The sequence below is a fragment of the Taudactylus pleione genome, unplaced genomic scaffold, assembly GCF_031769625.1.
Source record: "Taudactylus pleione unplaced genomic scaffold, aTauple2 ptg000332l, whole genome shotgun sequence".
Taxonomy (NCBI): Eukaryota; Metazoa; Chordata; class Amphibia; order Anura; family Myobatrachidae; genus Taudactylus; species Taudactylus pleione.
The window spans coordinates 4,739,849-4,811,937 of NW_028284733.1; the positions used below are offsets into that span (position 1 = coordinate 4,739,849).

The following is a 72,089-nucleotide window of genomic DNA, read 5'->3' on the forward strand; positions in this document are numbered from 1 at the left end:
TGCATTGCCCTCAGTAGTAGTCCCCCCTATGCTGCATTGCCCCCAGTAGTAGTCACCCTAATGCTGCTTTGTGACCTGTAGCAGGCCCCATTATGCTGCATTGCCCCCTTAGTAGTCTCCCTTATGCTGCATTGCCCCCTTAGTTGTCTCCCTTATGCTGCATTGCCCCCTTAGTAGTCCCTGTTATGCTGGCCCTTAGTAGTCTCCCTTATGCTGCATTGCCCCTTAGTAGTCTCCCTTATGCTGCATTGCCCCCTTAGAAGCCCCCTTATGGTGCATTGCCCCTTAGAAGTCTCCCTTTTGCTGCATTGCCCCTTAGTAGTCTCCTTATGCTACATTGTCCCCTTAGTAGTCCCTGTTATGCTGCCCCTTAGTAGTCCGCCTTATGTTGCATTGCCCCCAGTAGTATTCCCCCCTATGCTGCATTGCCCTCAGTAGTAGTCCCCCCTATGCTGCATTGCCCCCAGTAGTAGTCACCCCTATGCTGCATTGCCCCCTTAGTAGTCCTCCTTATGCTGCATTGCACCCATTAGTAGTCCCCCTTATGCTGCATTGCACCCAGTAGTAGTCCCCCTATGCTGCATTGCCCCCAGTAGTAGTCCCCCCTATGCTGCATTGCCCCCATAGTAGTCCCACTTATGCTGCATTGCACCCAGTAGTAGTACCCTCTATGCTGCATTGCCCCCAGTAGTAGTCCCCCTTATGCTGCATTGCCCCCTTAGTAGTCACCCCTTATGCTGCACTGCCCCCAGTAGTAGTCACCCCTATGCTGCATTGCCTCCAGTAGTAGTCACCATTATGCTGCATTGCCCCCACTAGTAGTCCCCATTATGCTGCATTGCCCTCAGTAGTAGTCCCCCTTATGCTGCATTACCCCCACTAGTAATCCCCCTTAAGATGCATTGCCCCCAGTAGTAATCCCTCTTATGCTGCATTGCCCCCAGTAGCAGTCCCCCTTATGCTGCATTACCCCCAGTAGTAGACCCCATTATGCTGCTTTGCAACCAGTAGAAGTTTTCCTTATGCTGCATTGTCCCCTTAATAGTCTCATTTATGCTGCATTACCCCCTTAGTAGCCCCCTTATTCTGCATTGTCCCCTTAATAGTCCCACTTATGCTGCATTGCCCCCTTAGTAGTCTCCCTTATGGTGCATTGCCCCCTTAGTACTCCCTGTTATGCTGCCCTTATGCTGCATTGCCCCTTAGTAGTCCCTGTTAGTCTCCTTTATGCTGCATTGCCCCTTAGTAGTCCCCCTTATGCTGTATTGCCCCATTAGTGGTCCCTGTTATGCTGCCCCTTAGTAGTCCCCCTTATGTTGCATTGCCCCCAGTAGAAGTCCCCACTATGCTGCATTGCCCCCATAGTAGTACCCCTTATGCTGCAGCGCCCCCAGTAGAAGTCCCCCCTATGCTGCATTGTCCCCAGTAGTAGTCCCCCTTATGCTGCAGTGCCCCCAGTAGTAGTCCCCCTTATGCTGCTTTGCGACCTGTAGCAGTCCCCATTATGCTGCATTGCCCCCTTAGTAGTCTCCCTTATGCTGCATTGCCCCCTTAGTAGTCTCCCTTATGCTGCATTGCCCCTTAGTAGTCTCCCTTATGCTGCATTGCCCCCTTAGTAGCCCCCTTATGGTGCATTGCCCCTTAGTATTCTCCCTTATGCTGCATTGCCCCTTAGTTGTCCCCCTTATGATGCATTGCCCCCTTAGTAGTCCTTGTTATGCTGCCCCTTAGTATTCCACCTTATGTTGCATTGCTCCCAGTAGTAGTACCCCCTATGGTGCATTGTTCCCTGTAGTAGTCCCCCTTATGCTGCAGTGCCCCCAGTAGTAGTCCCCCTTATGCTGCAGTGCCCACAGTAGTAGTCCCCCTTATGCTGCTTTGTGACCTGTAGCAGTCCCCATTATGCTGCATTGCCCCCTTAGTAGTCTCCCTTATTCTGCATTGCCCCCTTAGTAGTCTCCCTTATGCTGCATTGCCCCCTTAGTAGTCCCTGTTATGCTGGCCCTTAGTAGTCTCCCTTATGCTGCATTGCCCCTTAGTAGTCTCCCTTATGCTGCATTGCCCCCTTAGTAGCCCCCTTATGGAGCATTGCCCCTTAGTAGTCTCCCTTATGCTGCATTGCCCCTTAGTAGTCTCCTTATGCTGCATTGCCCCCTTAGTAGTCCCTGTTATGCTGCCCCTTAGTAGTCTCCCTTATGCTGCATTGCCCCTTAGTAGTCTCCCTTATGCTGCATTGCCCCCTTAGTAGCCCCCTTATGGTGCATTGCCCCATAGTATTCTCCCTTATGCTGCATTGCCCCTTAGTAGTCCCCCTTATGCTGCATTGCCCCCAGTAGTAGTCCCCCCTATGCTGCATTGCCCTCAGTAGTAGTCCCCCCTATGCTGCATTGCCCCCTTAGTAGTCCCTGTTATGCTGCCCCTTAGTAGTCTCCCTTATGCTGCATTGCCCTTTAGTAGTCTCCCTTATGCTGCATTGCCCCCTTAGTAGCCCCCTTATGGTGCATTGCCCCATAGTATTCTCCCTTATGCTGCATTGCCCCTTAGTAGTCCCCCTTATGCTGCATTGCCCCCAGTAGTAGTCCCCCCTATGCTGCATTGCCCTCAGTAGTAGTCCCCCCTATGCTGCATTGCCCCCAGTAGTAGTCACCCTAATGCTGCTTTGTGACCTGTAGCAGGCCCCATTATGCTGCATTGCCCCCTTAGTAGTCTCCCTTATGCTGCATTGCCCCCTTAGTTGTCTCCCTTATGCTGCATTGCCCCCTTAGTAGTCCCTGTTATGCTGGCCCTTAGTAGTCTCCCTTATGCTGCATTGCTCCTTAGTAGTCTCCCTTATGCTGCATTGCCCCCTTAGAAGCCCCCTTATGGTGCATTGCCCCTTAGAAGTCTCCCTTTTGCTGCATTGCCCCTTAGTAGTCTCCTTATGCTACATTGTCCCCTTAGTAGTCCCTGTTATGCTGCCCCTTAGTAGTCCGCCTTATGTTGCATTGCCCCCAGTAGTAGTCCCCCCTATGCTGCATTGCCCTCAGTAGTAGTCCCCCCTATGCTGCATTGCCCCCAGTAGTAGTCACCCCTATGCTGCATTGCCCCCTTAGTAGTCCTCCTTATGCTGCATTGCACCCATTAGTAGTCCCCCTTATGCTGCATTGCACCCAGTAGTAGTCCCCCTATGCTGCATTGCCCCCAGTAGTAGTCCCCCCTATGCTGCATTGCCCCCATAGTAGTCCCACTTATGCTGCATTGCACCCAGTAGTAGTACCCTCTATGCTGCATTGCCCCCAGTAGTAGTCCCCCTTATGCTGCATTGCCCCCTTAGTAGTCACCCCTTATGCTGCACTGCCCCCAGTAGTAGTCACCCCTATGCTGCATTGCCTCCAGTAGTAGTCACCATTATGCTGCATTGCCCCCACTAGTAGTCCCCATTATGCTGCATTGCCCTCAGTAGTAGTCCCCCTTATGCTGCATTACCCCCACTAGTAATCCCCCTTAAGCTGCATTGCCCCCAGTAGTAATCCCTCTTATGCTGCATTGCCCCCAGTAGCAGTCCCCCTTATGCTGCATTACCCCCAGTAGTAGTCCCCATTATGCTGCTTTGCAACCAGTAGAAGTTTTCCTTATGCTGCATTGTCCCCTTAATAGTCTCATTTATGCTGCATTACCCCCTTAGTAGCCCCCTTATTCTGCATTGTCCCCTTAGTAGTCCCACTTATGCTGCATTGCCCCCTTAGTAGTCTCCCTTATGGTGCATTGCCCCCTTAGTACTCCCTGTTATGCTGCCCTTATGCTGCATTGCCCCTTAGTAGTCCCTGTTAGTCTCCTTTATGCTGCATTGCCCCTTAGTAGTCCCCCTTATGCTGTATTGCCCCATTAGTGGTCCCTGTTATGCTGCCCCTTAGTAGTCCCCCTTATGTTGCATTGCCCCCAGTAGAAGTCCCCACTATGCTGTATTGCCCCCATAGTAGTACCCCTTATGCTGCAGCGCCCCCAGTAGAAGTCCCCCCTATGCTGCATTGTCCCCAGTAGTAGTCCCCCTTATGCTGCAGTGCCCCCAGTAGTAGTCCCCCTTATGCTGCTTTGCGACCTGTAGCAGTCCCCATTATGCTGCATTGCCCCCTTAGTAGTCTCCCTTATGCTGCATTGCCCCCTTAGTAGTCTCCCTTATGCTGCATTGCCCCTTAGTAGTCTCCCTTATGCTGCATTGCCCCCTTAGTAGCCCCCTTATGGTGCATTGCCCCTTAGTATTCTCCCTTATGCTGCATTGCCCCTTAGTTGTCCCCCTTATGATGCATTGCCCCCTTAGTAGTCCTTGTTATGCTGCCCCTTAGTATTCCACCTTATGTTGCATTGCTCCCAATAGTAGTACCCCCTATGGTGCATTGTTCCCAGTAGTAGTCCCCCTTATGCTGCAGTGCCCCCAGTAGTAGTCCCCCTTATGCTGCAGTGCCCCCAGTAGTAGTCCCCCTTATGCTGCTTTGTGACCTGTAGCAGTCCCCATTATGCTGCATTGCCCCCTTAGTAGTCTCCCTTATTCTGCATTGCCCCCTTAGTAGTCTCCCTTATGCTGCATTGCCGCCTTAGTAGTCCCTGTTATGCTGGCCCTTAGTAGTCTCCCTTATGCTGCATTGCCCCTTAGTAGTCTCCCTTATGCTGCATTGCCCCCTTAGTAGCCCCCTTATGGAGCATTGCCCCTTAGTAGTCTCCCTTATGCTGCATTGCCCCTTAGTAGTCTCCTTATGCTGCATTGCCCCCTTAGTAGTCCCTGTTATGCTGCCCCTTAGTAGTCTCCCTTATGCTGCATTGCCCCTTAGTAGTCTCCCTTATGCTGCATTGCCCCCTTAGTAGTCTACCTTATGGTGCATTGCCCCATAGTATTCTCCCTTATGCTGCATTGCCCCTTAGTAGTCCCCCTTATGCTGCATTGCCCCCAGTAGTAGTCCCCCCTATGCTGCATTGCCCTCAGTAGTAGTCCCCCCTATGCTGCATTGCCCCCAGTAGTAGTCACCCTAATGCTGCTTTGTGACCTGTAGCAGGCCCCATTATGCTGCATTGCCCCCTTAGTAGTCTCCCTTATGCTGCATTGCCCCCTTAGTTGTCTCCCTTATGCTGCATTGCCCCCTTAGTAGTCCCTGTTATGCTGGCCCTTAGTAGTCTCCCTTATGCTGCATTGCCCCTTAGTAGTCTCCCTTATGCTGCATTGCCCCCTTAGAAGCCCCCTTATGGTGCATTGCCCCTTAGAAGTCTCCCTTTTGCTGCATTGCCCCTTAGTAGTCTACTTATGCTACATTGTCCCCTTAGTAGTCCCTGTTATGCTGCCCCTTAGTAGTCCGCCTTATGTTGCATTGCCCCCAGTAGTAGTCCCCCCTATGCTGCATTGCCCTCAGTAGTCCCCCCTATGCTGCATTGCCCCCAGTAGTAGTCACCCCTATGCTGCATTGCCCCCTTAGTAGTCCTCCTTATGCTGCATTGCACCCATTAGTAGTCCCCCTTATGCTGCATTGCACCCAGTAGTAGTCCCCCTATGCTGCATTGCCCCCAGTAGTAGTCCCCCCTATGCTGCATTGCCCCCATAGTAGTCCCACTTATGCTGCATTGCACCCAGTAGTAGTACCCTCTATGCTGCATTGCCCCCAGTAGTAGTCCCCCTTATGCTGCATTGCCACCTTAGTAGTCACCCCTTATGCTGCACTGCCCCCAGTAGTAGTCACCCCTATGCTGCATTGCCTCCAGTAGTAGTCACCATTATGCTGCATTGCCCCCACTAGTAGTCCCCATTATGCTGCATTGCCCTCAGTAGTAGTCCCCCTTATGCTGCATTACCCCCACTAGTAATCCCCCTTAAGCTGCATTGCCCCCAGTAGTAATCCCTCTTATGCTGCATTGCCCCCAGTAGCAGTCCCCCTTATGCTGCATTACCCTCAGTAGTAGTCCCCATTATGCTGCTTTGCAACCAGTAGAAGTTTTCCTTATGCTGCATTGTCCCCTTAATAGTCTCATTTATGCTGCATTACCCCCTTAGTAGCCCCCTTATTCTGCATTGTCCCCTTAGTAGTCCCACTTATGCTGCATTGCCCCCTTAGTAGTCTCCCTTATGGTGCATTGCCCCCTTAGTACTCCCTGTTATGCTGCCCTTATGCTGCATTGCCCCTTAGTAGTCCCTGTTAGTCTCCTTTATGCTGCATTGCCCCTTAGTAGTCCCCCTTATGCTGTATTGCCCCATTAGTGGTCCCTGTTATGCTGCCCCTTAGTAGTCCCCCTTATGTTGCATTGCCCCCAGTAGAAGTCCCCACTATGCTGCATTGCCCCCATAGTAGTACCCCTTATGCTGCAGCGCCCCCAGTAGAAGTCCCCCCTATGCTGCATTGTCCCCAGTAGTAGTCCCCCTTATGCTGCAGTGCCCCCAGTAGTAGTCCCCCTTATGCTGCTTTGCGACCTGTAGCAGTCCCCATTATGCTGCATTGCCCCCTTAGTAGTCTCCCTTATGCTGCATTGCCCCCTTAGTAGTCTCCCTTATGCTGCATTGCCCCTTAGTAGTCTCCCTTATGCTGCATTGCCCCCTTAGTAGCCCCCTTATGGTGCATTGCCCCTTAGTATTCTCCCTTATGCTGCATTGCCCCTTAGTTGTCCCCCTTATGATGCATTGCCCCCTTAGTAGTCCTTGTTATGCTGCCCCTTAGTATTCCACCTTATGTTGCATTGCCCCCAGTAGTAGTCCCCCCTATGCTGCATTGCCCTCAGTAGTAGTCCCCCCTATGCTGCATTGCCCCCTTAGTAGTCCTCCTTACGCTGCATTGCACCCATTAGTAATCCCCCTTATGCTGCATTGCACCCAGTAGTAGTCCCCTCTATGCTGCATTGCCCCCAGTAGTAGTCCCCCTTATGCTGCATTGCCCCCTTAGTAGTCACACCTGTGCTGCATTGCCTCCAGTAGTAGTCCCCATTATGCTGCATTGCCCCCAGTAGTAGTCCCCATTATGCTGCATTGCCCCCACTAGTAGCCCCCCATATGCTGCATTGCCCCCAGTAGTAATCCCCCTTATGCTGCATTGCCCCCAGTAGTAGTCCCCCTTATGCTGCATTACCCCCAGTAGTCCCCATTATGCTGCTTTGCAACCAGTAGTAGGCCCCCTTATGCTGCATTGCCCCATTAGTAGTCTTCCTTATGCTGCATTGCCCCCAGTAGTAGTCCTCATCATGCTGCTTTGCGACCTGTAGCAGTCCCCATTATGCTGCATTGCCCCCTTAGTAGTCTCCCTTATGCTGCATTGCCCCCTTAGTAGTCTCCCTTATGCTGCATTGCCCCCTTAGTAGCCCCCTTCTGGTGCATTGCCCCTTAGTATTCTCCCATATGCTGCATTGCCCCTTAGTAGTCCCCCTTATGCTGCATTGCCCCCAGTAGTAGTCCCCCCTATGCTGCATTGCCCTCAGTAGTAGTCCCCCCTATGCTGCATTGCCCCCTTAGTAGTCCCCCTTATGCTGCATTGCACCCATTACTAGTCCCCCTTATGCTGCATTGCACCCAGTAGTAGTCCCCCTATGCTGCATTGCCCACAGTAGTAGTCCCCCCTATGCTGCTTTGCCCCCATAGTAGTCCCCCTTATGCTGCATTGCACCCAGTAGTAGTCCCCTCTATGCTGCATTGCCCCCAGTAGTAGTCCCCCTTATGCTGCATTGCCCCCTTAGTAGTCACCCCTTATGCTGCATTGCCCCCAGTAGTAGTCACCCCTATGCTGCATTACCTCCAGTAGTAGTCCCCATTATGCTGCATTGCCCCCAGTAGTAGTCCCCATTATGCTGCATTGCCCCCAGTAGTAGTCCCCCTTATGCTGTATTGCCCCCACTAGTAGTCCCCCTTATGCTGCATTGCCCCCAGAAGTAATCCCCCTTATGCTGCATTGTCCCCAGTAGTAGGCCCCCTTATGCTGCATTGCCCCATTAGTAGTCTTCCTTATGCTGCATTGCCCCCTTAATAGTCTCCTTTATGCTGCATTGCCCCCTTAGTTGTCCCCATTATGCTGCATTGCCCCCTTAGTAGCCCCCTTATTCTGCATTGCCCCCTTAGTAGTCCCACTTATGCTGCATTGCCCCCTTAGTAGTCCCTGTCATGCTGCCCCTTTGTAGTCCCACTTATGCTGCAATGCCCCCTTAGTAGTCCTCGTCATGCTTCCCCTTAGTTGTCCCCATTATGCTGCATTGCCCCCTTAGTAGTCCCCGTCATGCTGCCCCTTAGTAGTCCACCTTATGCTACATTGCCCCCATTAGTGCCCCCCTATACCGTGCCCCCAGTAGTGGCCCCTTACACACACACACACACAGAAAAAAAAACTTACCTGAATCCCCGCTCCTGCCGCGACCGCTGCCATCCGCTCCTGCCGTCCGCAGTGAGGGGAGCTCGTGAGTGAGTTCCAGCCGGCTCCCTCCGTGGATGCAGCAGCCAATGGGAGTCTGTCTGACTCTCATTGGCTGCTGTGACAAACACACTGCTGCCACTGGCAGCTGTGTGTTTGTTACTGTGTAGGGCAGAATGCTCTCACTACGGTCTTCCTTACACTTGTGGAGCCCTGACGTCGCATCCTCTCATGTTGATCCAACGTCAGGAGGATGACGTTCGGATCCTCACGAGGGTCCGAGTCAGGCAGGGAGCTGTTCGGGTCAACTCGGAACCCCGATGCTTGGAGCGTTTCGGATTCCACAGAATCCGAACCGCTCATCCCTACTCATAATGTTCTTGCTCTTTGCACATTTCAGAAAATTCAAAAGTCAATTCTGCAATCTGCCCCTTCAGGGCATGAAAGGTATCAGGTACCTGGGTTTGTACACTTTGGATAGCAGTTTCTTTCATCAGTGAAGTAGTCTGACGGCTGGAGTAACTAACTTCAGGGAGATGTTTTGCCCCTTGTTGGCCCATTATTTGAGGGAGTGGCATCTCTTGCACCTTACTAGCCCTATTTTGATGATTTTAGAACTGATTGTCCGGACAGAAAAATAAAGAATTATGATGGCAAGCAAGTCAGCCCACAAAGTAAATGTGTTCACATAGGCTTTCAATCCGAAAACCTAAATCTAATGCACATTCATTATGTATCCCTTCTACATTTTACTAGCTCATAAATATTCATTATTATTACAGAGGAGTTGGTTCAGTTTTCTGAAAACTGCACCCACACAAATTTTGAATATCTGGGTACTTCCGAGCCTGGACAGTTTCTCCCACCAGGCCTGGAATCAAAAATGAGGCAAAACATCATTTCTCTATCTAGCATGAGTTGGATTTGATAAAAGTCCCAACCTCATGATCGTGGCAGCTATTTCACACAGGATGCCAGAAGGTTAGGGTGGGCTGTGGGCTGCACAGCACTAAGTCAGTGTCAGAGAAGGACTGTGGGGTGCAAGCACTACTGCTGTGGCTGTGTCAGACTGTGAAGGGCTGTGGGGTGCTGCTCTAAGGACTGTGTCAGTGAAGGGATGTGGGATGAGAGCACTGCTGTGGCTGTGGGATACAGCACTATGAGGCACTGTGGCCCTGATTCAGAGCCGGATGCTCTAACAGAGCGCTCGCTCTGAATCAGGGCCGTCCTTCTGGTTTTTTAGAACGGCCTCCTGGCCACTCGCATAGCTGTGGGTGACCACCCACAGCTATAGCAAGCGGCCAGGTAGATGGTCGCGATGGTCAAGACCATCGCGACCATCAGGCTTGCGACGAGATCCTTGTGGTAGGGTCTCGTTGTTGCAAGCCCCAGAGAGCTTTTGGCTCTGTTAGATGGTGATGTCAGTGGGGCCGGCCCCAGACAGTAGGTGTTCCCATGGGAACGCCTCCGTCTGGGCAGCCACCCACCCGGCCCGCTCACCAAAGGGGGCGTGCTGTCACTCAACATCGACAGCACGCCCCCTTTGGTACGAGACCCGGAGCAACGGACTGGCCGTCGCTATCCGGGTCTCACGAATGCACACGACGGAGCCGGCTCCGTCGTGCGCATGCGCTCTGGGCCACCATAGACCCAGTTGCGAGCACGATGCGCTTGCGACCGGGTCTGAGTCAGGCCCTGTGTTCATTGCAGGCACTGTGTTAAAAAAAACAAAAATAAAACTGTCAAATAATATTGTTCAAAATGTGCTGTACCACATTTACTATGTGTGATTTGTTTCACAGTGTTAGGTGGTAATTTGTTAAGAAAAAGAAAACTGTGAGTGAATAATATCTGTGCATGCGTAAAAGATGCAGTGCGCGAACCAGTCACCGCGATCGGGAAGAGATCGCTCGCCGGCCATTGACTCAACGCTAGAATGAGTGACAGGTTGAGCCATTTGTGGGTGGTGACAGGGGAAAATTCATGAAAATGGGGTGTGTTGGTGTGAACGCAGGCGTGCCTGAGCATCAAAACGGCATTTCTAGTGCATGCATAATTAAGAAGCAGTGTCATTGTACACGTCACCTGGTTGTTTAAAATACATCAGCACTTGCAGTGCTTGCGGTAGGGTAGGGTCAACAAAAAGTGCTGCGTATGCCTCCGATGGTACTCGATGTGACCGATTGTTATATACACTTCCTGGAGATGACGTGTGCTGCTAAGGAAAAGTGGCGGCTTAACATTGGCTAAGGGCATCTTACATACAGCTCGCGATTGCACGCTAAGACATAGTGAGCGTACTAATGTCTTGCCGTGCGATCGCAGCTTTTGCATATATTAGCAGCTGATGGCTGCATGCGAATGCATCTAGTGAGTGAATCTGAATCGAGCCCACAGTGTCAAGAAAAGACTCAGGCCTTGGCCTTTACTTGCAAGTGGTGTGTCACGGCCAGAGTCTCTCGGCATGGTAGTCACCGGGTATTACCTGTGAGGTTGTTATGGCAGGGGGTCTCTGGCAGCAGTGCTAGTGTTTGGTGAGGGGCATTGGCTGCGCATGGTTCTGTGTGGGCACATTGTCACTAGGCCTGATGGCGTCTGGCAGTGTTTCCATTCCGTTGGCATGGGCGCCGCCATTTTGCTTGCGGCCATGTGATTCCAGCTGTCCTATCATGGTAGGTCATGTGCTCATTCCAGCCAGTCACAGCGTGGCACTGAGTATTTCGGAAGGTCCAGAGCCTTCCTTCCTTTACCAGTGCAACGTGTTTCTCAGCTGCGGCTGAGAGAGAGTACCTGTGCCTTACCTGCCTGTCTGTTTATGCTACTAGCCTGAACCTTGCCTGCTCCAACCTGATGGACTTACCCTGCACCCTCCACATACCTTTACCTGCCTGACTACCTGAACCTGCTGTTACCTGCACCTTGCTTCATTTCACTCCCAGCTGGACTTCATTACCTCAGCCTGCATTTGTTACAGCTCAACATACCTGCATTCAGTCACAGCTCATCTTATCTTCATTCTGTTTCAGCTCACCATATTTATTTACTGGACTGTTCCTACCTGTCACTATCTGGACATTACCCATAAACCCCCACTACAGTTATCAAGAACACTTTAGTGCTATTACTGGACTTTTTATTTTGTTATTCGTTATTTTGTTATGTTATCCGGAAAGAGGGAGCTGAATGTCGGCAAGTATGTCCTATCTCCACAACAAACTCAGAACCTTACAGTTTGCACTGGCCCCATGGATCCGGCCATGGAACAGGAATCTGGAGTGGATCTAATTCGCTGTATTGCTGGTCATTTAGAAAACCTGGAAGCCATGCAACACCAAATGGCCCAGTTCTTACAGGAGATGTCTAAACGGCAGGATAATTTGCAAACCTCATTAAACACCCCTGGGATATCAGCCACTACACCTCCTCCTGTGCCTGGTAATACAGGGACCTGGGTATCACCTCGTCTACATTTACCCATGCCAAGCAAATTTGATGGGAATCTTAAGCTCTGTCGTGAGCTTTACAGCCTCACAACTTCCCCACCACTAGAACCAAAGTGGCATATATCGTGTCCTTCCTGACCGGCTCAGCTCTGGAGTGGGCCTCCCATCTCTGGGAGCATTCAGACTCGCTGCTGGACAACTATACAGATTTTGTTTCTTCATTCAGGAGGATTTTTGATGAACCTGGACGCACAGTGTCAGCATCGTCCAGCATCATGACCCTGAGATATGGAACTTGTCCTGTCAGCCAATATGCCATACAGTTTCAAAACTTAGCATCAAAGCTTAAGTGGAACAAGGAGGCCCTCACCTCAGCCTTTTGGCATGGCCTGTCCGACCGTTTTAAAGATGATCTGATTTCCCGTGAGCTTCCTACCAATTTGAATGATATGATCTCACTGCAACAAGATTGACCTATGCTTCCGAGAACGTCAGGCTGAAAAGCACAGAACTGACCAGCAAAGGTAATTTACGCCTCCCCTACCTACCCGTCCATCCCATCCTCCTATAGATGAGGAGCCCATGCAGGTGAACCAAACCCATCTCTCCAATGAGGAACGTCAGAGAAGGATGCTAAAAACCTCTGTCTGTACTGCGGAGATTCGGGTCCCCTGGTGGCCTCCTGCTCCCGCAAGTCGGGAAATGCCCGCTCCTAACTGACCTCGGTGACATCAAGTTAGGAGTTATGTGCCCATCCCCAAATACTCAAGATTTCAACATTTCCTTAGCTTTGGATCTCAAGCCCAACCCTGTCTTCGTCTCTGCTCTATTAGACTCTGGAGCAGTCGGAAACGTCATGACTTCCAGCCTAATTTATAAACTACAGATTCCTTGCTCATCTCTCAAGCACGCAATCTCCCTCACTTCTGTAGATGGACATCCTCTAGTTAAAGGAGTGGTCACCAAGGAAACTTGACCAATATTAGTTCGTGTTGGGGCACTCCACTCCGAGTCTTTAAAGGTTTTAGTAATACCAGAGGTCTCTCAGGAAATCATCTTGGGACTACCCTGTTTACACCAACATAATCCCAGGATAGACTTGTGTTCAATGCAGATTCTTTCATGGGAGACTGACTGTCAGAAATCCTGTCTTCCCAAAAAAACGACCTGTAAGAAAGACAGCTTCGTTACCATCTCCAGCTATATCCAAGGAGTACCAGATGTTCTCTGATGTTTTTTTCTGAGCAACAGGCGAATGTCTTACCTCCCCACAGAGAATGGGACTGTCCTATTGAACTGCTGAATGACAAGATGCCACCCCGTGGTCACACCTATTCTCTATCCGTGCCTGAGACTCAAGCCATGTCAGAGTACATCCAGGACAACCTAGCAAAGGGGTTTATTCGACCTTCCACCTATCCCGCTGGAGCCGGCTTCTTTTTTGTTGGCAAGAAAGATGGAGGCTTAAGACCTTGTATAGATTACCGGGGCCTCAATGATATAACGATTAAGAATCGGTATCCTCTTCCCCTGATCACAGAATTATTTGACAGAGTTAAAGGGTCCATCATTCTCGAAACTGGATCTGAGATGGGCTTATAATCTCATCCGCATTTGTGCTGGCGATGAATGAAAGACCGCCTTTAATACTAGAGATGGACACTTTGAATACCTTGTGATGCCCTTTGGGTTATGCAATGCCCCTGCCGTGTTTCAGGGCTTTGTTAATGAGATTTTCTGGGACCTGTTGTACATCTCGGTTGTAGTTTACCTGGACGATATATTGATTTTTTCATCTTCTGTAACAAAACATCATGAACATGTGAAGGAAGTATTGTCCCGTCTGAGAAAGAACCACCTTTACTGCAAACTGGAGAAATGTGTCTTTGGGGTTCCCAGTGTACCATTCCTTGATTACATCATCTCTAACTCCACTCTTGAAATGGACCCCAAGAAGGTGCAGGCATTTCTGGTTGGTCCCGTCCTCAAACTTTGAAAGCCATCCAGAGATTGCTTGGGTTCGCCAACTACTATAGACGTTTCATTAAAGGATTTTCTTCATTACTGGCTCCCATTACCGCGTTGACCCGAAAAGACGCTAACCCTGCCCTATGGTCACCTGAGGCAGAGACTGCCTTCCAACTTTTAAAACAGGCATTTGTTTCAGCTCCAGTCTTACGACAACCAGATCTGGACAGGCCGTTCCTAGTGGGTGGAATGCATCATCTGAGGCCATGGGTGCAGTCCTTTCCCCCAGCCTTATGATGATAATCGAGTGCACACCTGTGCTTTCTTCTCCAAGAAATTTTCTCCTGCCAAGAGAAATTATGCCATTGGTGAGCAAGAACTTCTAGCAGTGAAGCTAGCATTGACAGAATGGAGATACCTGCTGGAAGGGGCCAAGTTTACATTCACTGTCTTCACGGACCATAGAATTCTTCTCTTTCTCAAGAATCTTCAGTGCATGAGTCCTCGTTTGGCCCGATGGGCCATATTTTTTGCTCGTTCCAGTTCACCCTGACCTTCCGGTCCGGAGCCCTTAATCAGAAGGCAGATGCCTTGTCCAGATCATTCCTTTGTGATGACAAGTCAGAGAATCAACAAGATACCCCTATTTTGGAGTCAAGAGTCTTTGCCACCTTACAGTTACAGCCCCCTACAGGGAAGTCCTTTGTGGCCCCGGAGTTAAGGAAGCAGCTCTTCACATGGGCTCACTCCTCTCACTTTGCAGGTCACTCAGGTGCCCGGAAGACCTTGGAGTTTTTAAAGAGAGGCTATTGGTGGCCATCCATGTAGCAGACGTTTTAGAATTTATTTCATCATGTTCTTGTGTGCCCAGCATAAGTTATCACGTCAGGCACCGGCTGGTGAGTTATTACCACTACCTATTCCATCACATCCATGGACTCATTTCTCAATGGACTTCGTCACGGACTTGCCGAATTCCCAAGGGTTTACTACCATCTGGGTCGTAGTTGACTGATTCTCTAAAATCATTCATTACATATCCCTAAATAAATTGCCTTCTGCTCCTGACTTGGCTCACTTGTTTGTTCAACATATTTTTCGTCTCCATGGTCTTCCTACTGAGATTGTCTCTGACTGTGGCATTCAGTTCACAGCAAAATTCTGGAGAGCCTTATGTTCTGTATCACAAGTTAAGCTAAATTTTTCTATGGCTTATCACCCACAAAGCAACGGTTCCACTGAGAGGGTTAACCAAGACCTTGAGACCTTCCTGAGGATTTTTATGTCATCTCCTACCACTCTTCCACAAATCAAACACCATACGAAGTGGTCTACGGCCTTCATCCTCGGGTCCCAGAATTTCAAAGTCTGCCCATCTTTGATCTCCCAGTGGTAGAAAATACTGTACTGAGATTTGCTTCAATTTGGTCTCAAGGCCACGCTGACCTAAAGAAGGCGTCCTCTCGTTACAAGTTTCAAGCTGACAAAAAGCGTAGCAAAGTACCACGTATGCAAGTTGGAGACCAGGTCTGGTTATCCACCCAGAACCTACGACTTCGAGTACCATCCATGAAATTTGCTCAACGTTTTATTGGGCCCTTCACCATCTCAGAGGTCATTAACCCCGTGGCTTATCGCCTCCAGCTATCCCCTTATCTAAAAATCCCTAATACCTTTCATGTTTCCCTGCTGAAACCCCTGGTGCTGAACAAATTCCACAGAGTCCTGACTGCTTCATCCCATGTCCAGACTGAAAGGGGCATAGAGTTCGAGGTCTCCCAAGTCTTGGATTCCCATTTACGCAGAGGATATTTGCAGTACCTATTGGACTGGAAGAGCTATGGCCCAGAGGACCGTTGTTGGACTGATGCTCGAGATGTCCATTCTCAAGCGAACGCCTGCCATTTGTGGGTGGCCCCACTGACATCACCAGTGATGTCAGTGGGAGAGTGTCACGACCCTGTCTAGTTGTCACCTTTTTGCCTTGAGATTTACCCCTGTCAGCTATCCCACGGATCTGTGTGTGTAATTGCCTGGAGGATCTGCTCTGACTTCTCTATGCATTCCTGTCACATTGATTATTGCACCTGGTCTCTCCTCTGTCTGTGAGCACTGCTAGCCCTGATTGGAATCGCAGGTGTGGTTCTGATTCTCAGAGCTGCAGAGATGAATACTCCCTCTGCATGTTATGCCTTCCACCACTCAGAATGCTACTGCCAGACCACCTGTCCGTATCCACAAATTGCTGTCAGACCCAGGGTATATATATCCTCCCCTGATATCATTCTGGGCCTGAACATCTTGTCTTCCCTTGGTGCATGGTTCGTGCTGTTTCTGCATACAAGTGTATCCCTGAAACCTGCTACAGCAACCCCTGGTGCAATCCAGAAAACCTGTTACAGCTATACCTGGCAATCCAGTAAACCTGCTGGCAGCAACCCCTGGTACATCCAGAAAACCTGCTACAGCTATACCTGGCAATCCAGTAAACCTGCTGTCAGCAACCCCTGGTGCATCCTGAAAACCTGCTACAGCAATAGCTGGCATTTAGATGTCCTGTTACAGCAATACCTGGTCTGTGCTCTGCTGCTAGCCCTACTCCTAGTTGGTCCCTGGCACTCTGTAAATCTGCATCGTGTCACCCTGCCTTGCTTCCTGCTGTGGATCAACTCCTGCTCCTTTTACCTATCTACTCCCTCCCTGAACCTAAAATTCCCAGACCTACTCATTCCTTCCTGAACCTGTTATTCCCTATTACTCAATCCAGCCTGCACATGAGTTCCAGCCTTTGTCACAGAAATTCCAGATTACCCTGTTTAGCCCTCGTCTCAGCATTACCTGACTTCCCTTCAGCCATTGTCACATTATTCCACTCCAGAGTCAAGTTCCTGTCATATCAGTTCTATCCACGTTGTTCCAGTCCAGAGTCAAGTTCCAAGCTCATCAGTTCTATCCACGTTGTTCCAGTCCAGAGTCAAGTTCCAAGCTCATCAGTTCTATCCACGTTGTTCCAGTCCAGAGTCAAGTTCCAAGCTCATCAGTTCTATCCACGTTGTTCCAGTCCAGAGTCAAGTTCTTAGTTCATCAGTTCAATTCAACAAGTATTCCTGCCGGTCCCAGTCCGGTTCCTCCAGTTCCTGTCATTTATCATCAAAGGCAGTTTTCACTGCTACACAAGTCTTGAAAATAGAGCTATCTACATCACCTGTGGTTCCAGTCATGCCGGTCTCCATTAAATCCCAATCACCACCTGAAACAGGTAACTCGCAGACACCGTTTGTTCTGTTAGAGCCGGAAGCTCTATGGGGCTTGCAGCAGATGAGACCCTACCTCAAGGGTCTCGTCGCAAGCCCCAATGGTCGCGATTGTCGAGACCATCTTCTGGTCACTCGCTAAAGCTGTGGGTGGTAACCCACAGCTTAGCAAGCAGCCAGGAGGCCGCCTTAAAAAATACAAGCGGCCGTCCTCATTCAGAGCGAGTGCTCGTATTTTGCGAGCACCTCTGAATAAAGTCCTGTGTGTTTAGAAATGTCAAAAATCCTTGAGATCAGATTTCGAACATATTCCATTATTTTGCCCATACAATAGACTTGGTGTTCAAAACTTTTTAAAAAATGAATGGGACGTGCAGGAGATGCTGTCTGTTGCCAGAAAAATTTCTGGACATTTTTGGTATTCAGCAACCGCATATAGAAGATTGCAGCGGCTGCATATAACAATTCAATTTTCCATGCCACCAACTGAAGCAAGAGGTAGTGACCAGGTGAAATTCTACTCTTTATATGTTACAGCAAATGGAGGAACAGCAGCAAGCCATCCAATCCTTCACAACAAGCGATGACATGGGAGAGGAGGGGGAATGTAACTTAGGGCCTGATTCAGCTTTGGGAATAGAGTGAGAATTAGCACTTAACTGAGTACCTGGACAAACCATGTTGTAATGCAAGGGGTGTAAATACATAAATTTTTTTGCATGTAGTGTAAATACTGGCTGCTTTTGTATGTAGCCCACAAATACTGCACAGCTTTATTATTACACTGCACTTTAGATGTCAGTTTGGACACCTCCCTCCCAAATCTAAATCTCTCTGCACATTTTAAATCTGCCCCACCTGCAGTGTAGCATGGTTTCACCAAGATGATCAGTTAAGTGCTAAATCTCACTCTATTTCCAAAGCTGAATCAGGCCTTTAGTCCAATACAGTGGTAAATACTGTCCATTTTATGCAAGCTACCGAAACCATTTGAAGTAACAACCAATGAAGTGAGTTCAGACACTCAGTCTGAGTCAGGTGATTCCCTTAATTAAGCTATTGGAAAAGCAGGTAGAGAAATTGAAGGAGATGAAATGAAATGATTCCAAGTGCTTGGTTTGTTAAACTGTGCATGTACTTTTTAATATACAACTTAAGGGTGGGTGGACAATTCCATCTTGCACTACTTTTCTTTTTATTATGGGATGTATTTTTGACGTGCACTAGGGATGATATGAGTTGCATAGACAAACATTTTTATTGGTTATTGCTCTAATACAGTACTAATATGTAACACATTTTTAACCAGAAAATAATAGAATTTTAATAACCAAGGATTCCTGACAAGGGTTGAAACAAGAAGCCAATAAAATTAATAGTTGCACTGCAGAGCTGGAAACTCCAAATCAGCCTATCTTACACTAGCAAATATTAAAAGGCTGATGCCCTGGCCATACTACCCCCCCACACCACATACATTTTCTTAATCAATAAATCAAACAAATAAATAAATAAATAAACTAACTAATCAATCAGCCCCTCCTTCATTTATCTGCCTTCCAACACATACATACTCAACCTCCATTTACCTGTATTGCCCTCGGGCCTCTGATCTTGCTCTTGATTAATGAAAACATTCTTGGTTTCTATGGGGTTGTATACTTTATTAAACTGCCATCCTGCCTGCCACTTTTGTGTGGCAATGTATCAAAGGTGTGCTATAGTCTTTTAAACTGCCATGTATTTGACTGGACATTATTGTAGGAACAAAAACAGATTCAAATTACATGATTTTAACTATTTTTAGCAATTTGTTTTATAAAAGATACAGATTCAAAAGCACAACACATTATGGTGGTTTTGGCAAAATCAAAACCAAAACAAGAAGATGAAACCAGATCCACAACCAAAACACGGGCGTCAGCAAACACCTCTATTATGCATGATGAGTAAGAGTTTAGAAAATGTGAGAGTTATCAGTAAACTCTCACATTGGTTGAGTTTTATCTTCAAAAGGGGAAAACATCTTGATGAGAGTTTAAATCGTGAGAGTATTTTTAGTTTTAAAACATGAGCGTTTGCATGTTCTCAAACTTTATTTTATTGTCCGAGTTTAAAAAATGCGAGAGTCTACTGCTAACCTCTCACCCTATTACATTTGGCCCATGATCTCGTAAGATGAAAAGTTCAAATTATGATTGGTGGAAGAGTCCATGATGAGATAGAATTTAAATGTGATAAGTCAGCTTCTTTAAGTCCTTCTTGGAAATGCCAGGCTACTGTCTCTGGTTCATTATCATAATTAAATGGTGTCTGTCAGTATCAAAATATGAATTCATGTGTTGTCTGATATTGGCTAAGTTGGTTGACCACAAAGACTTGCTATTAGACACAGATATCTGTGAACTCAAAATGACATCTTCAGACATATAGAACTGACCATACAAAATACATTCTAACTCTTTTCTTCTCTCAATATGAGACTTTCCAGGGGAAATGTAGCTCACCACAAAGTTACACCTGGCTTTGCTTCTCTACATCCTGTAACAAGCAATAAGAGTAGTTTCTTAAGATTTAGAAGTAAAAAAAAACCCCACACTATTATATTTAAGCAATTAAGAAAAGCTTCTATAGTCTTACTAGAGATTTGCAGTTTGGTTTTCCAGAAAAACAAGCTTCCGACCTTAAGGGTTTTGAGTCAAATTGAGTCCTAATTCGAAATCACTTTCGGGCCCTGAATTAAACCCGAGTCCCATATCAGTTCTGTAGTCAGTTCGGAGCTCGGATTTAAAAACTCCGGTTTGGACGTAAAAGGGTCCAAATTGACATGATTTATTGTTTTCTTATTGATTTTTTTTATCAGGAATCCAAAACCGAACCAAAACCGGATTCAAACGAAAACACTTGATAGTGATTTTGCTGAAACCAAAACATAATGATAAATTAGTATCAAAACATGGGGGTCCAGAAATGTCTCTTCTTATATACTAATGGCCTGATAAAGATGTTGGACGGTATTGCACAGCCGCAAGGAAGCGCCTGTGCAATACCGCATAGCGGTATGCAATCGGGAAGCCGACTGCCTAAATACCGGCAGCCAGCTTCCCGACTGTCATATCCCGGCAAGGTTGAAATGCCAGGTGTCTATATGTAGACGCCCGGCATTTCCCCGACGCCAGGAGACCGGCGCCCGGCATCCCGATCGTAGTGATGCCGGGTGCCGCGAGCGGACAGCCGCGGGGGGGGAGGGTTAGGTTTAGGGCTCCCGGGGGGGGACTTAGGGTTAGGCACCCCCCCGGGAGGGTTAGGGCTAGGCTAGGTGGAGGGAGGGTTAGGGTTAGGCACCCCCGGCGGGGACTTCAGGTTAGGCACCCCCCCTGGGACTTAGGTTTAGGCAGCGGGGAAGGGGGTGGTTAGAGTTAGGCACTTAGAGGGGGGATTAGGGTTAGGCACTTGGGAGGGAGGTTATGGTTAGGCACCCCTAAGGAGGGTTAGGTTTAGGGGGTTTGGGTTAGGTTACTAACCTATCCACGATAGGGATTTCCAGCGCTGTAGTGCTTCCGCTGCCGGGATCTCTGCTGATGTCGGCCAGGTGCTGCCGGGAATCAAACCTGGCCGGCGGGATTTCATACCAATTCCCGCACAGCAAATACTTCAATACTGCGGGAGGCATCTATAGGAAGCCGAAGCCTCCTGGCAGCAATAGCGATCTAAGTACAGCATCTGTAGATGCTGTATCAGATCACCTTCAGCAGCAGCACCGGCCAGTCTCGGTAAACTTCAGCATACTCAGGTTGGCAGCTTGAAAGCCAGGAAATCTACGTCCCCCAACACAAACCCTGGTCTTAGCACTCCTGTAAAGTGGGGGACCCTCGTTTTCAGGAATACTGGCCAGGCACACCCCTACTCAGCCCCCCAAATGCCACAGCATGTCAGTCATGCTGCATCTTGGTGGATTTGGGAATCTGAGTGAGATCTTACCCTATATCCACACAGAGGCCATGATTCAGAGCCGGACACTCTGACAAGAGCGCTCGCTCTGAATCAGGGCCGTCCTACCTAATATTAGAGCGGCCTCCTGGCCGCTCGCATAGCTGTGGGTGACCACCCACAGCTTATGCGAGCGGCCAAAAAGATGGTCGCGATGGTCAAGACCATCGCGACCATCAGGCTTGCAACGAGACCCTTGCGGTAGGGTCTCGTCTGCCGCAAGCCCTGGAGTGCTTTTGGCTCTATCAGAGCCAAAAACACTCCCATTGACATCACTAGTGATCAGTGGGGCCGGACCCAGACTGTAGCCGTTCCCATGTGCACTTGGGCAACATCGACCCGCTTGCTAGCGCTCAGTGCCCGCGAGCGGGTCTGAATCAGGCCCAGATTCCTCTGAGGGTTATCAATTTGGAATAAATTATTCCATTTAAATTGAAATCTTGTTTTATTTAGACAGCTTTATCTATTTATATCCAGCTTGGTATGATTACTCATTAATTACTTTTTTATTGTATTTACAGATTGCCACTTGTGCGGCAAATCAGGCCACTTATGACACGAGTCGTGCGCCCGTGACTGGGTATGCGCACCGTCTTTGCACCCACGATCCATAGGATTGCATAGTGCGAATGCAGCCACACTATGGTGTACCATGGTTCACGTGTGTGCGACAAGACACATGGCGTGATGCGTGGCAATGTTTCCCGCCCAAGCGGAAAAGATACAAGTGGAAACATCGGTATTTGGACTGTAGTTTTGCTTTTACACTATTTTGAAAGTGTTTATATTTAAGATTGTTCCAAAATTTGCTTAGATATATTTGTCAGAAATAAATACTGTAAATAAATATACACATATACTGTATATATGTAAGTGCTTTAATAATTATGGTAACAAAACTTCTTATGTGTGTAGTGATCTCTTCTTCATTCTAATTTATTGCCAGGACAGAGCAGGTAGATCACTGCTTGCCCTCATGGCCAATAGCCTGCACCTCATATACTGTCCCAACATCAGGTGTAAGATTGAGGGGGCAGATGGAAACATGGTCACACATTGAGGTGCATAGTGTGATCATATTTCTGTGTCCAAAGGGCACATCAGCATCTGGAAATCTTCCCCAACCTGTCCAGGTGTACGGCGATAATGTCAAGTCACAGAAACAGGTTTGGGTTTGGCGCACTGGCAGCTATCAGCTCTAGGGGTATTCGACCAGTGCGGTCACACAGGGGCGTCACCCATAAAGGGCGCACCCCTCCCCAAAATCCCGATTTCAGCGGGACAGTACTGTCCCGCTGTTCCATCCATGGGCCGATGTGGCCCGCGGGTGGTCAAATCGAGAGGTCGGGGACCCCCACCGCCGCAGCTGTGCAGTGGTGCCGGACCCCTGCAGTGTGAATGGATGCCATGAGCATGCGCGCGGCATACATTCACTGATGGGAGAGGTCTGGGGTGCAGGGTGTGCAGGCCCCTGGGTCCAGGGGGGCCCCGCACCGCCCACCCTGCACCTATAGTATTACTTACCTCTCCGGAATCCCACGTTGGCGCGGGGGTCTGGCACTGTATAAAATGACTGGAAAATGGCCACCATGGTCATTTTCCTGTTGTTTGCGCATGCGCAGTACAGGAAAAATGGGAGCCGCGGCCATTTTCCCGGTGACCTGCGCATACTCTATGGACTCTGGGTGCACTCTAGTGCCCAGAGTCTAGAAATCCGGTGCTGTCCGCGCCACCAGACAGAGACGAGAGGGCCCATGTCGGAGACTGCACACGGCCCCCCTCCTCTCTAGAAACGCCGCTGTCTGGGGGAAGCCCAGCCTTTGACGGATGGCCGGGCTTTACCCCCAGCATAATGTTATTTGGAGGCATGCCATGCGGACACGCCTCCAAATAACGTCACTTAGGGGGCATGGCCTATGGTAATGAGACCACGCCCCCAGTTTCAGTCGCACACAATGCAGGGCGCTATGTACCAGGTCTGCACAGGGTGCTCAGAACCGTGAAGCCGGCCCTGGCAGCTACAATACCGCATTTATAGTGCACACGTGGGAGGATAGCAATATCACATAGGGTCGTATGGTAGCGAACAGGCAGCAAGCCTAAGGCTGAGACCCACAGTGTATAGACAGCTCATTTAGGAGCCACACTGCAGCACTGAGGCTATATAAGGGCATAATCCATCTCATCACTATTGGGCATATACAACAATAGTCGCATAAGAATATTAAATAATATTCTCCATTAATATAAAGGAAGCAGTGTGTAAAATAGGAATAATTGATAACTGGCTTCTAATAGGCATTAAAGTAATGTGGAGCATACCTGCTTAATATTCGCATTGTGTTCAATAATTATTTAAGACCTTATAATAAAGGTTAATTAGCGCTAAATACAAAGTTATACCTGGAAAATATACACTGGAATATTACAAGAATAAATGTAAAGTGCATTAGAAATACCAAATTGTTATAAAACAAGGATTGGTAGAATAGTAGAACACAGTGGTATAATAATTATAACAAGACCTATAAGGTTTGAAATGACACAGAGAAAATTGTGTATGATAGGGACAGTGGCCCTGATTCAGAGCCAGACACTCTTTCAGAGCGCTCGCTCTGAATCAGGGCGTTTTTTTTCCTTTTTGAGCCGTCCTCCTGGCCGCTCGCTAAGCTGTTGGTGACCACCCACCACTATAGCGAGCGGCCAGCTGATGGTCATGATAGTCGCGACCATCAGGCTTGCAATGAGACCCTTGCCGTAGGGTCTCGTTGCCACAAGCCCCAATGGACTTCCTGCTCTATTAGAGCAGGAAGTACACCTACTGATATCACGAGTGTTGTCAGTAGGGCCTCCCACAAACGTCAGGAACGCCTCCATTTGCAAAGCCATCCCCCTTCCCCCTTAAAAAAAGGGGCGAGCTGTCGATCTACACTGACTGCCGCCCCATTTGTAGAGAGCCCCGGAGTGAGAGAATCTCTCTCTCACTACGGGGCTTGTGCATGCACACGGCGCGCGCCGCGCGCATGCAGTACTCCACCATCAACCCGCTTGCGAGCAGGTCAGAATAAGTCCCAGTGGGCCTTAGCGTGCACTGCTGAATGCAGGTTCCCGATGACCCTGTTCCGCAAATGTGCAGAACAGGTCTGCGATCCCGCACGGAAACTGGCAGCAGACTGTCAGTGGTTGACAATCTGCTGCCATTTGTGGGTGGGATGGTGATGGCGATGCCCTCCGTTTCGGGTATGTCACTGCCGTTTTGGGGGGAGGGAAAAAAACAGGATCTCCGTCAGCTGATGGAGATTTCCTGGTTTCTTCCTCTCATCTGCGGCGGCCGGCTGCGTGACTCCATGGGTCACCTTAGCCACCCATGTTCCGCAGAGTATCCGATGCTGCATTGGACAACGCAGCTCGGATATGTAATGCAGCAGGAGGTGTGATGACGGTATGCGTTTATGATGCCAGTGGTCGCTATGCCGACCGCCGGCATCTCCACTATAGAATCCCGGCGAGGGTTAATTAACCCACGCTGGGAGACCGGCGCCCAGCATCCTGATCGAAGGGATGCCAGGCACCGAGCGTGAACAGATGTGCGGTGGGAGGGTTAGGTTTAGGGTTCCAGGGGGGGGGACTTAGGGTTAGGCACCTCCCTGGAGGTTAGGTTTAGGCTAGGGGGAGGGAGGGTTAGGGTTAGGCACCCCTGGGGGAACTTAGGGTTAGGCACTCCCCCGGGGGACTTAGTTTTAGATGGCGGAGAAAGGGGGGGTTAGGTTTAGGCACTTAGAGGGGGATTAGGGTTAGGCACAGGGGGGAGGTTACGGTTAGGAACCCTAAAGGAGGGTTAGGGTTAGGGGGTAGTTTAGGTTAGCAAATACTTACATTGCGCACGATCGGGATTTCCTTCCTTGTCGGCCTGGCGGTATAGCATATGTATTCCGTGATGCCCCCTGCTGCATTAGCATATCTGCGCAGACGGAATAGCTAAGCTGCTTGTGAGCAGCTTTGCAATTCCGTCTGTAGCTGAATCAGGCCCTGTGTCCCGACCTGGCTCCATTTGGGCTAAAATAATATGATACTGTATTACTGCCCCGAGTAATATACCCAAATAGCAATAGCCCCAGGAAGCTTAATTAACAGAGAGTATTATTCTACTGCAACATGTTTTTTTTGGAGCCTATTAAATGTTTCCTGTCTGGAAAGAGCTACACATACAATATTATTATCTTACTAATGTATCGATGAGATAAAACAGTAAATTGTCATTAGCTCTACTTCAGCTGTGGGTAATAAATACAATAAAACACGTTGAATGAGATAATTATCATCCACTGTAACTTATCCTGACCTGAAAATGAACAACAGGTGGCACAGAATCAAGGTTCTTGCATAAGCCAATAAATTCTCAGTGTGTAATAACATACATATAATACCACACCTTGATGGATGCATTTCATATTTGTATGTAAAGTCAATGTACTAATTTTTTTAACAGAATTACACAAGGATTAGCAGTTAAAAAAAAATCAACTTTACAAAGTTTTTATAATTTGCATCACTTTTATTTTTGATATAATAAAGGTTACATTTTGATAATGAATATCACTGAATATAATAATATATGACTCACAATTGAACCTTTTTTATTTCTGTAATATAGACTTTGCTGTCTAGGAAGCACCATCCAAAGAGGTAATAGATTGTTTTACCCCTTTTACACCAGAGCAAAAACCTGCGTTTTTGCTGAGTCTACCCGGGTCACAGCTCAGTGTAAAAGGGTCCCTGAAAAATAACCTGGGTCAAGTGACCCAGCAATCCAACCCAGGTAGCTACCAGGTTTGGACCCAGGATGGACCCGGGTAATGGTGCAGTGTAAACGGTGCGACCCAGGTTATCCGACCTGTAGTCAATGGTGGGAGCCGCAGGGTTATTAAAGTTTACCCTGCAGTTCCCACCATTGACTACAATGGAGGGAGACGTTCATTGGCTGAGAGACGGGGATGACCTCTCTCAGCCAATGAACGCTTAGCAGCGGGGTTTCCATGGTGATACTCCGCCGCTAAGCTCTCATTTGGGAAGTACCGTTCTATAGAACGGTACTAAGTTCGTGGATCGGGTTTTCGGGTTTTTTTTTTGCCAAGTCCGGGGATGCCTACTTTGGAACGAAGAGAACAGAACCTCGCATAGGAGATGGTGAGTATGTTTTTTTTTTTCCACAGGTCCCCTACGGATACTTTACCGGACAAGTGGAACGATGCTACAGGGTTACATAGGTGAGTATGTGTACATGTGTGTGTGTGTGTGTGTGTGTGTGTGTGTATGTATGTATAATAAACTTATACTGTCACGGTGTGTGCGTCCTGTGTTTTTTTTAAACATTTTTTTACAGGTGAACTACAGGTACTAGTGGGCCCTTAATGCCCTGCATGTTGGTACTTTTGGTTCTCAAAGTACCACCATGCGGTGCAGGTTTGCTGGGACTTGCAGTTCTACTTGTAAAGACAATGTTTCATATTATTTATTTACACCACACCACACTATCAACCCGCCACCCACCGCCACCAGGGGTGGCGGGGATAGCCCCGGGCTATCAGCCTGGGGTGCCCTGGAGAGGGTGACCCCTTTATTGGGGGGGTCCCCAGCTCTCCAGGGATCCCCGGCCTGGGCTGACTAGCGGTCAGGGCTGATGCTGCGGCTGGGGGGCCCGGTGAAAGGGCTCCCCTGGCTGTGGCATCAGCCCCCCGCTAGAAAAAGTCCAGTGCTGGTTCTGGAACATACAGGGGAACCCTACAAATTTTTTTCCCCTGTATTTCCAGAACCAGGACCGGATCAGAGCCCAGAGCTGGTTGCGCAGAGTACGGGGGACCCCTATGTCGTTTGTCCCCCGTATTTTGGCAACCAGCGCTGGTTCTGACTAGCCCGGTGCTGGTTGTGCTTAAGTATAGGGGACCCTTACGTCATTTGTCCCCTGTATTTAAGCACACCCAGCACTGGGTCACTAATGCCTGGGGCTGGTTGCTCTTTTTTTTTGGGGGGGGGGCACGCCATTTTTTTCTTTTTTTACACAGGTTTTTTTTTTAACCACAGCACGGACCCGTCAGTGCTCTGTGTCAATGACACCGATGGAAGTAGCACGGATTTCCCGGGTCCGTGCTACATGCAAATGGGCACCATAATGCTGATTGGCTTCCTGTCTGCCACTGCAGTGTCACTCCTAGATGGGCCACGTGTTTGTGCCGCCCACTTGTGTCGCTTAGCATAGTCATCCAGCTACCTCGGTGCAACCTTTTGGCCTAAAAACAATATTGTGAGGTGTTCAGAATAGACTGGAAATGAGTGGAAATTAATGTTACTGGGGTTATTAATAGCGTAGGAACAAAAAAAGTCCCATTTTATTTGATTTTAGCGTTTTGTTTTTTTTTAAGAAAAAACCCAGAACCCAAAACACGGAAGGGTGGTTTTGGCAAAACCAATCCAGATCCAAAACACGAAGAAAGATCCAGATGCAAAACCAAAACACAAAACACGAAAAGTGGCCGGTGCACACCCCTACTGCCAACCCTAACCTGGCGATTAGAATCAGCTGTGTAACCCTGCTAATCCACATCTGCTATTACTATCTTCTACTGATTGTTGCTATCAGATACTGTCACCACTGATTGACTTTTGTAAATGTCATCATCCAATGCTATTGGTCAGTTAAGCTTTTCTCACAAAGTTTTTGTATCATTGTTATTGCATGCCTTTTCCTTTCTTGATTACCTTGATCTCAACACCTTGTTATATTTCACTGACTAATTTTTAGGTAACAGGCCTTTCAGTTACACAGTCTTGTAAGGAACATCTTCTGCCTTCTTCCTGGTGATTGCGTGAGACCCGCAATGTTTTTTTTTAGTCTGTTCCTGGTACCTTCTACATGCTTGAAGAGAGGACATGACTTGGGTGGAACCTCTGCTTCTCAAAACTTGAGACTGAGATGAGACAACCTATCTATGAGACTCACTGCTCCTCTTCCCACCAGGTACATTGATGTACACTACAGTATTGCTCAACCAGGGCGTTCTGGGAAACAAAAGTTAGGGTGTCAGCTATCAATTTAATGGAATTGTTGAAGCCCTGCAGCCATCATTGGGACCTACTCACATGGGTTCTACACTAAGATTATCATTCTTAACTATGGCACATCAATCAAAGCTCTCACAATTATAATGAACAAATCTACATTGCACAACCACTGCTTTAAATAAAGTGCACAGGGTGCTACACTGCATCAATTAAAATATAGAAATGTATTTTGTTACAAAAAAGTGCCTCTTGAATGAAAGCAGCCTGTGTTTCCTAAGTTAGGCACCCCTAACTTTCAGCGTACAGATAAATAAACTAATATAAAAACACGTGGCCCTAATCTCTGGAATACACACAAACTCACATATCATCCAAAAATAATAATCTTTATTCTCCCCAAAAGAATTATTAGTAACAAAACAACAGCTGAAACATATACCATACAATATCTATCAGGAGACTTAAGGAGCCCTAAAAACTACAAGAGTAACATCTGACATCATACTCCCACTTGAACAAGGGGAGTATTTTTATGATATTTTATGATATGGTTTTTATTATTAGTATTATTTTTGGATGATATGTGAGTTTATGTGTATTCCAGATTTTAGCGCCACGTGTTGTCATATTATTTTATTTATCAATGCGTCAATTAAAGTTCAACATAAGCAGCACTGGTATATGTTCTCGATGTCAACATTTAGAATGTTGACAGTTGACACGAGACAGTCGACATTGTCTGATTGTCGACATATAGAGAATGTTTTTCTGATAGATTGTCGCCAGACAATGTTAGGTTTAGAATTAGGGATAGTTTGCAAGTCTATAGCAAATGCAGTGTCATTATGGCGATTGATGATATTCTGAACAAACTCCACACTTGAACCCATGATTCTAGTGCAGTAAGATAACAATGCTAATCACTGTGCCGTCATGCGTCCCAAGGCGATGACGATGAATGGTGTACAGTATGTGATGTGGGGCTTTGAGTGTATATCTTGATGCAGTCACTTTCCCAATGACTGAAGATAAAATACATTTCAATATATACACATTAGGCCACAATGTTGTAGAGTTTTATGTGTATAATTGGAGAGGAGAAATGCATCAACTTCTAAATGGTGCCCTCAATAAAATCATATGAACAGTAACAGAAAGAATATAAAAGTGACAATTACTGTAGCTGGAAACAACATTTCGTTCAACGAATGACCTTTTTGTACAGTTCATGTTTTTAATGTATTGTACAAAAATGTTTTCAAATCTATGTTCTTGACAGAGGCGGTTTAAGAGAGGAGAGGGCCCACGTTCAGGTTTCATGTGGGCCCCCCTCCTCTCTGCAGCGCAGTAGATTGTAGTGTGCCAGAGTTTTGTGCGCAGGTCTCCGGAAACATGGCGCCCACTCAGTGTTCCTGGTGACGTCTCTACCGAGCATGTGCAAATCTCCAGAAAAATGGCTGCCGAGCCATTTTCACAGTGATTGCAACTGCTGCAGCGCCGATATGGGACTCTTGAGAGGTGATTAAAACTATATGGATGCAGGGCATGCAGTGTGGGCACCCCTGGTCCAGAGACCTGTGTTCAGTACATCGCACACCCTGCACCCATTTTAGATATATCAATGATTCCTGATTTATTTAAGTGTACTCTCACTCCCTACTGTTCCACCCAGCTCCTTTTTTACGTGTTTTTTTTAGATCTGCCACCAAAATGTTAGTGTCAATTGTAAAGCAAAACAAATATTCTGGCTTTATATAAGCAAATATTAATAAATAAGTGTCTGATTAATTTGTACAGTAATTACATCTAGGTCACAGAACTTGGAAGTAATCTTGGCTCCGCCTTCAGTAATGTCTATTTAATAACAGGATACAGCTGATTACCCAGCAGTTGGCTGATGTTTCCTAGAGTCCAGCAGTTGCAGTACAGAATGGGATCCCTCCTTGAATTTCTGTGCATCCTCTCAGCTCTCACGGCGACTGGTACGTACATGTTACTGGACAGGATCTGTGTTACAATTACCTTTTCTGTCATCTGGGTTCCTGTATATATTGGTTGTGTATTATATCATTTTAAAGTCAAAGACTGTTAGAACTGTTCTAGGGATGCGATAATCTGACCCAGACTTTATCATGCAGCATATTCTTGCTGCATGATACTTGTAAAGGACTACTGCTCCCAGCAGCATATTCTTGCTGCATTATAATTGTTTGTCCCTGCCCGAGCTGTACTAGGTAAAGGACTACTGCTCCCAGCATATTCTTGCTGCATGATACTTGTAAAGGACTACTGCTTTGAACAATTAACTTAGATGTAATGTTAAATTAAGTAGTATGTCACTGCATAGTATCTGTAGTTGTTGGTTTAGAATATAGTTTTTTGTTTGTGTTTTCTTAGTTCAATGCAAGGTATATAGACCCAGATGCTAGCTTAATGGTATGTTCTGTTTGTTTGTTTGTTTAAGGTAATTTATTGCTTGCAATAATAGTTGGAGTGTTTTGGGGGTAGTTAGAAATTAGTGGTTTCACATGCTAGGTCTCCTATGTAAGGTTCATTAGAAGGCTGGGTGCCCTATCTTTAGAAGTGTCAACTTCTTTTTAAATCGATTAATTGGCGTTATATCAGCGTTAAACATCAGTGAAACAGAAGGAAACCCACCACACTACAAACAACACCCTAATTAATTGGACAAAGTGGAATGAACAATTGTGAGGTCACAGTCTCCAGACTACTAGCTCCTGTGGACACATAACCAGGACTTTCATTATTGAACTCCCTGTCTGGTGGCTGCATAAACCTGGTGCCTCCCTTGCTACTATTTCTGCTGGCTCTGTGCTTTACATATAATCCTAATGCATACTTATCTGTGTTATGTCAGTTTTCCTCTATAATAATGTACTTTTACCTTAGCTCTTTTTCTAAGTCTTATATCTAGCTCCTACCACTGTATAGTTTACTATTTAATTTCTGCTCCCACCAAATCTCCACTTTTTTATACTCCATAATAAACTTTTGCAGTACAGACTCTTTTCCCACACTGCACTATTACTTGCGTTTCTGGAAATCTGCTCTCTCCTACATTCTGTCTTCATTCCTACTTTTAACTTTTCTTCCCCTATTTACATCATCCTTACTATTACCATGTTTTCTTCAAATCCCACCTTCACTCAGTGTCTACCTAATCTTTTGTTCTGCCCCTTGCTTCCATCTTTATCCTTTCCCCCTTGTCTCTTCCATTTCCTCTTCCCCTTATCTCCTCTCCTCTGTTTACCTTCCTCCCCATCTTCTCCCATTACTCCACTTTCATTCTCTTATACTCCACAGGGGTCCTACAACCTCACTGCTAATCCCTCCTCCCACTCCCCTCTCCATGTCACTTTACCCCACATCCATCCACACATCATTAATTTCCCTTCCTGCCCACCTTCTACTGGCTCCCCTTCTAGCACTGGAGTCCGCACCATCGCTACACTCTATTCAGCTCGGTCCCCCAAATTAATCTCACCCCCACGCTATAGCAACCCTGATAATCTCATTCAAATCTCCAACAAACTCTGTCCCTCTATCCTGTGCCCTCTGGAATGCCAGGTCAGTCTGTAATAAACTGGTCCCAACCCATGACCTTTTCATCTCCAACTCCCTGAATCTCCTAGCTATCACTGAAACCTGGATTTCACCCTCTGACACCGCTTCTCCTGCAGCTCTCTCCTCTGGGGGCCTCACCTTTTCCAACACCCCACGACCTGGGGGTCGCCATGGTGGTGGTGTTGGGGTCCTTCTATCCCCTGGTTACTCATACCAACCCATTCCCTCTGAACCATCCCTCACATTCTCTTCATTTGAAGTCCATGCTATACGCCTCTTCCACCCAGTACACCTCCAAGTAGCTGTCATTTACCGTCCCCCTGGCCCTCCCTCCAAGTTCCTTGACAACTTTGCTTCCTGGCTCCCTCACTTTCTCTCTTCAGACCTTCCCTCCATTATCCTAGGTGACTTCAATATTCCAATTGATATCCCCACAGAATCCTCTGCCTCCAAACTCCTCTCCCTCACATCGTCACTTGGTCTCTCCCAATGGACCTCCTCACCCTCCCATGTGAGTGGCCATGTGCTTGATCTGGTATTCACACACCGTTGTGATATTTCTGACCACCTCAATTCCCCATTCCCTCTTTCTGACCATCACCTTCTCTCTTTTAACCTGTCCCTCTCTCCTTCCCCTCCTCTACCTCCAAAAGCCTCCATTACTAAGCGTAACATTGACACTATCGACACAGGTTCCTTTTCTTCCCTGCTTGACTCACTTCTCTCCCCTATCCTCTCTCTCTCCTGCCCTGAACAAGCCGCCTCCCTATACAATGCCTCCCTTACTTCTGCTCTGGACTCTGTTGCCCCAGCGATCACTATTCACACTCGCAGATCTACTCCTCAACCATGGCATTCCAAATGCACCAGATACCTGCAAAAGTGTTCTCAAACTGCGGAGCGACAGTGGAGAAGATCACGCTCTAAGGCAGATTTTCTCCATTTCAAATTTATGCTCTCATCCTATAGTGCTGCGCTCTCCCTCTCTAAACAGTCATACTTTAAGAACCTCATCTCCTCTCAGTCCTCTAATCCCCAGCGTCTCTTCACTACTTTCAAATCTCTCCTTCGCCCACCCCCTCCTCGTCTCCCCTCCTTGCTCACTGCCCTTGACTTTGCTACCTACTTTACATCTAAAATTGATTCCATACGTCAGGACATCATATCCAATTAGTCCCCCAGCTCTCCACCTCCTCCTTTCCCTAGTCACCCCTCACCATCAACTTTACCAACTCTAACATCCTTCTCCCCTGTATCTGGAGAGGAAGTCATGGCCCTCATCCGGTCCTCCCCCCCTTCCACCTCCCCCCTTGATCCCATCCCCTCCAGCCTCCTCCGCTTCCTCTCTCTCTCAGCCTGCTCCCATCTTGCCCACCTCATTAACCTCTCCCCCTCATCAGGCACTGTTCCTTCTGCATTCAAACATGCCCTTGTCTCCCCCATTCTTAAAAAACCTACCCTTGATCCTAACCTTCTTTCTAACTACCGTCCCATCTCTCTCCTCCCCTTTGCCTCCAAACTCCTTGAGCGGATTGTCTACAACCGCCTTACCACTTTTCTTTCCTCCCACTCCCTCCTTGACCCTTTTCAGTCTGGCTTCCGTTCTCTCCACTCCACTGAAACTGCCCTCACAAAAGTCAGCAATGACCTCCTTGCTGCCAAATCCCAAGGCCACTACTCTCTTCTCATTCTCCTTGATCTCTCTGCTGCTTTTGACACTGTGGACCACCCTCTCCTGCTGAATATCCTTCACTCCCTTGGTCTACGTGAAACTGCCCTCTCCTGGCTGTCATCCTACCTCTCTGACCAATCTTTTTCAGTTTCCTCTCACGACTCCTCTTCCCCTCCACAGCCTCTTACAGTAGGTGTTCCCCAAGGTTCTGTTCTTGGTCCTCTCCTATTCTCCCTCTATACTTCCTCTCTAGGTGAACTCATCAGCTCTTTTGACCTCCATTATCATCTCTATGCTGATGATACTCAAATCTACCTTTCCTCCCCTGATCTCTCCCCCTCTCTTCTGACTCGTATCTCCAACTGTCTCTCTGCTGTCTCTTCCTGGATGTCCCAGCGATTTCTTAAACTTAATATGTCTAAGACAGAGCTAATCATCTTCCCACCCTCCCACATCACCTCACTTCCCACTATTTCTTTATCAATTGATGGAATAACTATCTCATCTAGTCCCAAGGTGCGCTGTCTTGGAGTTATCCTGGACTCATCCCTCTCCTTCAAACCACATATCCAGAACCTTTCACAGTCCTGTCGTTTCCATCTCAAAAATATTTCTAAGATCAGACCCTATCTCACCCAGGATGCTACTAAAACCCTCATACACTCACTGGTCATCTCCAGATTGGACTATTGTAACCTCCTCCTATCTGGCCTCCCCAAATCCCATCTCTCTCCTCTCCAGTCTGTCCTCAATGCTGCTGCACGGCTTATCTTCCACTCCAAACATTCTGTATCTGCCTCCCCTCTCCTACAAGCCCTACACTGGCTCCCCTTCCCTTTCAGAGTCCAATTTAAGGTTCTCACGCTCGCTCACAAAGCCCTCACCCAATCTTCTCCCATATACATCTCTGATCTCATCTCCCTTCACGCTCCTCTCCGCCCTCTTCGCTCAACGAATGCACGCCACCTTTCATGCCAGCTGATTACTTCCTCCCACTCCCGCCTCCAAGATTTTGCCCGCACTGCTCCCCACCTCTGGAACTCTCTCCCACTCCGCATCAGACTCTCCACCTGTTTGCAATCCTTCAAACGGGCTCTCAAGACCCACTACTTCATCAAAGCCTTCCAGCTATCATTCTAACTCCTTGCTACATGCTCATTCGTCCCCATCTACCCCATCTGTGTCAACCCAGTTTGTCTTCCCCCACCTTTTTAGAATGTAAGCTCTCACGAGCAGGGCCATCTACCCTCTTGTGCTTCTCCTTACTATAGTGTCATTTACTTCTTACTCACCACTAGGGCACCTAACACTTGGTTGCTTATGCTCTGTTGCTCATCTGGGTGATATGGTCACTAATGTAGCAATGTATATTATCCATGTCCTGTATTGTATTGTTCTGTAAGTCACTTGTATACAATTTGTTTTTGTACTTTGTAAGGCGCTGCGGAACACTTGTGGCGCCATATAAATAAATGCTAATAATAATAATAATAAACCTACTACCTGCATTTCTTCTGCTATACTGGTTGTACTCATTCATTTACATGTGTGAATCTGAGAAATGAAGTCAAAGTTTGCCTTCAGAAATGATTATGCAGTAAGCAGGAGAGCACTTTCCTCCAGAGCCTGTAAAACGTGTTTAAAATGCTGCAATTATTCTTTTCGTACTGATGAGTGATTAAAGCGCTTTTGTGTCATTAATTTTGTGTTACTCTTTATTATGATGCATTTTTATGACAGGATGTTTCCAAAATATTACTGGGACAGATGTATTAAGCCTTGGAAAGAGATAAATAGCACAGAGATAAAGTACCAACCAATCAACTCCTAACTGTCATGTTACAGGCTGTGTTTGGAAAATGACAGTTAGGAGATGATAGGTTTGTACTTTGTCCCTCTCCACTTTATATCTCGCCAAGGCTTAGTGCATCTCCCCCATTGACAGTTAAGTGCAGCACAGTGTTCTAACTTGTGGATCTAATTTATCATATTTACATACAGTGTAATCACTAAAGCAATCATTGTTTTTACTTGTTTTTGTTTTTTTTACAGGATTATACTAATTGTGGTATAATTGAACTTGTATTTCTCATGCGCTGTTTGTGATAGGTCTATTTCAATTTCCTCCAGACACCATGTTTTCTAATGTAATTATACAGACTGACTTCTTGTTAGTAAGTGGATGCTGTCCTTGTACCATATCAGGGCTGCCATCAGGGGGGGACTGCCGGGCCTCCTGTCCCGGGCCCGGAGAGATAGGGGGCCCGGGTGGCAGCGACGAGGAAGAGCATCGGCGCTGCTGCATTTGCACTACTATGGAGCCGGCCGCAGCAGCCAATCAGGAGAAGCCACTCCTGATTGGCTGCCGTACCGCGAGCTGTGATTGGCTCGCGGCCAGCTCAATAGTATTCAGCTGGCCGCGAGCCAATCACAGCTTGCGGTACAGCAGCCAATCAGAAGCGGCTGCTCCCGATTGGCTGCCGTTACGCGAGCCAATCACAGCCGGCTCCATACATCTAATACCGCAACGCAGATGCTTTTTCTCCGGCTGCCGCCCGATGCATTCCGCGCCGCTGCCACCCTGGCCCCTTTCTCAGGTAAGTGTATGTGTGTGTTGGACCTGTCTTGTGCCCCTACTTGAATACAACCAGCCTTCCCTAAGCCCTCTCCTTCCCAGCCATCCTTCCTTCCATGCCCCCCCAGTGCAGCCAGCCTTCTTTTCCTGCCCACCCCCCCCAGTGCAGCCAGCCTTCTTTTCCTGCCCACCCCCCCCCCCCAGTGCAGCCAGCCTTCTTTTCCTGCCCACCCCCCCCAGTGCAGCCAGCCTTCTTTTCTTGCCCAGCCCCCCAGTGCAGCCAGCCTTCTTTCCCTGCCCCCCCAGTGCAGTCAGCCTGCCCTGCCCACCCCCCCCTAGTGCAGCCAGCCTTCCTTCCCTGCCCACCCCCCCAGTGCAGCCTTCCTTACCTGCCCACCCCCCCCAGTCCAGCCAGCCATCCTTCCCTGCCTACCCCCCAGTCCAGCCAGCCATCCTTCCCTGCCCACCCCCCCAGTCCAGCCAACCATCCTTCACTGCCTACCCCCCAGTCCAGCCAGCCATCCTTCCCTGCCTACCCCCAGTCCAGCCAGCCATCCTTCCCTGCCTACCCCCCAGTCCAGCCAGCCATCCTTCCCTGCCCACCCCCCCAGTCCAGCCAGCCATCCTTCCCTGCCCACCCCCCCAGTCCAGCCAGCCATCCTTCCCTGCCTACCCCCCCTGTCCAGCCAGCCATCCTTCCCTGCCTACCCCCCCTGTCCAGCCAGCCATCCTTCCCTGCCTACCCCCCAGTCCAGCCAGCCATCCTTCCCCACCTACCCCCCCTGTCCAGCCAGCATTCCTTCCCTGCCCACCATCCCCGAAGTAGCTCCACCCACATTATCCACCCAAGTCTGCCCTATACCCCGGGGGGCCCTGCCTATTTTGTCAGTACCGGGCCCCAAAATTTCTGATGGCAGCCCTGACAATACTTGCCAACTCTCCCTCATTGCCAGGGAGACTCCCTGAAATAGTAGCAATCTCCCTGTCTCCCTGAAGAGTCTACCAATCTCCCTCATTTCATCCTTACCCCCATTATGACACTGTTATATAAAAGAAAAAAAAGAGAGATATACATTCAAATGGGATCATTAGTATAATTTCCCTGCATTGGTTATTAGGCACAATGATCCCTATGGTTACATGTATTTTCTGAGAAGTATCAGTGTGTTTTCATCAACACGTAGATCTTACTAACTGCTTTGGGGCTCATTTACATGTGGATGTAAATCAATTTTATGACACGCCTCTCAGATGTAGCAGGACACGCCCATCATATGTATGACACGCCTATCAGATGTAGCAGGACACGCCCACTTTATCATCGTGCTCATAGGTGCTGATTTCCCAACTCCCTGAAATGCTTTTTCAAAAGTAGGCAAGTGTGCCTTGTACTGTAAGCATGTTTCTGTATATCAATAAATAACAGTCACGCCTGTATCTCACTCACACAGCAAATGTGCAAACACACGTAACGATTTTTTAAACGATTTGTCGTTAACGACGTCGTTATCGTTCAATCGTTCAAAAAAATCGTTCAGTTTCTGAGTTATAGCGATGAACGATAATCGTTAAAGCGTGCCCCCATTTGTAGTTATCGTTCATCGTCCATTACCATACCTCCCAACATTTCAATGTTGGGAGGAGGGACGGGACGCGCGTCCGGAAAGGGGTGTGGCTTCCTGGAAAAGGGGTGGGGCCAAGTGAAAATGGTGCGGAGCCTCGTGGCTTCCCCCGTTTTCGTCACTTTGGGGGCGTGCCCAGCACTCTCCGAGATGCTGGGCAGCCCCAAGGCTCTCCCTATACAAGAGAGCAGATGCCGTGTCCATGCGCACGGCATTTGTTCTCCTCCTGCACACCTGTTGCTCTGCTATACAGGGCAGCGATTTGTGCTTTCCCCAACTTCCCCCCCACCGAGGGACACTGCATCCCGCGGGTGGGACAGTCCCAAAAAAACTGGACTGTCCTGCTGGTAGCGGGACAGTTGCGATGTATGCATTACAGACTGTCCAACATAATGATTTTCATTAAGGGAAGGAACATTTTTCGTTCATTGTTGTAAAAATCGTTCACTTATTCAAGGGAAAATCTGACAGAAAATCGTTTTTCACAAAATCGTTACGTGTGTATGCACCTTAACAATTTATCCAAATATGGTAGCTTGATAGCCTGAAACATCATGAGACAAAAATAGCAACTCATAGTGCATACACACGGTCAGATATGTCAGATGAACGATTTGCAAATGATTAAACGATTTTTTACAGTATTAAAATGAATGGAAATCGTCCAAAACTGACTGCAAACACATGAGATGTCAGATATCGTTATCTGACAATCGGGAATGCACATCATTCATCGTTCATCGTCCATCGTTGCAGGCACACATGTCAGATTTTTCTTTCAGATATGAACGATTGAACAATTTTTAAAATCGTTATCGTTCAGATCTGAATAAAAATCTGATATTATATTACTCCCTCCATTACATCTGTGAAATCCCCTGCATTGTGATATTAGTACATACTATGGCACACTACATAAAATGCATGTTTAGTAATCGGTAACCACAGAGAAGATAATTTCTGTCAAATTCACTGATTGTCAGCAAACGTGATGCTGGAAACTTCCTCTGTAAACTCCTACAGAGCACACATAGGCCCTGATTCAGAGCCGGACGCTCTGACAGAGCGCTCGCTCTGAATCAGGACCGGCCTTTTGGTTTTTTAGAGCGGCCTCCTGGCCGCTCGCATAGCTTTGGGTGACCACCCACAGCTATGGCGAGTGGCCAGGAAGATGGTCGCGATGGTCAAGACCATCGCAACCATCGGGTTTGCGACGAGACCCTTCATCGTTGCCACAAGCCACAGAGTGCTTTTGGCTCTAACAGAGCCGAAAGCAGTCCCACTGGTGATGTCAGTGGGGCCGGCCCCAGACTGTAGGCATTCCCATAGGAACGCCTCCATCTGGGCAGCCACACCCCCGGCCCGCCCACCAAAGGGGGCGTGCTGTCACTCAACATCGACAGCAAGCCCCCTTTGGTGCGGGACCCGGAGCGACAGACTGGCCGTCGCTATCCGGGTCTCGCGCATGCGCACGACGGAGCCGGGTCCATCGTGCACATGCGCAGATGGCCACCATTGACCCGCTTGCGAGCGCTCGCAAGCGGGTCTGAATCAGGCCCACAGTCAGCCCCTGTGTCTGCAGCTCCGTGCAGTGCAATAAGCTTGAGACAGGGAGATTGCTGTCTGTGGCCCTCATTCAGAGCCGTACGCTCTGAGCAGAGCGCATGCTCTGAATGAGGGCCGCCCTCCATAAAAATGGAGCGTCCTCCTGGACGCTCGTATAGCTGTGGGTCACCACCCACAGCCTATACGAGCGTGCAGTTTGATGGCCGCGATGGTCGTGACCATCGCGACCATCGAAACTGCGAGCCGGAGCCTACGGTTGAGGTTTTCAACCGCAAGCTCCGGAGTGATTTTGGCTCTATCAGAGCCAAAATCACTCCCACTGACATCACTAGTGATGTCAGTGGGCCGGCTTCTGACGGGAGGCGTTCCCGTGGGAACGCCCCCGTCAGGGAGGCACGCCCCCGGCACGCCCACCAAAGGGGGCGTGCTGTCAATCAACATCGACAGCACGCCCCCTTTGATCAGACACAACGAGCGAAGGACTTTCCTTCGCTCGTTGCGTCTGGCGCATGCGCACGGCGGAGCTCCCTCCGTCGTGCGCATGCTCAGTGCAGAACATCGACCCACTTGCGAGCGGACAGCCGCTCGCGAGTGGGTCTGAATCAGGGCCTGTGTTTCCTCTGGCACAAGCTAACATTCCACAAATACAAAGATTGTACATAATAAGTAAAATCCCATCAACAAAATGGATCCGATAGTGTTGGCTGCTTCATCTTGCCAAACTTACGACCTAGCACTGAACAACACAAATCTGAAAAGATGGCAGGAAGGTGCAAATACCGAGGAATGTAATAGCCGACGTGATTCCGGTGCGTCTAAATGTTTTTCTTAAATCAGCAATAATTTTCAAGACAAAACTAGCTTGGTTTTTGCCTTTCTAAATTATTGCCACTTAAAATTAAAAAAAAACAGGCAGACTCGCCGGAATCAGGCTGATGCTTTCATCTTGCAGGCTGTTACATTTATCCCTTAGGGGAATTGCTTCAAGCCTTGGAGAGATAGAAAGTGGAGAGAGATAAAATACCAACCTATCAACTTCTAACTGTAATTTTTCTAGCACAGCCTGTAACATGACAGGAGCTGATTGGTTGGTACTTTATACCTCTCCTCTTTGTCTCTTTTTCTAAGGCCTGATACTGTACATCTCCCCTTTAGTGTGATAACATCATTCTACTACACCATCTCCCACAAAGGTTACCCAGAAATCAGGCAAGAAATCTCAGGCTATTCACAGATACTGATCACTAAAGATCACAGGTTCTCAAACGTGGTCGTCAGGACCCCAAACAGTGCATGTTTTCCAGGTCTCCTCACAGAATCACGAGTTAAGTAATTATCTTCACCTGTGAAATGTGTCAGTGAGTAATGAATACACTTGTGCACCTGCTGGGTAACCTGAAAAAAGTGACATGTGTGGGGCCCTGAGGACAGAGTTTGAGAACCACTGCTAAAGATAATCTTAACAAATTAATACTGCGAATGATGCTCTGCGAACCCTATAACAGTAAAAAATTCCACAATGAATTCCAACCAGATTAATTGCCATCGAAAAAAGTTTAAATTTCGAAACAATGACATGTGAGAGAACACCCTACGCGTTTCATTGCTAAGACATCATTGCAACTGTACCACTAACCATGTTATCACAGATCCTGTAACACAAAAAATGTTTCTGCTTACACAATATCCCAGCTTCACTATTCATTCCTGGTGTGTCTTTATTTTCCAATTGCAGGTTTCTCTCTCACATGTAAGCTGTGTAGAGGAGTTGATTTTTCCTCCTGTTCCGGGACAACCGTGCGATGTCCTGCTGATTATGCTTGTGGTGGCATCCGTTCAGTAACTAAAACAAGTATGTTATATAGAGATTGTATTTTCCAAACACTATTTATAAAATGTAGTGAACCTGCTGAATGTGATTTGTGCTTTCACTTTTTAGGCTGCAAACAAAAGTTTTATTTTTGATTGTTTTTTAGTTTTATTTTTAGGGCCTAATTCAGAGGTGGAGGCGTTTTTGTTACACAGCCGCAAACACTGACTGTTGTCTGAGTCACCACCGGGTTCCAGACTATAGACAGACAGTAAAAAGGTCAACAATGTCTAGATAGACATCAGGAGCTATACAGTATGTAATAGGCTGAACGTTTAGAAAATGTGACAGTTTAGTAGTAATCTCTCACATTGGTCGAGTTTCATCTTCAAAATAGGAAAATACCTGGATGAGATTTTAAATCGTGAGAGTTTTTGAGTCTAAAAACATGCGAGTTTGCAGGTTCTCGGACTCTATTACATTGGGCGAGTTTAAAAGGTGTGAGAGGTTACTGCTAAACTCACAAATTTTCTAAACTCTCACCCTATTACATTTGGCCCCAGATGTTAGACAATCAATAGGTTGAAAGGGACAAAAGGTCGACATACTAAAGGTCGACATATAAGAAGGTCGACAGGTACAAATGGTCGACAAATTCATATTATTGTTTTATGGTTAAGCACTTACCGGAGAGTTAGGGTTAAGCACCAGGAGGGAAATTTAGGGTTAGGCACTAGAAGGAACATTTAGGGTCAGACACCTGTAGGGAGGGTTAGGATGAAGATTAGGGTTAGAAAACAAAACATAAAAATGTGCCGACCATTTTTGTGTCGCCCACTTTTGTATCGACCTTTTGACCCTGTCAACCATTTGTACTTGTCAACCTTCTTACATGTTGACCTATAGTGTGTCGACCTTTTGTCTCTGTCGACCTATTGACTGTCTAACATCTGGTGTCTAATACAGCGAGGGGCTGCTAATTTGAGTGACAGAATGAGGCGTTTGTGGGTGGTAACAGGGGAAGGTGCTTGAAAACGGGGGAGTGGAGATCCGAACGCAGGCGTGCCAAACGGTCAAAACGCCGTTCTATGGGAGTGCATAATTAGTAAAGGAGCGTCATCGACCACGTCACTTGGTTGTCTTTTAGCCTGAACTGCTCGCAGTGATTGCGGGAAGTAAATCCTACCACAAGCACTGCGAGCAGTTCAGACACCTTTCGATGTTCCCGATTAATCTAATAAATAACGGAGATGACGTATGATGCGAACGGCAAAGGGGCGTCTTTAGAAAATAGCGAGCGCATTTTTCAGACGCTCGCTCAGACATAGAGGCGTCAACAGACCACAAAGCTCAATTTAAATATCCGGCCCCTTTTTAAGAACAAGCATCTGCAAATAGCGTCCGGCTCTGAATCAGGCCCTCAGTTCTGATTCCTCTGCCTTTCATCACACGTAGTTCTGTCCTGGGATCACAATGTTTTCCAGAATTAATAACAATTATATAAACCACATAAATCATTTGGATAATTTCATCTCAATAAGAACATTGCACACAAGATGTAGTAAAGTAAAGGTGTATTTATATAATAACAGTATTTAAACTTCACCACATTAGTTAAAATACAATATAAGTTACAGAGATGATACCAGAGGGAGATAGCGAGAGACAGACAAAGAGAGTGAGAGAGAGAAGTATATGGGAATGTGGAGGTGTGGGGGATGGGCTGGCACATGTGCTTTTGTCCAAACCTCATGGCACAAGGATAACCTCTATTTTGAAACTCCCATATGCTATGTTCTGTAATACCAACATAATGCATCCAGTAATTCACATATCTATCCACACACCTCCTAAATACTGTCATAAATATGCAAACTGGATATTGTATGCAGATTGTTACACTATTCTCACACACCACAACTGTGTGATCTCTTCAGACAAAATATTACATTACATAGCATACCTTCCAACTTTGGCACCTGGAGAGCTGGGCCCACTGAGTGCCTGAAAAGGAGGTGTGGCCTGAGTGTAAATGGGGCGTGTCCTGATGGCACGCCCCCATTTACATCACTAAGGGGCGAGCTCAGCATCTCTGAGATGCTGGACTGCCCCCAGTACTGTAAATAGATGCTGTGCGCATGCGCACAGCATCTATTCTCGCTCTGCATACCTGCTGCTCTGCTATGCTTCCCCAACTTCCCCCCCACCGCGGGACAGCGGGACAGTCCCAGAAAAATGGAACTGTCCCGCTGAATGCGGGACAGTTGGGAGCAGGGGCGCCGAGAGGGGGGGGAGCGGGTACAGATTACCGGGGCCCGGGCTTCCTGAGGGGCCCGGCGGGGGCCCGGGCCCGGCGCCTCTCGACCTCCCTCACAGCAGCCCAGCACACAGCGTGTGCTGAGCTGCAGTGGAGACTGCTCGTGGATGCTGAGCAGCAGCCACAGCAGTCTCCTATGCCTGTGGGGGGGGAGCGATCACAGTGATCGCGCCCCCCCCTGGCTTTGAGCAGGGCTGAGGGGGCACAGAGCGCCCCCCTCCCCAGCGCGCCTGCATTTTTTTTTTTTCGGGAAGGGGGCGTGGCTGCGCCTCCCGCGATTAGGCCATACCCCCTATTACCCGGGCCCGCCGCGGCTCTCAGCGGGCCTGGTTGGGAGGTATGTTATTGTATTCCAGAATACATAACACAAGCTGATTCCAATATCATCCCAACACAGATCTCACAATCCCTCCATAACACAGCCAGCATGTACTAGGCCAAAGTATTGCTAAGCACATGCTCCTAAAACAACTACTTTGCCTGGGACATATATCATTTGCCTATGTAGATTGGTTGATTTTTATTCATCAATTTTTCTTCTATAATACTGTATTGATTGTGATCTATGTTTACAGTTATTGTTCACAGCGCTCTTTTTTTCTTTTGTTTATCTATTTTGCACGTGGGGACTGACCATCCTCCAACCTATACAGCTGCTCACTACATCACTGGATATACACACCGCATGGTAACGCCCCATCAGTAACTTCCCAGTTACTGTTCTCTTTTTCATCATCAGAGATCCATTGGATCCCTCTTACAAAAACTTTGCATAAATGTAACCCATAAGCTGCCAGGGCGAACACCATCTAAAGACGGAGTTAGCTGTATAGGCATAATTTAGTGGCCCCCATAGAAATTATGGGGAATGATTTTTCGAATGCAAATTGAGGGACCACATTATCTCCGATATCTGTTGCAGTCATCCCTTTGTACATTTAGGGGGTACAAAAGCTATTTTTGGAGGATTTCCTGTAAAATATTCTTAATAAATAGTAGGCACTACGATTAGTATTTGCATAAGGCCTAGCATGCTGACTAAACCCCCCTCCACCCCCGCTAATGTTAATGTCGGACACATTCTAATAATATCAGGTCCTCGCTGCACACCCTGTACTGTAATTTAAAGCATATCCAGAGCATGGAAGGTAAATGTATTGTATGCCGGGTCGGCTCTACCATTAGGCAGCTGCCTATGGCGCTGGGATTTGAGGGTCCCCTGAGTCTGCCTATCACAAAATGAAGGATGTCTCAGAGAGACATGCTTGTTGTACTTTATACAGGCGGTGACTGTGGAACTTCCATGTCGCAATCTCCACACTTTCACCTGAGAGCTGGATAGTAGGTATTGGTGAGTGTGAGTTTAAGGGAGGGTGAGGGCAATAGGCTGAAACTTTGCCTAGGGTGCTGAGAAACCTTGTACCGGCCCTGACAAGCAGCAGCTACAGTGATTTGTAGATGTCCCAGGTATATGTAAGTGCTGGGGCCCTGCTAAATAGAGCCAGTGATGTGGATCCAAGTGAATGAAACCCACCAATGTAGTATAATTAGAAAAGCAGTGGGTTGGTCATTTTTAGGATTAAGATCTTTGATTGATCATAAAGTAGGGAAGATATTTGTTTAAAATGTGTATTATTTGGATTGTTCTGTATTCTCTTTGTACAGATGGGGTCACAGTCGATGACGTACATGCCCTCGATTGTGTGCCGAATGACCAGTGTAATACAAACGGATCTCTCAGCGCTCACATTAATAATATAAAGATTGGCACTTCCTGTTGTTACACTGATAACTGTACTCCACCGGCCCTTAAATGTAAGTGTTTCCATTCAATTCCATATTCCTGCCTCTTAAAAATGGTATATGAAGTTTTTGGGCACTTTTCTTTATATTTTACAAAGTACCACAATATAAATCATAGCCTCGTATTTGTAGAGTAGTGAGGTCACTTATGACAGTGGTCATTGATGCAGTGTATTACTATTAGGGAAAGTAAAAGCACTTGGACATGAGGTCAGGTTGTGGTAAATTGTGTTGACATGAGAATTTCGATTTGGTCATAATGTCAACGTTGATCAGGTTGACACTGATGAAATGTTGAAATGATTAGAATGTCTGGTGGCCTAGTGGTGGCCTAGAGTAGGTCCAGAAGCTCCAATGGTGTCTTCTTGGTCCAGTGGTTAGATGATGAAGACTTTCTTCAGAACCTACATGGCTTCTGGCAGCAAGTAGGACTACTCCTAACCTCTAACCATTACCATCCCCCAGTGCCTAACCCTCCCCCTAGTGCCTAGCCATAATCCTTGCTCCTTGTGCCTAACCATAATCCTCCCTCCTGTGCCTAACCATAACCCTCCCACATTGAGACCAACTATAACAATCTCCCATTGTGCCTAACCAGAACCCTCTCCCATTGTGCCTGACCAGAACCCTCTCCCATTGTGCCTAACCATAACCCTCCCCCATTGTGCCTAACCATAACTTCCTCTGTGTCTAACTATAACCCTCCCCCTGTGCCTAACCATAACCCTCTCCCATTGTGCCTAACCATAACCCTCTCCCATTGTGCCTAACCATAACCCTCCCCCTGTGCTTAACCATAACCCTCCCCCATTGTGCCGACCATAACCCTTCCACATTGTGTTCAACCATAACCCTCTTCCCCTTACCTAATCATAACCCTCCCCCTGTGCCTTACCAGAACCGTCCCCTCTTGTGCCTAACCATAACCATCCCCCTTTCACTTTGAAGATCGTGTATTGAAAGGAGTAATGTGCCCCCCACTGTAAAATAAAGAAAGTTCTTAGAAGTCCTCTTAGTTCTGTGACCTGTTCTTTTAAATTTATAGGGTCATGAAACTCTCCTGTGGCATCTAATGTCCGTATAGAATTAGTGAAAGCAATATTTGAGATCTATTAGGGACGTGGACAATGTTGATTATGTTGGATGTCAATATTTTAGATCCATTTAATCATACTAAATGAAATAGACATAGGATTAAGACCACATATTGTATGTCCTAAGTCCTAAATCTTCATATTTTACAGTACCCGATGATAGCTCTCAGCCAAATGGTCTTACCTGCCAAACGTGTCGGTCTGCTACATCTGACTGGTGTTACACTGGGGAAACCATAAGATGTAATGGAAACGAAAATATGTGTCTTCTCCAACGTACCAATATTAACGGTAATTACAATACCATTTATTTGTTTTCTGCCCTGTACAGCATTATATAAATGGAGATACAACACCCAATGTAGAATCCGTTGCAATGTAACTTGGTCACTTATAATCCAGCGTCACCATTAGGAGTATCACCGGAGATTATTGTTCATCGTTTTATTCCTGATCTGTATATGAGGGCTGATACTGAGATGGACGCAAGCCACAATGCGGACAGTTCTAACGGTATTTAACATTGGCGTTTGCTAGTGCATCTGGATTGATCCTTCCGTTGATGGAAAACACTATTTCTGGGTGGGAAATGGGAGGGGACCATGCAACCACATGGGACTGATCCGTCTCATGGGAATGTAAAGGGAGTTTCACGTACCTGTTAGCCAACTTCAGTGCTCATTCGCAGTGTGCATATGGAGGTATGACTTCTGTTTGAGACAAATCTTTTGCACTCAGCATGGGTCTGGTGTAAGTCCCAATACTAATGATGGCAGCTGATTACTGTAACCTACTCCTCTTTGGCTAATATCACTTTGGTCTGGTCCCACTTCAATCCACCCTCAACTGTGCTGTCTGCCTCATTTTCTCCCGTCATTCCACTTCTGCTCCCCTCCCCTCTGTTGAAGTCTCCATTTGCTTACTATACAAAATCAAAGTCCTCTTACTCGCCTACAATGCCCTCATTCTTCCCTGACCCTACATTCCTATTTTCTTCATCACACGCTCTCTCTCTCTCTTGCTCTGCTATCGCCCACCTCTACTCTCTCTCCTATCACCTGTTAACCTTCTCCCCCATGCTCCCATTCTCTGAGATGACCTCCAAGCCAACTTTTTCCTAGACTAAGATTACCAGAACAGGGATACTGGGTGGTGGGGGAGAGGTATTACTTAGCAATTACCCGGGCCGAGGATTGTCTAAGGGGCCCAGCATAACGAAGAATTTCCCTCACTTCTGCGCACATAATAGTTTTTATTGTTTTTTTAAGAATTTGTGGCCATACCCCCAGGATTTAGCCACGCCTTTTTCTTCACCCTGGCCTACCATCGCTCTCTACAGATCTGCCCCAGAGTTTAAAAGTGCCCTAAAAACTGAACTTTTCACTGTAGCCTACCACTCATCCTCACTATCCAGAATCTGCTCCCAACTTCCTCTTTGCTTCTAGACCAGTGGTTCCCGAACTCTGTCCTCAAGGCACCCTAACAGTCCAGGGTTTAAGGATATCCATTATTAAGCACAGGTGACTTAATTAGTACCTCAGTCAGTTTGATATCATCTGTGCACAAGCATGGATATCCTTAAAACCTGGACTGTTAGGGTGCATTGAGGGCCAAGTTTGGGAAACCCTGTTGTAGACATTTCTCTTTATTATGTAAACTTACTTTACTACAATTTTTATTATCCAATTCGAACACCATACAACTTAATAAAGTATAATATACATAAGACAATCTGTCTGTGGGCCTGATTTAGACCCGGTCGCTATTTGCGGCCGCTCGCTGTCAAAAAGGGGCTGGATATTTAAATGATGCACTCACACTGCGTCGCGTATAGACGCCCACTAAGTAATAGCGAGCAGAGGCAATATGCGCTCGAAACTGTATAAAGATGCCCCTTTGCCGCTCGTAACACACGTCATCTCTGGCAGTTGAAGGATTAATCTGGAACATCGGGAGCCATCGGAGCTGGTCGCAGCGCTTGTGGTAGCCTTTTCCCACCGCTACCATGTGAGCAGTTCTGGCTAAAATACAACCCAGTCACGTGTTCTATGATTCTACTTTGCTAATTATGCACATCCATTAAACGCCGTTCTGACGGTCGGGCACGCCTGCGTTCGCACATCCACTCCCCCGTTTACAAGCACCTTCCCCTGTTACCACCCACAAATGGCACAATCTGTCACTCAAAATAGCGGCCCGTCTGCGGGCTACGGGTGAGCTACGGGCGAGCACTTTCCCATCGCACTGACTGGTTCGTGCACACGCACTGTGACTTATACGCATGCGCAGATTGCGAAATATCGCTCAATGCGAGCGAGCGCAGGATTGCGACCGTGTCTGAATCAGGCCCTGTATTCAAGCACTTTTATTAAAAAAACACTAATATGTTGCACTTACCATGTAAAATACAATTAAAGAAGCAATTAGAAATAAAAGTTTTAATCAAGATAATTTAAAAACAAACTTCCAGTGTCTTAACTTTTAAAATGGCATTCTGCTTTCATGTCTCAGACTGACTGGCTCATTTAAGTGAAATAATTAATGCAAATAAATCACAGCAGCCATTACTCCATAGCATAGCGCTCGCAAGCGGGTCGATGGTGGGCTAGTGCGCACGTGCGGCACGTGCCGCGCACATGCGCAAGCCCTGGAGCGAGAGAGAAATTCTCTCGCTCCGGGGCTCTCTACTAACGGGCGGCTGTCGATGTTGATCGACAGCTCGCCCCGTTTGGTAGGTGGGCCGGGGGGGGGGGTGGCTGGCCAAACGGAGGCGTTCCCAAAGGAACGCCTGCCATTTGGGGGCGGCCATGGCTGGCCGCTTGCTAAGGCTGTGGGTGGTCAAAAAAAAAAGGGACGCCCTGATTCAGAGCGAGCGCTCTCTGAATCAGGCCCACAGTTCACACCATTAAGATAATGTCCAAACAATGTTGTTCTAGGCATTTTTGTTGCAAATTCATCCAGCTTGCAAGGATATTATAGCTGTTTATTTTCATGCGCAAACAAAATAATGGACGCAGGGCTTGATTCATTATGGATCGCAACATGCAACAGCGTACGCAGATCGACCAATGGTGCGTTCTGCACATGCATATGCATCACAGTGCACGTGCGTGAGTTAGCATTGCGATAGCTCTGCAATCACACACGCAGATAGAAAGCCATCGCAGATCGAGGGACAGGAAGTCAGTGTTTGGGGTGGTGATGGACAGGGTCGGATTAAGGCTTGTGGGGGCCCTGGGGCAACTAAATTGTGGGGGCCCCCACCAAGCCACACGGAGCCTACTCCCCCCACCCCACCCACCAAATGGAGCCTAATACTACTCCCCCCCCATGTGTGTGTTAAACACGCACACACACAAACATACATATATATATATATGTATATAAAATATATATTTACCCTTTTAGCCCCTGCTTTAATCTCAGCCACTGCACCTTTCACTTACTGCACTTCTTCCTGCTGGCTTCCCTCTCTCTCACCCCCTGTCCCTTTCTCTAACTGGTTCCCCCTCTCTCACCCCTCTACACCACTAACTGCCTATTCATCTGTCTCACCCCCTTCCCCTCTCATTAACATATTCCCTCCTACAACCTCCCCTCTTACCTCTAGCTACACTGCAGCTGGAACGGAGCCGGGGCCTGGAGCATTGGGTCCCTGCTGAAATGAAGTTTAATGTCCACACGAGCTGGCATCCAATCCCGGCTCGCAGACCAGCTCACCGACCGGCCGGATCTGTGAGCCAATGAGAAGCTGCCACTTGGCATCTTCTCATTGGGTAGCGCTCTGTGAGCCACGATTGGCTGGCTCTGACTGTCAGTGCCGCTGCTTACTAGTGCAGCGCAGCACAGCCGCCCATTACCCGAGGCTCCTGGTTCCATGCCAGCGTCGTCGCCGATAAAGAGATGTGTCCCCAGCGGGACACATCTCCACACTTTGCTGTTCCAGCGCTGGGATCCCATACTAGATCCCAGTGCTGGTAGACTTTCTGCCGCAAAAACGAAGTGGCGGTGGGAAGTTGCGGTATATCATACCGCCGTATACCGCCCCACTTCGACCACTGATACACACACATAAACACATACAAACACACTAACACATACACAGTATACACACATTAATATATACATACACATTAATACATGCATACACACATACTGTATATACAATAGCACATACACATATATACACACAAACACAGTACACACACTTACTTATATCCAGCAGCTGCAGGCAGGTTGCTAATGGGGGCGGGCACCTAACATCATTAGGCTATTCATTTTGGCTCCGTCCCCATCACGGACGGTGAAGATGGGAATTGGTCTATCAGGGGGGGTTTCTAGGTACTTAGAAACCCCTCCTGCATGTTCAAGTGTGGGGGCCCTTCTGTGTGTGGGGGCCCCGGAACGACCGCCCCTGTCGTCCCCACTTAATCCGGCCTTGGTAACGGAGAAAACGGGCGTGCCTGTCCATTTGAGCGCCATTACATGGACGTGTATAAATTAGCCACTGCGATGGCATTCACAGCTTGAGTACTTACTGCGTGTGACAAGCTTAGCAATTTCTGAGACAGGTCAGGGCTGCTGTAATTCTGCGGGATGGACCGATGTTACTCGATGTTACTGATGTATACGCAGGTCTGCAAGGTCTTACGGACGTGAGATAGCGGTTGTGGGCGTCTCTATGCTGGCTTTCAGCATATTTTCTCAGCAGGTCTGCATGCGTAATCGCAGCTTTGATCGCAATAGCGAACAGTAATGAAACAGGCCCACTGTAAAGATGCCTACACACTTACCGATATTTTACCGGATCTGCCCAATTCCAACGCATCGGAACGACAGATCGTGTAAAATATGCCCAAATCGTGAGTCCCCAATCACGATCACAATGCGATGCGCGTCCCTGCTGGTCGCACATCGCATCGTCAGATCTGCCCTGCTGTAGGGCAGATCTGGAGATCTGGGACACAATACACTGGAAAAAAAGTCCCGGATGCACGACAGATCGTTTGAAGATGGACCAAATTGTGTGCAGAGCTGCCGGGGAGGAGTCTCAAGGGAAATCGTACACGATGTGGGATTGTGTAAAGATCGGTAAGTGTGTAGGCACCTTTAGCCATCATTTATAGTATGTGTACAGGGTATCAGGCTGACTGTAAACTTTACTGCCCTCAAAAAGAAAAGTTAAATCTTAGAAAATCTTCTTTTTATATTCTGTTACTCTATGCTCCTTTATTGTCTTCCTGCTTAAATGAATGACAATCATTTTTCACTGATATTTATGGTTTGTTTTTCACAGGTCCACCAAAACTATCTCTGGCTATTCGGGGTTGTGCCACTAAAAGTTACTGTTCCGTTGACACCAAGCCCACAGCTGATGCCACAGTGGCGATTACATGTAGCAATGGAAATTTTGGTCTGCGCAGTAGTCCATTGTTTTCCTTTATTGTTGCTATTGCATTGACTAAAGTTTTATTTCTTAAATAATAAAATTCCATTATACAGGTTGAGTCTCCCATATACAAAATGCTTGGGACCAGGGGTATTTTGGATAACGGAATATTCCGTATTTTGGAATATTTGCATAACATAATGAAATATCTTGGGAATTGGTCCCAAATATACACACAGAATGCATTTATGTGTTATATACACATTATACACACAGCCTGCAGGTAATTTTTACAATATTTTCAATAATTTTGTGGCTCAAGCAAAGTTTGTGTACATACATGAGATTAATTTATGTTTCATATACACCTTATACACACAGCCTGAAAGTAATTTTATACAATAGTTTTAATCATTTGTGCCTTAGACAAAGCTTGTGTACATTGAACCATCAAAAATCAAAGGTTTCATTATCTCAGTCATGCCAAAATTATTCCGTATTTCGGAATATTCCATATTTCGGAATATTTGGATATGGGAGACTCAACCTGTACTGTACATCTTAAAATTCTGATTCTTATGTTAATGGTAGACTGGGTCCCCACCGCGTCAACGGGGAGGTAACCGTGAATTACTACTTCAGAGATTAGAAGCCCAATGGATCCATAAACTGGACACGGTAGCGCCGAGAGGCCTTAATGAGTATAATGTGCTAAGTGTACTTTTACCACAATGGTGTTCAGGTTTTTCGTATAAAATATTTGTGTATGGGATTTTTTACCTGACACTTACTCACCACCACCCAGTCAGTGGAGTATTATATGACTTTTTGTCATGTACCCACTCATTTTTTTTTTTTAAAACATTTAAAAAAAAAAAAAATCTAAAAATTTATTGTGTAGGTTTATGGTGTTTTTGGTAAATTGATATTGATATGGGAAATATAGGTATAATTTATTACTTATGTAAGAATGTATATTGTTAAACCAGCTGGCTACTTACAATATGTCCTTACCCACCATTAGGTCTATATTTATATACTTATGTCCTTACCCACCAATATTATATACAGGGATTTATGGTTACTTTATGAGCTATAGAGGAATGTAAGGCCCCAATATTAATAATGGCTTTATTAGAATTGGAAGTCGCATATTAAGGCTTTGTGATGTGTGTGTGTGTGTGTGTGTGTGTGTGTATATATATATATATATATATATATATATATACACACACTGCTCAAAAAAATACAGGGAACACTTAAATAACACAATGTAACTCCAAGTCATTCACACTTCTGTGAAATCAAACTGTCCACTTAGGAAGCAACATTGATTGACAATAAATTCTATTCCATTTGCTGTTGTGCAAATGGAATAGACAACAGGTGGAAATTATAGGCAATTAGCAAGACACCCCCAATAAAGGAGTGGTTCTGCAGGTGGTGACCACAGACTACTTCTCAGTTCCTATGCTTTTTGGCTGATGTTTTGGTTACTTTTGAATGCTGGCAGTGCTTTCACTCTAGTGGTAGCATGAGACGGAGTCTACAACCCACACAAGTGGCTCAGGTAGTGCAACTCATCCAGGATGGCACATCAATGGGAGCTGTGGCAAGAAGGTTTGCTGTGTCTGTCAGCGTAGTGTCCAGAGCATGGAGGCGCTACCAGGAGACATGGAGGAGGCCGTAGGAGGGCAACAACCCAGCAGCAGGACCGCTACCTCCGCCTTTGTGCAAGGAGGAACAGGAGGAGCACTGCCAGAGCCCTACAAAATGACCTCCAGCAGGCCACAAATGTGCATGTGTCTGCTCAAACAGTCAGAAACAGACTCCATGAGGGTGGTATGAGGGCCCGACGTCCACAGGTGGGGGTTGTGCTTACAGCCCAACACCGTGCAGGACGTTTGGCATTTGCCAGAGAACACCAAGATTGGCAAATTCGCCACTGGCGCCCTGTGCTCTTCACAGATGAAAGCAGGTTCACACTGAGCACATGTGACAGACGTGACAGAGTCTGGAGACGTCAAGGAGAACGTTCTGCTGCCTGCAACATCCTCCAGCATGACCGCTTTGGCAGTGGGTAAGTATTGGTGTGGGGTGGCATTTCTTTGGGGGGCCGCACAGCCCTCCATGTGCTTGCTAGAGGTAGCCTGACTGCCATTAGGTACCGAGATGAGATCCTCAGACCCCTTGTGAGACCATATGCTGGTGCGGTTTGCCCTGGGTTCCTCCTAATGCAAGACAATGCTAGACCTCATGTGGCTCGAGTGTGTGAGCAGTTCCTGCAAGACGAAGGCATTGATGCTATGGACTGGCCCGCCCGTTCCCCAGACCTGAATCCAATTGAGCACATCTGGGACGTCATGTCTCGCTCCATCCACCAATTCCATGTTGCACCACAGACTGTCCAGGAGTTGGCAGATGCTTTAGTCCAGGTCTGGGAGGAGATCCCTCAGGAGTCCATCCGCCACCTCATCAGGAGCTTGTCCAAGCATTGTAGGGAGGTCATACAGGCACGTGGAGGCCACACACACTACTGAGCCTCAGTTTGACTTGTTTTAAGGACATTATATCAAAGTTGGAGCAGCCTGTAGTGTGTTTTTCCACTTTAATTTTGAGTGTGGCTACAAAAAAAGGACCTCCATGGGTTAATAAATTTGATTTCCAATGATAATTTTTGTGTGATTTTGTTGTCAGCACATTCAACTATGTAAAGAACAAAGTAATAAGAATTTTTCATTCATTCAGATCTAGGATGTGTTATTTTAGTCTTCCCTTTATTTTTTTGAGCAGTGTATATATATATATATATATATATATATATATAAATGATTGATTGGCCCCATTAGCATTAACCAATACAAACCTATGTCTGGTTGGTAACTGTGGGGTAGATCTGGATGAGTCTCTTTGGTTTAAGAATTGATAACTCTATATATATATGTATGGATTCTTTAGGTCTGTTGCAGTAGTGTGTGAATGAACTTTGTGTCATTCAGGTTTAGTATGGGACATAACGATGTTTACATATACATTGTGAGTGGTTGCCATGGTAATGGGCATTGTATAATGGTAAGTGACGTCACTTCCGGTCCATGCGTTCCACTCGGAATGCGAGTTACACTGCTTTAATAGAGAAAATGAGGAGATCAGTCCCGGCTTTAGCATTCCAGCGCTGGAACGCACGCTAAGGGATTGAGAGCACCTGGAGGTGGACATATGGTACATAAGCAGCTGGCTGGTAAGAGGCAGGTGTGGATCCTTATGACACTTATGCCTTAAAACTTGATCTTTCCTGTTATGATTAAATGCTGCATTGCTTGAAAAAGGTCTGTGTGTGGACCAAAACGTTGCTGCGGTTACTGTATTGGTGACTTTATGGATTATTAAATGAGATAAGCTGCATCCTTTTGTTTGCTGAGTGCCATATTTCCTATTTATATTGTGCTGGAGTGTGAGGAGAGCCATATCACACAGCTGATATGCACCCATGTACTGAAAGACAAAGAGTGATGTGAGTGCAGAACTGGACAGTGGATATATATAGTCTGTATATACTATAGTATATACTGTAGTCCGGCATTCCTGCAGTGAGGTAAACGTCCAGCCCGGTGCCTAACCTTAAATCATGTATGTTACAGCAATAATCGTGGATGGCACTCAGGGACTAATCAACTCAATAAATAAATCCCATAGAGACTGCAGTACTGATGTCAACGTTTCAGGGCGTCCACCCTTTTTGATTTTAATATACATACATACTACCTGATATACCCGGTTTCGCCCGGTTGGACCTTAGATATGTACTGTTTCCATTTCCATACATTAATCCTTCACCTCTATAGTAATGCATCACTGCTATGGTAAGACATTACCTTACCTCACCTGTGTAGTAGCACATTATCCTCCCTCACCTCTGTACTAACCTATGTTGTAACACATTTGACATTCTAGTCCTTCAACTGTTGACTAATACATTCTATCCCTGACACCTGTAGTAACACATTACCCTCTCTCACAACTGTAGTAACTTATTCCCCTCCCCCACCTCTGGAGTAACACATTCCCCTCCCTCACCTCTGTAGTAACACATTATCCCCTCTCACCCCTGTAGTAACACATTCCTCTCCTTCACCTCTTTAGTAACACATTACCCTTGCTAACCCCTGAATTAACACATTCCCCTACCTGGCCCTGTAGTAACACATTTGACATTTCCCTCCCTCATCTGTGTATTAACACATTCACCTCACTCACCTCTATAGTAACACATTCCCCTCTCACTGCTGTTGTAACACATTTTCCTCTTTCCCCTCTGCAGTAGCATATTCCCTTTCATCACTGTTCAAATAAGGGAGCCACACCAACTTCCAGTGATGTTTGGCAGCACTTGGGGTGATTATGTTTGAATTCTGAACTGTACTGCAGCCATAATGAGTCAGTCAGGCAGGACATTGCACTGGGGAGTAAACATTTTAGCTCTTTCACCTCCCAGACCCTCTGCATCCCTACACCTTCCCCCAGTGTCTGCCTTGATGCCGATCACTCCTGACTGTGAAGCACGGCAGACTCCCCTGCCGGGAGGCTGCAGAGAGGAGCGTCCTATGGGGAAATGGAAATGTATCAATCATCAGCCCCCAGTGTATATCTGACAGCTGCTCAGAAGAGCAGCCACCGGGGAAGTGCAAAGTCATGATCTTGTAATGGTCCAATATATTAATGACCAATATGTTGACATTAGTATTAATGTTATGGTAAAAATGTTTTCAATATATGTTTTTCACTTAATTCAATCATAAAAACTAGAACAATTTTTGAGCGGTTTATGGAAAAAATATTAGCCAGTTAAGTGATTAATCAAAATAAATTAAAGGTAGGAGCAATAATATGAACCTATAATATAGTATATTATGTGATAGATAATATTTCCAATAGCAAAAGTATATTGTATAATAAAACTGTAATGGAACAGCATGTTGCTGTAATGTTGATGCCTGTTGGAGCCTCTACCTGCACTTATGCGTATATCATATGCACATGCAATCTCCACCGCCAACACCTTCCTCATCAACCTCATTAATGATCAAAGGTAGTCCTGCACCTAATTTGCAAAGGCAAATTTACTAATACCATGTCCAGGAGTCCCAAGAAGAATCCTAACATACTAGGGCTGCTGTTGCTGCTGCTGTGGTGAATAGTCATCACAGAAAGGGACCAAGAAGATTAGTAGTTTCAAACAACAATTGACTGTAAAACAATAATTTGCAAGGGGTCTATGTACTATTCCTTGGAAAGAGATAAAGTTGATGGAGATAAAGTATCAACAAGTCAGCTCTTAAATGTCACTTTACAGGCTGTGTTTGAAAAATTATATTAAGGAGCTGATTAGTTGGTACTTTATCTCCATCCACTCTATCTATCTCCAAGTCTTAGCACATCTACCCCCAAGTATGACAGCCAACATCTTATTGCACAGCAAATCACTGCCATTGGTAGCATGGTTTAATTGAACCACCAAAATGTTTTCTTTAGTATGGACCCAAACAAACCAAGCACTTTAGCCAAAAAAGTGGCTCTCCCTGTCACTGAAGTGCTTGGTTTGTTAAATTGTGTTTATTCTTTTTAATATACAGTATAACATAATGTAAGGACTACTAGTCTGCTTCTCCATCTCCATTTACCTGTACTGGCCTGAGGTCTGTAGTTTTTAGATTTTACTTTTAGACTATTAGTTATTGATAAATGAAAACATTATATATGGTTGTATAGTTAAAATTGCCTGGAAATTAATGTTATTAATGTTAATAATATTCTAGGAACAAAAACAGGTCCAAATTACATGATTGTAGCTGTTATTATTACATTTGAAAAAAATCCAGATCCAAAACCAAAACACGACAAATATTGAGAACCTTAACCAAAGCACAGTGGTATACAAATATGTCTAGTTTTCTAAACAGTACAGCATATAGAAATGGCCAAATACTTATAGGACAAAATATTATAGTCTGCAGGTTGCATCTGTGATTCCTTACACTCAGTACCACTTTTACGTATATCTATCAAGCCTTAGAGATAGATAATTTGGAGAAGTTGGCCAAAGTGACCAATCTGCTTTTGTCATTTCATAGATTGCGCTAGATAAATCACAGCTAGAAGATTATTGGTTGTTTCGGAAAATTCTCTACTATCTCTCTCTAAGGCTATCTCTCCCCAGGTGACTCACTATTCACTGGATGACCAGTGGGAACTTTCTCCTAACCGGCGAGCTGGGTTCTGGGTAGTGATGTTGGTGGGCATGCACAGAAACATCAGTTTTTCAAGTAAAGAAAATTAATGAAAGTATAGTGGTGGGGATTGTAAATCTATTTCCTCTGCCCTGGCACCTTCAAAGCTGGGGACGCCTAATTTGAAAAATGTATACCCCTCTTTCAAAATAGGTGACCACATAAATTTTACTGCCTGGTGATCAGTGTGATCACCAGGCAAATGTAATACATTGATGTAAAATCTTGGAGTCCAAAGATAGGGAAAGTCTCCAACCAAACTGGCATCCAACAAATTAAGGGTAACCATATTTGAATGTTTCTCTATGCAAAAAAACTGTCATCAATGCCCCCCCAAAATACAGTCCATAGTGAAAAGAAAAGTGGTGCAAGATGGATTTGTCACTGGGCCTTCCCACCCATCCTTATGTTATACTGTATAACAAGGACATGCACAGTTTATCAAACCAAGCACTTAATATTAACAGATACTGCCAATTTCGTTGATGCAGTGCTTGGTATGTTTTGGCCCCCACAAAACAAGCTACAAATGGACTTAAAGCAGCTAACAGCATTGTTGATCATCTCTAAACTGGATGTCAATATCATCCTCATCCCCCTACCCTCATCAGTGTTAACATCACTATCTCACTATATTAGCTCATTCCCACTGGAATCCACCATTACAGATGTATCTATACTTTGTTTCATTTGGCAGAAAAGGTCTTTCTCATAGAATTAATATTTCATTTTTATGAACATTAGTTTTTCTATATTTTGAGGATATAGCCTCCTACACCGATCGCTCACAAGGTTCCCGGCTGCAATAAACACTCTTTACGAGTGCAAACTAGACGGTGGATAGCTTAGGTAAAGCAAAGCTAGTTTGTACAAGGGGCTCCAAGTTTCCTTTTTTCCACAGTATTCAAAAGGACTGTGTGACATGCTAATTTGTACATTGTCATTAAAATAATCCTTCTCCATTCTAGTGATGGTTACTTTATCAGATTGAGTCATGGTAGAGGTGTCTATAACTTTGGCTAATTCTTTAGACCTGACCAGATGGTGTAATGTTGTTTCAAACTGGTGCACTGAGTTCATCACCAGAAGGTCTCTAGGAAAAGGTAAGTTTTTTACAGCACTTGTAGGAGAACATGAAGAAGAAGATGTCACCATGTCATATGTCACATGATTTGACAACCTGGTCACTGTCATGACCAGGGTCTCTCAGCATGGTAGTCGACGGGTAATACCTGTGAGGACGCTATGGCGAGGGGCATCTGGCGGTGGCAGTGGTTCCTGGCGAAGAGCATTGGCTGTGCGTGGTTCTGTGGGGGCATACTGTCACTCTGGTCTGGTTAGGCCTGGGGGTGCTTTCGTTCCGTTCTGGCATGGGCGCCGCCATCTTCTCCGGTCAGGTGACATAGTTGCCCTATCCTTTTGTGTCACATGCTCCTCTCTGACCAGTCACGGCTGAGCACTGGGGATTTAAGGGAGTTCAGAGCGCCCTTGCATTGCCAGTGCAACGTGTATCTCAGCCTAGCTGAGGGAGTTCTCTGTGCTTATCCTGTTCCTGTGAATTCGCTGTCTGCCAGTCTGCCTGTCAGCTCCTAGCTTCCGCTGGACTACCCCACTTCCTCCATCACCCTTGCCCATACCTGAGTGCCTGAGCCTGCTGACATCCTGCTCATTTGCCTTAGTTCACTACCTGCATAACTGGCTTTCTATTTCCTGCATCACTACCTGTATACCTGCTTGATCATTTTCAGTATCACTACCTGCACACCTGGACAGCTCTAATTGTTTCTGCCTGGACATTAACCCATTGCTCCCACCACAGAACTTTTGTGCACATTTATATATTCCTGGACTTTTATTTACTGCCATAGTTTATGTCTACTCAAGCACATATTAAAAAACCTAGTTTTTTATTCAAACCCGCTTCTGTGATCGCTCCTGCTACCACCCCGGGTCCACAAACAACCCAGAACATCACAGTCACAAGGAGCTCTTTGCATTTCTAAAGATCAAAACATTGCATGCGACTTAAACCTAGGCTCACGCATGGTTGCCAAAATGTAGTAAACAAATTGCAAAACCTTGACATCCCTTGGGTCCTGGCACAGTGAATAAAGAACTTGATCTACAGGTGTAGCTTCTTTTCATCTCCTCTTTCATTTTCTCTAGCTGCTTTTGCAGTAGTTTAATGAAGGGAATCACCTGACTCAGGCTGGCAGTGTCTGAACTCACGTCATTGATTACTATTTCAAATGGTTTCAGTAGTTTGCATGAAATGGAAAGTATTCTCCACTGTGCTGGATTAAGGCACATTCCCCCTCCTTTCCCTATTTCATGGGTTGTTGTGTATGTTTGGATGGTTAGTTGCTGTTCCTCCATTTGCTGAAGCATATAAAGTGTGGAAATTCTACCTGGTTTCTATGTCTTGCTTCAATTGGTATCATGGTAAATTAAACTGCACTTGCAGCCATTGCAAACTTCTACATGCAGTTGCTGAATGCCGAAAATGTCCACATGTCATTTTTTTTTAATTCTGTACCAAGTTTATTGTGTGTGTACAACATAGGATGTGTTTAAATTCACCCAGTTGTAATGCTCTCATAATATTATTATTTATATTATCAGGAATGACAAATCCTGATAATAGTCCTCGCAGGGTGTCATTTTTCTATAACATCCCTGAGTTTTTCTAAAAGGTTGACACTATTATACCTGAATATGGTGATTCAGAGAGTAGCCTGCCTTTGAATGAGCTGCTGCAAAAGGCGATACACCCAGCCAGTGGGTTGTCATAGTCATGTAATCTATAGTTTGATATACCAAACTAAAACAACCATCCAGCACTAATTTGACTAAATTTAAATATATTAACTCAAATTACCTGTGTTTTGCAAAAATTGTTGTATAAAGCAGCAGAGATAAAATATGTGCTAGTGGTAACACAGTTACACACCTGTGAATCGGGTGTGTTGGAGAGATAAAATATGTGAAGGAACCCCTGCACTAATTAATATGTATATGGGTTGATATGGATGAACTGACAATCACCGCACTGCTATAATTATTTATACATCTTTACTTGTAATAAAATATAATATAACAATATCAAATTGACCGGTCAATATACAATATAAAAGTCACCATAATATAGTGATTCCATTCTTAGATACACTATCACAAAAATGTATTGCTGAGAGAGGTGAATCCAAAAAATAAAAAAGCATATAATATGCAATAGGTGTCTTATATTAAATGTCTCTCATAGATCGTCTCAATATAAGAGATAAAAAACAAACAGCAAAAATCAATCATCCAGTTCACAGGGAAAATATTGGAATGTTTCACACTAAACGTGTCATCCCGCTGCAATGCTCTCACCAAAGCGCTGATCCTAAGTAATATCAGAAAGCCGGCTCCATATTATTAGGAATCCTGGGAGGCATCTAATGTGCAGCTCAGTTTAGATAGATTAAATAATGTCTATTTCCAGGTAAGTAAAGCCAGGTAATTGCTGGAGGAGGCTGCGTCCATGGAGAGACATTGTATGAGCGGCTCACCTGATGATGCAATAAAGGTGCTTCAGCCGTGTCTTCAGCCACGTCTCAATCCCAGCCTCTACTCCAACTACCAGCAAAAGTCCTCCAGGGTCGCTGAAATCCACGTCCCAGCTGCTGAACACCAACAATCTGCTTAAATGAGTCCCAATGTGACCTCTGACCGGTTTCGCTCCACAATGCTGGGGCTTTATCAAAGACCAGTACTGCTTGTCCACATATCTGTCTTTAAGTGGATAGTGGGTATAATAGCATTTCTATGACAAGAATTAAGTTTTCTTTAATCTCCCGCTACAGGCTAGGAACTATTGTTCTGCTAAAATAGAATCAAGATGGAATTTGGTAGTGGGGACACAGGACCTTAATTAGTTTAAAAACAGATGCATTGATGGTGAATATTTGTTGCAGATCTAATGCTAACATAGCCATTATGGCTTCAGTGGTCTGCTGTTCAACAGGATGGCAGCTTTCGTACTTGCTTCCTCTTGCAAAGGATTGTTTCACAGGCAATTGTTGTTTGAGACTGTGGCATATAAGCCCTCCAAAAATATTATATTATACGATGTATGATGTTCTGTAATTTTATATTCTGTATAAACATAATATGTCAATTGCTATTTGGTGTACAGGTCAAGAAGGACTGGGATTATCAAAGGGTAAATTGTAAATCAAGTGGATGAATCACAGATAACAAAACAATGCATATCCCTCACAGTGTGAGGTCATGTGTGAAGAACTAGCCCTCTCCCTTTTTAGGACCCCTGGAGTTAGTGTCCTGGATTGTAAGTCCTAAAACCAGACCTCTTTTTACTCTAGTGCTAAAGATTCTTGTTGTGTTAAAGAATCTGAGATAAGGATTGTGATGTTCACTTTGATCCAGCAAAGGGGAAGTTAAAGAGAGAGTTATATAGTCACACATAGCAGGATCCCTTTTGGTTTGGCCAGGTAACCCTGTATTTAAAATCTTTTGATCTCAAACCCTGCTGACCTGATAGGTAGACCCTGTTAAGTAGGAACAAAGAATTAGAGATCTACTATATAAAAATAAATGCTATCCAACATTTAGGGCCAAATGTAACAGGGTGAGAGTTTAGAAAATTTGAGTTTAGCAGTAAAACTCTCACACTAATACATTGATCGTGTTGTATTTTTAAAGAGAGTTTAAATCTTGAGAGTTTTTTGAGTCTGAAAAGTATGCAAGTTTACATGTTCTGTGACTTTATAACAATGGCTGAGTTTAAAAATGTGAGATTTTCTCTCACATTTTCTAAACTCTCACCCTAATACATTTGGCCCCACATCTGCATTCACTGGGTAGCAGACGGAAGTTCTGTGAATTTTCCAGGACTTTCTTGTGGGTGAAACCCCCCACCCCATCAGCAGAACTTTGTTGTAAGTTGCCTTAGGGAAATATTTCTCTTTTATTTTTAGAAACTATTTGCATATCTATGTGTCATTTTATTAATATTTTTGTAACTAAGCCTTGAAAATATTTTTTGGATTAAACGCATTTAATCTAGCATATTCTCTGTGATTCTTGTTGAACTTGCGAGCCTGTGAGGCCCATGCTACATACTGTATGTGTAATTAAAGATGATTTATTAATAATCTGTTCAGAGATCGCAGAACTCCAGAAAAATTCTGTGTGGTGGCAGAAGAACCGTGTATTTTGGTAAGCGACCGAGGTGTGCCGGTATCACAACCAGCTGATCCAGATTGCTGTATGTGTGAGTCAGCCCGGGAGCCTGACAAATTGGTGGCTAGCAGTGGGCTAAGCATTTTTTATAAGAGCTTAAGTCAATTAGTTGTGTGATTTCGGACAGGATCAGCATCCTAATTGAGCGGAGAGAACACTCAAGGCTTATAATATTTTAAAAGTTATACAGTTGCAAATACTTTATGTCCCCACTCTCTTGTTTTTCTTTTCTATTTTTACCATTATCAGGAGTTGCTGTGAATAATGTAGGCAACAATGCAATCCCTGTATTAGTAGTAATGACCAGGAGAGCCGCAGCCCAGAGTAACTGTGAATTAAACCCTGCACCTGGGGAGAGTGTGTCACTAGAGACTAATCCCCCTCAACCCCCCTCTGCCCTTGTAGAAGCTGTCAGCACAGAGGCTGGGATAGGGGAGGACAGAAATCACATGTTGTCTCCTCACCATGATCAGCTAATGAGAAGTGCTGCTTTCAAAGCAGAACAGAAAAACAGATCCCAGTTTGGAATCTGTGAGGGGGAGAATCAGCGAGGCAGGTCTGGAGGGTAAATCATTTAGAATTTATGTGTAAATTGACTCTTATATAGGGAAAAAAGTGTTGCAGGCGGGCCTCCAGCTGAGGGTGCTGAAAGGCAGCTTGTAGCACCTCAGATCTACAGAAATGGGCTCCTGAAAATAAAACACGAGATCCTCTTAGCAGGGCATTTGGGGATGATAAAAGCCAGAGTCCGGTTGATACAAAATTTCTACTAGCCTCGCATGCTGAGGGAGGCAGATGATTACTGTCACTCATGCCATGCATGCCAGGTAGTTGGGAAGACTGGTTATGTGGGGTGGGTTTCTCTCATTTCTCTACCCATCATATCTGAGCCGAGTGCTGCGGTTGATCTTGTGTGGGTCCCTAGTCATCCCCAGCAGCTCAGGAAAACAGTACATTTTGAATGTTGTGTATTATGCTACAAGGTACCCAGAAGCCTCAGCTTTTCCATTCGCGCAGACAAGAAAGCAGATGAGCTTATCACCATTTTTCTCTGGTGGGGTTTCCTAAGGAATTGTTAGCTGATCAATCAAGGTACCCAGTTCATGTCCAACCTCATGCAGAGTCTCTGTCAGAAGATGCAGGTGAATCATCTGATTACATTGCCTTATCATCATGCCAGTAATGGGTTGGTCGAACATTTTAATAGCACCCTGAAACAAATGTTGAGGACTTTTGTGGAGTTCCTGGGAGAGTTTCTTGCCATACCTCCTAGTACCGAGAGATACTGCAAGAATCACCATGATTCCCACCCTTCGAACTCCTGTATGGGTGCCGGGTGCGTGGCCCCTTGGATTATGTGAATGAAGAATGGGAAGGACAATTGATCACCCCTGAAATATCAGTAGTACTATGTCATGCAGTTCAGGGAGAAGATGCATTCCCTAATGGAAATGGCACAGAGCAACCTGAAGCCTGCGCAGGCAAAATAAAAAGCTTCGGTGTGACCGCAGCGCTAGGAAACGCATATTTGAGGTGGAACAAAATGTCCTGGTACTGATCCCAATGAGGCAAATAGACAAAAGAAAGGGAAAGAAGACTCTTGTTTGGGGGCACTACTTGTTGTGAAATCTGATAATATTAAAACTAAACATTTATTCTTATTATTATAAAATTAGGTTGGGCATACATTAATCATATGTGAAATAACAAGGGGGAGTCTTTAACAAGATCCTCCTAGAGTGCGATTAGGTGCCCTGCTGAGATAATAAAAACTTTTTCACAGTAGCAGGTTTGCAATAAGTTTCAATAACCCAGCAATTTAAATGTTGCCAAAATTGCATACACCTCATAGTATTTGCATATGCTAGAACCAATTCATATAATTAAAAACAATTCTATAACACAGTAGATAAAATGTGACATAGAAATGATACTTGTCACAGTGTCTGGTACTTCAATCACAGTTTGCACACACAAAGGAAGGGATTGATATATAGTATATCATATTCTTATGACACAATCCGTTTATCAATCCTCCATGTAATTGCAGATAAGTAATGTACTCTATTCAACTCCCAATATCTGTCATGAGATATAATTCTCCTTAGCAACACATGCGTAGCATTTCCTTCAGAAATACACAGTGGGCCTGATTCAGAGCCGGACGCTCTGACTAGAGCGCTCGCTCTGAATCAGGGCCCTCCTACCTAAACTTGGAGCGGCCTCCTGGCCACTCGCATAGCTGTGGGTGACCACCCACAGCACATGCGAGCGGCCAAAAAGATGGTCGCGATGGTCAAGACCATCGCGACCACCGGGCTTGCGATGAGACCCTGCGGTAGGGTCTCAGTGACCGCAAGCCCTAGAGTGATTTTGGCTCTATCAGAGCCAAAATCACTCCCACTGACATCACTAGTCATGTCAGTGGGGCCGGACCCAGACGGTAGACGTTCCCATGGGAACGCCTCCGTCTGGCTGCCACGCCCCCGGCACGCCCACCAAAGGGGGCGTGCTGTCAATCAACATCGACAGCATGCCCCCTTTGGTGCGAGACCCATAACGGCGGCTACCCCGTCGTTATTCGGGTCTCGCACATGCGCACGACGGAGCTCCCTCCATCGTGCGCATGTGCACTAGGGCACCATTGAACCGCTTGCGAGCGCTCAGCGCCCGCGAGCAGGTCTGAATCAGGCCCTGTATTCAATCATTTCTCCTCTAATGGTCCCATAAAGGATTACAAATTTCTCACAGTTTCATATTCACTCTAAACATATTTAGGGTAAATGTAGCTCACATTCCATAGCAAAGAAACATATTATGGTAATTCCAAAGTATCAAATGGCATTGCTTCATCATCCCAAATGAAACCAAAACATATGCTGAGTAGGAAACAGTGTTGTTAAATAAATAGAGATATGAGGCAAAATAAGCTACAAGCTGCCAGGGAGGGCACCTACACCATAGTGCAGTGCCTCAATGATTTCAATTATGTAGTGGGAAAGTGGGATGGATGTAAGAGAGAAGATGTACCAACCACTTCAATTGGCTTAAAAAGTATCATGACAGAGGGACATGTGTGTTAGCTGTGTGTAGCTTGCCTGAGAGTGATCAGGAACCCGACCCCTTACTAAATCTGGCAGCTGCTGCAAACGATGGTGGGTCACTGGCAAATGTACAGTACAGTACTAAGCTGTTTAAGGTGCACCTAGAACAGTTAGCTAACACGCTACAGCCTTTCCAGTCCCATTTCACAGGAAATCCTGGGAAGACACACTTGGTTACCCATCATGTAAACACAGGCAATCAGACCCCCCTCAGACAGCCTATATATCATACATCCCAAGAAGTGCTGGATGCATTGAAAAAGGGAATTTGATTAAATGCTCCAGCTAGGGGTGATGCAAAGGTCTCACAGTTCATTGGCTGCCCCAGTGGCACTGGTCCCAAATAAGTGAGGAGATACAAGGTTCTGTGTGGATTATAGGAGGTTAAATGATGCCACTGTATTTAATGCCTATCCCATGCCCAGGATAGATGCCCCAGCACATTACATCACTATCGTGGATCTCAGTAGGGGATACTGGCAGATCTAATTGTCACCTAAGGACCGTGAGCAGTCTGTATTTATCATCCCATTGAGCTGTTCAAGTTTCTAGTCATGCCCTTTGGGATGAAGAATGCACCTGCATCATTTCAGCGCCTGGTTAATGACCTGCTGGAAGGCCAGGAAGGACACTCAGTTGCCTACCTGGATGACATTGTAGTGTTCAATCAGACCTGGGAGGAACACCTGATCTATGTGCATAGTGTGTTAGGCCAAATCACTGTGTCAGGTTTGACAATCAAACCAGAGAAGTGCCAGCTTGGCATGTGTGGATGTACAGTACTTGGAGCACTGAGACGGAGGAGGTATCCTCTGTCCAAAGCAAGGCAAGGTGGAGGCTATTGCTGCATGGCCTACCCCTAAGACCAAGAAGCAGGTCGTGTATTTTCTAGGTACTGATGGGTGCTACCATACGTTTGTACCCCACTACAGCACCCTAGCCAAGCCTCTAACAGATCTGACAAAAAAGAAATTACCTCAGGTGTTCAACTGGATAGAGGTCTGTGAAGGTGCCTTTGTGGCACTGAAATTGGCTCTCACCCAGTCCCCTGTGCAGCTGGCCCCTAATTTTAAACAAAGGTTTCTTGTGCAGGTGTATGCCTCTAATTATGGGCAGGGTGCTCTGTTGAGCCAGGTAAATGAACATGGGAAGAGCAACCTGTAATTTTCTTAAGAAGGAAATTACTCCCCTGGGAAGTGGCATTTGCCACCATTGAAAAATAATGTTTGGCTACAGCTTTACCTATATGGAAGGTACTTCACTATCATTACTGATCATATCCCCCTCAGCTGGTTGCATAGGGTCTCAGGGGATAATGGTAAACTCCTGAGGTGGAGCCTTACCTTACAACAGTATCATTTAACCATCCAACACAGAAAGGGTGCAGAACATAGTAATGCAGATGGGCTATCCAGTCAAGGAGGGGACCTGATTCAGATTGTTGTATCTGTGAGTCAGTCTGTTATCGTGACAGAGACTTAAACTACTAGTTTTGTCTTTGGCTCCCTTCATGGATAAAGATTCACCCCCAGCAGAAGCAGCAGACTTAGCATGCAAGGATTCTTCTGGGGAATCCTGCATAGGGGAGGAGTCAAATAGCCTTTGCAAATTGGATGCAGGAGGACTAAATCTGATCATTAATGAGGAGATTGATGATGATGCTGGTGGAGAAGATTGCATGTACTGGGATCTAGCTAAGAGTTTGCTGATGCTGGACAGCTTTGTATCATTTTTCAGATTTTACTAAAAACTGCATGAACTAACTGCAAATGACATAATATGAATCAGGTTTCTAGATGGAAAACATCCCTACCTCTACTTAATTTGGATTCACAAATGGTACAGATGGATTGACAAATGTTGTTAGGATTTGGGTAAAAATAATTCCACATAAAAGAGGTGAATTATTTTGGTCTTATGCCCAGGCATGGCAATGGCCTTCTTATCATGGGCAATAACTGCTGCCACTGGTGGCTGACTTACTTTTACACAAAAAACATCCTCATCATCAACATCCTCATAGAGTCAGATGCACAAATACCTAACATTAATCTGCTGCACGTCCACAGTAGCATCCTCAATTTCTAAGTCACTATCTTTACTTTTACTACTGCTCATTCCCACATTTGCAGAGGGCACATAAATGGTGGAAGGAGGCTTCTCTAGGAGCACAGAGTCAGAAATGTCAGACTCACACATAGCACTCATGGACGCCTTTAGACTCTCCCCAGGGATTTGTGATGTTTCTGAACACACAGTTTGTTCATCAACCTTAGTTTGTTTTGGTGAACTGATTTGCCTTTTTTAAAGGTGACACATGCAGACTTAAAGTGAGAAGGTGTTGCCTGTGAGGTTTCAGAAGATGCCTGACTGTGTTTGTCTCCAGCTTCCGCAAAAAGCATCCTAGTGCATGAATCATCAGTAGCAGGACCAAAACTCACAAAGAAAAGCCATGACCTGAGCTTTTTCTTGTTACTCTGTGTGGTGTAAGGAAAGTTGTAAATTTTATGCTTTTTGGCAGTAATTTTCTCTTTATTATTAGAGGTGATGTTTTCTTTAACATTGTGAAATATTGTTTAGATTTCAGGTGCCCTTTCTTAAACTTTATTTTACCTGGACCACCTTTAGTAGATGTTGAAGTACTATAATGACTGCTGGCAATTGCCGCAGCACTAGTACAGGATTGCTGCTCCTGCTCTTCTATCAACTAATCCATATTGCCTCACAAGATCCCTAGTATAAGGGTGGCACTCTAATGACATTATATTTTTAACACACAAGTTTTAGCATTTTAATTTTTGAAAACAGTGCCTAATAACACAACACAGTGCCTCATAGCTCTCCTAGTAATGGTGGCTTCCTATGGACCCAAGTCCGGGCTCGGATTCACTCGTAACCCCTAAGTTTGGGTGGGTTACAAACCGCTCATCTTTACAAAATAGTCACCTTAGTCACAAAAATATTTTGTTACTAGTGGTTTCTGGTAAGGAGGTAGGAATTTTCATTATCATCAACCTCTGTAAAGTGGAATAATATCTTTCAGTATTTTATAGAGGATGGAACAAAACTTGCACAACCTTATCTCCATGAAACCATTTAATTACTATGAAAATAAATCATGTCTATGTTGGCTGAGGCAAAATGACTAATTTTATTTTGGGTTGTGACTATTAGTTTGCATAAATTGTGCAATTGTGTCAACTGCAATGTACTGGAAAGCAGTCAGTAGATCAGGTTTGCTTCTAAGTATTTTAACAAGACTTTGCAGTGCTTATACTTCCTGTGGCATGTTTAATCCTAAAGCTTGACAGAATAACATTGTCCAACCACACAATCAGTATACTATTCAACTGTGTTTTATGGATCGATTTACCAGTTTAATACAAGATGACACCAGTTTCCATATGTTTGTGATCAATCACTGCTTGGCATTAAAACATTATTTGCATGCTCAGAAATGGAAAAATAAGCCAATATAGATATACAAGGGTGATCCAATTACTTTCTTAGTTGATTTATGGGCATATTTATCACAATCCGCATCTCAGATGTGGATGGTATGTGATCAATTCATCTCAAGGATATATCAAGTTTAGCATGCTTGTGAACAAAAAATGCACCGCTTGCTACCCCCATTACTGCCCTCCCGCCATGATCCCACCCCCTCCACGCGACCCACCCCCTCTTACCTCGCTAAACTTACACTTACCTACACAGTGATCAGTGATCCAGTGATCTTCTCTGTGACTCTGGTCAGATGGTCACTGAGCTCCTGCTCTGTGACCCCAGTCAGCTGCTCTTTGCGAATGATCAGCTTGACCGGATTGCAGAGGAGCACACCGGATCACAGATCACTAGTCCCCGGGGTAGGTAAGTGTTTGTTTGTTTTTTTTATAATTTTTTTTGCTTTGCAATCAGCCTGTGGGCACCAGGTCCCAGTGGCATTATTATCACAGGGCTCCCAATTTTATTTTACAATTTTATTTTAGTAAATCTAAGCAGAAAACATTTCCAATTAGATGTATGGGAATGCATGCTGCCAGCTAAAATAATGTGAATTTAAGGGTTTGAAATATTTTTATTTATTTTTTATCAAAAACTGCTCCAAAAGCCCTTTAATACAATTAATTTTATACTGAAATAATGTGAAAATGGTGTGAAAATGTTTGATTTCACATTATTTTAGTAAAAATATTATTGATAAATTTGGTAACGAATAGGGCTAATCCTGTGCCATAGAAATTAAATGTGTTTTATTTTTATTTGTTAGAGCAAGTATAAATAAAGAAGTATGGGTAACTGGTCACTCTCCACCTTGGGTACTGCACCCTTCCTCCCTGATTCCTCTTACCAGGTCAGATAGGGAGTATAGTGCTGGGCTAAAGTGGATAAGTGGGAGTCAGAGCCGTAACTAGACTTTTTGGTTCCCTGTGCCAGAAAGAGCATTGGCGCCCCCCTCATTTTTCAAAGGGACATAATGCACCCAAAAAAGGGCCATGGCTTCATGGGGAAGGGCCAGGGAAGAGATAGGAGAGGTCAGGAGATGTTGGGGATGAAATAAGAGGAAGCTACAAGCAAGAATGATAATAAACAGAAATTTGACAGGCCCAAACAGCGCCCCCTGACCTGTGGTGCTCTGTGCGATGGCACCGGCCGCACTACCCTAGCTACGCCCCTGGTGGGAGTATATCATGGATTAGATGCCATGACGCCACCTTTCAGTCTTTAATAAAGTGGTATGATCAATTGATAATGGCCAGAAATCTGACAATAAGAAGGTGGCACAGAGGCTTCGCCCGGCTGTGAAATCTGACAATAAAAATGTGATAACCCAGGTGTCCTGTTGTCTGGTTCTGTTTTGCTCCCTGAAGTTTCCTGTATTTTAATTTTTTACCTACTCGGCTTAACTTGCTCAACAATTTACACTGCAATCCTGCTACTGTTATTTGGACTTTACTGTATCTGCCTCTGCTTCCTGGAACTTACAGCCACTGTCTCTGCAATCAGTATTCTAGTTATCTGCTCCAGGTCCTGATTATGCTTTGACGCATTTGTCCTGCTGGGTCAGACAGATGTTCCCTTTACCCCACTTTGGTCTGTTTATCTTGGTACATCATGGACAAGATAAATCCCAGGTTATTCCTCTAAAACAAATATTTTATGTACAATCTGAGATGTTTAGTTCCACAGCAAATGTTGTGCCGCATACTGCCTTCCCCATCGCTACTGCCATTATGTTCAATCGTCTGCTGACTAGCTGAGGGAAGTGAAGTCAAAGTTGATTTAAATACAAATGCCCACAAGTGAGCTGTGTGTATGATAAACTATCGGCAGACATCGGGCAGAGGTCTGTACACACTGAACTTTCTGAAAAATACCAAAATGATGAGACTGACATAGCACGTGCATCATGCACTTACCGGGAGCCTGTCTGATGGGTTTTAGAAGCAACCATCGGACCCTGTGGCTGTATACACACTATACAATTATCAGCCCTATCTAACAGATAGAGCCATGTCAGGCTGAGAATCACATAGTGAGTACCCAGCTTTACATCTGTGAATACAAAGATAGTCTTCAGACTGTTTCCTGTCTGGTTACTCATTGCAATTCTCTGCTAGTTGTCCACTCCGGCTCCCATTAGATGATCACTGCTGTCACCCAGGGTCTCATTCAGACCCGCTCGCGAGCGCAAGACGCTCGCAAGCGGGTCGATGGTACCCAAATGCGCATGCGCACGATGGAGGGAGCTCCGTCGTGCGCATGTGCGAGACCCGGCGAGCGACGGGGTAGCCGTCGCTCGGGGTCTCGCACCAAAGGGGGCGTGCTGTCGATGGTGAGTGACAGCACGCCCCCTTTGGTGGGCATGCCGGGGGCGTGGCTGCCAGACAGAGGCGTTCCCATGCGTTCACTAGTGATGTCAGTGGGAGTGATTTTGGCTCTGATAGAGCCAAAATCACTC

The 72,089-nt window shown here is 45.9% G+C and overlaps 1 protein-coding gene across 1 annotated transcript; it reads left to right on the forward strand.

Moving 5' to 3' along the window:
• The first annotated feature begins 29,953 nt into the window (after window positions 1-29,953).
• Window positions 29,954-51,584, forward strand: LOC148509109 (phospholipase A2 inhibitor NAI-like). The gene is made up of 5 exons (XM_088443631.1): window positions 29,954-30,038; window positions 40,812-40,928; window positions 44,869-45,018; window positions 46,251-46,391; window positions 51,397-51,584. The coding sequence occupies exons 1-5, from the start codon at window positions 29,954-29,956 to the stop codon at window positions 51,582-51,584; spliced, it is 681 nt and encodes a 226-aa protein (XP_088299757.1).
• The last annotated feature ends 20,505 nt before the right edge of the window (window positions 51,585-72,089 follow it).

Excerpts from the sequence above, each read along its gene's own strand:
- LOC148509109 (XM_088443631.1), top strand. The coding sequence starts at position 29,954 with ATGTTTCCTAGAGTCCAGCAGTTGCAGTACAGAATGGGATCCCTCCTT. Across the intron at positions 30,039-40,811 it reads CTCAGCTCTCACGGCGACTG|GTTTCTCTCTCACATGTAAG; the intron begins GTACGTACATGT and ends TTCCAATTGCAG. Across the intron at positions 46,392-51,396 it reads CCAACGTACCAATATTAACG|GTCCACCAAAACTATCTCTG; the intron begins GTAATTACAATA and ends TGTTTTTCACAG.